The 60948-nt window shown below is 34.6% G+C and overlaps 4 protein-coding genes across 4 annotated transcripts; 2 read left to right on the top strand and 2 right to left on the bottom strand.

Moving 5' to 3' along the window:
* Nucleotides 1-5491: 5491 nt before the first annotated feature.
* Nucleotides 5492-27641, bottom strand: LOC109019063 (potassium channel SKOR-like). Its single transcript, XM_019001288.2, has 13 exons — nucleotides 27418-27641; nucleotides 25153-25377; nucleotides 24987-25050; nucleotides 23706-24045; nucleotides 21873-22168; nucleotides 20270-20350; nucleotides 18326-18424; nucleotides 9644-9868; nucleotides 9246-9434; nucleotides 8744-8819; nucleotides 7564-7858; nucleotides 6845-6966; nucleotides 5492-6036 (listed from the first exon to the last, which is right to left on the bottom strand). The coding sequence occupies exons 1-13, from the start codon at nucleotides 27639-27641 to the stop codon at nucleotides 5771-5773; spliced, it is 2502 nt and encodes an 833-aa protein (XP_018856833.2). The 3' UTR covers nucleotides 5492-5770.
* A 9884-nt stretch (nucleotides 27642-37525) lies between these two features.
* LOC109019062 (mitogen-activated protein kinase kinase 9-like) lies at nucleotides 37526-38815 on the top strand. The gene has a single exon (XM_019001287.2). It carries the CDS (start codon nucleotides 37691-37693, stop codon nucleotides 38651-38653), a length of 963 nt encoding a protein of 320 aa, XP_018856832.2. The 5' UTR covers nucleotides 37526-37690; the 3' UTR covers nucleotides 38654-38815.
* Nucleotides 38816-43607: 4792 nt separating this feature from the next.
* Nucleotides 43608-49221, top strand: LOC108983065 (dihydropyrimidine dehydrogenase (NADP(+)), chloroplastic-like). Its single transcript, XM_035691266.1, has 8 exons — nucleotides 43608-43681; nucleotides 44297-44651; nucleotides 45936-46199; nucleotides 46268-46438; nucleotides 47289-47401; nucleotides 47487-47673; nucleotides 48591-48700; nucleotides 48832-49221. Exons 2-8 carry the CDS (start codon nucleotides 44379-44381, stop codon nucleotides 48986-48988), a joined length of 1275 nt encoding a protein of 424 aa, XP_035547159.1. The 5' UTR covers nucleotides 43608-43681; nucleotides 44297-44378; the 3' UTR covers nucleotides 48989-49221.
* A 1087-nt stretch (nucleotides 49222-50308) lies between these two features.
* Nucleotides 50309-54874, bottom strand: LOC108983064 (homeobox protein knotted-1-like 1). The gene is made up of 3 exons (XM_018954587.2): nucleotides 54689-54874; nucleotides 53816-53941; nucleotides 50309-50509 (listed from the first exon to the last, which is right to left on the bottom strand). The coding sequence occupies exons 1-3, from the start codon at nucleotides 54824-54826 to the stop codon at nucleotides 50309-50311; spliced, it is 465 nt and encodes a 154-aa protein (XP_018810132.1). The 5' UTR covers nucleotides 54827-54874.
* Nucleotides 54875-60948: the final 6074 nt, after the last annotated feature.

Raw genomic sequence — 60948 nt, 5'->3', positions numbered from 1 at the left:
TAACCAGATGACTTCGGCTGCTGCTGATGCAAGTGACTTATATTCTACTTCCGTGGAAGATCGTGCTACTGTGCTCTGCTTCTTTGAGCTCCACGAGATTAAGTGTTGACCCAAGTATATACAGAAACCACTTGTTGAACGTCGATCATCGGGACAACCTCCCCAGTCTGCATCAGAATATGCTTGAAGAGTGAATGCATTTTGTTGCTTGAAGATGAGACCATGATTAATCGTGGCTTTTAGATACCTCAGGATGCGTTTCACTGCTGTCCAGTGTGCAGTTTTTGGAGTGTGCATAAATTGACACACTTTATTAACTGCAAAGGAAAGGTCAGGTCTCGTGAGTGACAAATATTGGAGGCCCCCAACGATGCTCCTATAGAGAGTAGCATCTTCAAAATCTGTAGAGTCAAATTTAGAGAGCTTGAGGTTGGCAGCCATTGGAGAGGTGATGGGCTTAGCAAATAACATCTTGCTTTTGGTGAGCAATTGTTTGATGTATTTCCGTTGAGATAGAATTATACCATCGGCGGTGTAATCCACTTCGATCCCAAGAAAAAAAGAGAGAGGACCAAGGTCCTTAACTGGGAAGTTGCGACTCATGGCTGAGATTAGATCATCAATAGCAGATGAGTGTGAAGCTGTGATGACAATGTCATCTACATACACGAGAAAGTAGACCTGCACATTACCATGAAATAAGGTAAATAGAGAAGGATCTGCTTTGGATGCGGTAAAACCGAAATCAAGGAGCCATGCGCTTAATTGAGCAAACCAAGCTCTAGGAGCCTGTTTAAGGCCATATATGGCTTTGTGAAGCTTGCAGATGTAATCTGGGTGAGCAGTGTCCACAAAGCCTTGAGGTTGTTGCATATAAACATCCTCTGTTAATGATCCATGTAAGAAAGTATTCTGGATATCCAGTTGTCTGAGGGGCCAAGAGCGGGTCACTGCAATAGATAGAATGAGACGAATTGTTGAAGGTTTGACCACTGGACTGAATGTCTCAGTGTAGTCCAAGCCATGAAGCTGATGGTAGCCTTTAGCTACCAGTCGAGCTTTTCTTCTTTCAAAAGAGCCATCGGCCTTGGTTTTGGTGCGAAACACCCATCGACAACCAAGAATGTTAGCTGAGGGAAGTGCAGGAACAAGGCTCAATGTCTGGTTCTGTTGAAGTGCACTGAACTCCTGTCGCATAGCTTGCCACCATTCTGGAAACCTGGAAGCTACAGAAAAACTAGACGGCTCATCAGGCACATGAGCATCAGTAGTGAAACAATACCGAGAGTGATAAGGAACAGTTCCATCGGTGAACACACGGGGTCGGGAAGAGTTGGTGTGGGCACGAGTAATGATGGGGGAACGAGGAGGAACAAGAGAGGTGTGATTCGGTAGAGATATTGAATCAGAGGGAGGGGAAAGGGAAGTGGAGTTGGGAGGGTCAATAAGGGCAGTAGAACTCGAAATGGGAGTGTTTTCAGCAGATGGAGTGCGGGAGGAAGATGAAGGTGATGAGTGGGCCGAAGTGTTTAGAGGAATAGATGGGCTTGGAGCAGGCCCGAGAATAGATGGTTGTAAAATGGGTAAAGAAATGGTGATAGGAGATGGAATTTGTTTTGAAGTGGGCCGAATTTTTTTGTATGGAAAATATTTCTCATTAAAGATAACATCACGTGAAATGTAGAGACGATTTGTGATGAGATCTAAACACTTGTATCCCTAATGAGATGTACTGTATCCCAAAAATAAACAAGAGACAGATCTGAAATTTAATTTGTTGGGAAGATAGGGTCGAAAATTGGGCCAACATTCACATCCAAAGATTTTGAGAAAATTATAATCAGGATTATTTTTATGAACAAGAAAATAAGGAGAGTTATTTTTTGTGACAGGAGAAGGAAGAAGATTAATTAAGTAAACTGCAGTTTCAAAAGCATCAACCCAAAAGGAGAATGGAAGTGAAGAATGGGCCAAAAGAGCTAGTCCAGTGTCGACGATGTGACGATGTTTTCGTTCAACGAGACCATTTTGTTGATGTGTATGAGGGCAAGAGAGACGATGTGTTATACCAAACTTTTGACAAATTTGAGTGAGGGGTTTGAATTCCCCACCGCCATCAGTTTGAAGTGTTAAAAGTTTAGTATCAAATAATCTTTCAAGATAGGGAAGGAAAGTGGTAAAAACTTGAGTAACATCATATTTGAATTTGATAGGAAATATCCATGTATATCTGGTGAATTGTTCCACAAAGGAAATGTAATATTTAAAACCAAGTCTAGATGTATGAGGTGCAGGACCCCAAACATCAGCACATAACAATTGAAGAGGCTTAGTATAAACTGTCCGAGAGGCACTAAAGGGCAATTGATGTGCCTTCGCTATTGGACATTCATTACAAAAGAAAGTAGAATCATTGGAACTAGTGGGTAAGCAATATTGCCGTAAAATGCGAGAAACAAGGCCCAAGGAAGGATGGCCAAGCCTCTGATGCCATTGGCCTGGAGACGTTCTTTCACCAAGATGGCTGGATGGACTGGTAGTGGACTGAGATAGAGAGGGGAAAATGTAAAGCCCGTTATGCGTGGGTCTTGTGAGGAGCACCTTCTTTGTCTGAGTGTCCTTCACAGAAAAATGAGAGGAATGAAATTCAAAATAACAGGAGTTGTCTACACAAAATCGAAGAACGGACACAAGATTCTTGGTGATGGCAGGAACATGTAAGAGTTTTCTAAGATGAAAAGATGAGTTATGAGTTGAGAGATAGGAGTCACCAAAATTTTGAATCGGAATGCTAGTTCCATCACCCACGTGTATTGAATCACTACCAGTATAAAGTGCTGATGAGATGTTCAAGTTGCTGAGTTCGTTGGTAAGATGATGTGTAGCGCCGAAGTCAGGATACCAAGAAGTATCGGATACGGAGCTAGGAGCAGTGTAATTAGCCGAGAAAGATGAAGGAACCTTGTACTGGTATGCATGATCAAACCTATACCGGCATTGAAGAGCAACATGGCCCGATTTGTTGCAAACTTGACAGGTAGGGCGCTGGTTGTTGTAGATTTGTTGAGGAGAGTTGGAACGCCCACGAAAGTTGTTCCAGGAATTTGAAAGACCTCTTCCTCTTCCTTGACGTCCACGACCACGGTGATCACGTTGTCCAGAAACACTGAAATTCACAGAGTGCTCAGAGGAGTCGAGGCTCCTATTTTGATGGGAAACTCTACTTTCATTAATAAGTAAGAGTTGAAATAATTCATGGGAGGAAAGAGGATCAGCCCTTGCAGTGACCGAAGTGATAAATGCCTCATAAGAGGGTCATAACCCATTTAAAAGGTATGTGACAATTTCCTTATCAGGAAGAGTATTTCCAGTTGAGGCCAGTGAATCAACCAGGGAACGTACCTTCCCAAAGTAATATGAGATCGTTTGATCTCCTTTGGAAAGATTTGTGAGTTGGAATCGGATCTGAAACTCCTTAGCATGAGAGTGAGAATCAAACATTGAGACAACAGAGGACCAAAGAGAATGCGCAGTGGTTGAAGATAGCACATGGCCAAGAATGGAGTCTGAAAGAGAGGAGAATAACACACTGAGAACGAGCTGATCAGTGCGCTGCCAAGATGTAAAATCAGGGTTAGGTTTTGGTTGGGAGGTGGAAGAATCAGTGAGATATTTGGGAGGAGACGAGAGAGAACCATTTACATGACCAAAGAGACCCTGACCACGAAGGTAAGCAGATATTTGCACTTTCCAGAGGAGGAAATTATCATTAGTTAATTTTGTGGTTACAATATGAGAAAATGAGGAAAGGGTGGGTAGGGAAGAATGAGGTGCAGGGGAAGCCATGAATATGTTTGGACGTGAGTCCTTAAAAGGCTCTGGATACCATGATAACAGAATGAAGATAAAAACAGAAAGAACTTTCCTGATTTCATTGATGTGTATTGGGTGCTATTTATACACGGAAATAACAAATAAAAGAATAACGAATTTACAAATAACTTGAGAGAAAATGGTAACGGTTTCCTCTACTGTTGTATTCTAGAAGTTTCTATGAAGATGATGTACAATTGGAGAAAGGACTCGTTGGCCATTACGTTATTGCTGAGTTGTCTGGAATGCTCTCCATGTGTTTGTGAAAACTCTCAGAAGAATTACTTAGCTTGATATGGGAAACACCAAAAGAAATGAATCAATCCTTTGTACATTATAGACATGCGCGCCTAGCTAGCGTTTAGAAGGGGCCCGGGCAAGTTTCCTCTCTCTCTCTCTCTCTCTCTCTCTCAAGTTCTGCCAATGGCAGATCTCCAATAATATTGGAACGGGGGAGAAACTGAATAAAGATTAAAGCACGTACTGGCAAACTTCTCAAGTCATATCTACAAGGGAGGGCAAGATCATCTTGGGTGGTAGCGACACCACACCACCTTTTGTAGATAATGTTGAGTCACCTTGAAAGTGGCAAATTAAGGTAAGAAAGGCTATGCTTGCGATCAAGACAATAGTGGAGATCAAGGAGATGCTATATAAACTATATAGCACATTCGAGGTGCCATCACAATGAAGAAAGCATGAGATCACATGTTAGGGGCTCGTTTCTCAAGAAAAAAATGATATGTGACTTCAACTCTTTTAAGAATGAATTAGGCCCCATTTAGAACTTAGACTGAACTGAATCTAACATCTAAACACTCAACTCTCAAATCACTAAACTCATCTCAACTCAAAATCTCTTTACATGTGAGACTCAACTTTTTTCAACTTAACACCTCTTTACACGTGAGACCCATAACCTTTTTTCAACTTTTCATAAATATATCTAAACTCATCTTAACATCCAAACACATCTAAATTAATTTTAGGTGAGCTCCACAAAACTCACTCAATTATCTCAACTCACTAAAGAACTCGACATTCTTTGCTGAAGTTGGTGTAGTCTCGGCACTAAACTCTAACTAACACATGATAGATAGGGTTGAGGAGTGTTGAAATTAGCCAGCATATGCAACAAGTTTCAGATTCTTTTGCCAACTAAGCTCTTCAAGCTTCTAGCAACCGACTCAGTGTGTGGTTGTTGATGATCATGATTTCACCGACAAGCATGTCTGAGTGCCAAGACCATCCTTCTCACTTTGTCTCTGTCAAGAAGTACTGTGGGCATCAAGGAGTTGAGTGAGTGGGGGGGTAAAAGAGGGTGAACAATTGTGCGGGTCGGAAAGTATGAGCTAAAGAGTGGAAGTGCCTGTGTCATGTGTCTAGCTAAGTTAGGTGTCAAGTGCTTGGGTGAGTGTGACAAAGTAAAGTGAGTTCTGCGCAAGTGGGTTAAAAAAAGTGAGCTTGAGTGTATATATAGTGTTGTAAAAACACCTCGAGTCAAGTGTGAGTGAATGGAAATGATTAGGATATTCAGAACCACAAGTAGTAAAATATTGAAACTAGATTCGGGGAGCAGTGATAAACAATATGAGATCAATATGAGCTCTCTGCTGTTAATAGGTTTAATACATCATTCTTGGACATATCAAGTGTGAAGTGCCCCTTGATCCCTATTGATCTATTTTATAAATTTTCCATGGTATAACTATTTGGGAAACCATAAAAAAGGAAGCAATCTTTAGAGTGTTGTTCTGATAATCATCTTCTTATATGAACAGGTGTGCATGGATATGTATGTATACATTATAGACATGCCTAGCACTTAGAAGGGAGCTTATTGCTTAGTTCTGCAGATGACCAAGAGAATTGTTTTCCAGTTTTGCAGAACATTAAGTCAGTCTACGGACTCTAATTGCCCCTCTTTTGCTTCAGAAACCAAATATAGCTTCTGATCATTGGTAACCATGCTTATATCAAGGATTCTGCCCCCATTTTCAGACAAAATACAAGAATCACTTGAACATTTCAACTGCTCCCTTGCTACTTGGATGAGATCTTGAATGCTTTGTGGAACCCACAACACAATTCCCTCTCTTCTCTCCTCTTTGGGATCCCATGGGTGAAAAGGGAACACTCTGCATTTCTTCTGTCTTATTTCGTCTGTCAAGTCACTAGAAATATTATCAATTCACTGAAAGTAGTAGGCCAAACATCTGACGAACAATTTATTGAAAAAATACTCGAGCCAAAGAAAAGAGCAAAAGAAACAAGAAGAGATGACACAAAAATTTTCTATCTTATGATTCCCTCATAGGGTAGGTAGAATATCTAGTTTGCCGTTATAACGACTAATCTGTGTCCTAAGCAGTTTGCGTTCAATGGATAAACAAAATGTTATGGGCAAAAATGAAAATTGATTTCTCTCCATGATATATCTTTTATTGGCATCCAACTTCCTTGAATGTCTGTGTAGTAAAGTTCTCAACAAACGAGTTTTCTTATTTGTCCCCCTGTGCTCCCTAGGTTAGTTACCACAATCTGTGGTGAAGTAAATTTAGTTGTGGGTACCTAGCTATTGTGAGTTGAAATTACTGTTTTTGAGATTTTTGTTTGAGCGCTTTCATGCACTTGGAACCACTTTTACTATTTCTGTTGTACGTGGTATGAATTCTCTTTCATTTGAATTGTAATACTTCAAGATAGCTTTCTATACACTTCTTGTTTGCTAACAAAAGCATATGGTAAGGAAAACCACACCTTTCATTTTTTTTTTTCAGAAAAAAAAATAGTAGGATGGGAGAAAAATCTTATTGTTCTTCATTTCTCTGTCAGTTCATCTTTTGGTTTGTAACTTTTTTGGCAAAAACTTTTTCATGCAGTAAATTTCCATCATAAATCAACTGTTCATTCCAAATCAGACAATAATGGATTGTAGTGCCAAATGGGAGAGCTAAAATTTTGTTTGTACCTTGAATTTCTTGAGAACGATAGGATAACTCAGACAACTGAGAAGTTGTTGCAACTTTGAGCAGTTTGATCAAATCCTTATTTCCACCTATAGCAGCATCATCAAGTGGAGAATTTCCCCATCTGCAAGCAGAAGATAGGCTGACAAAAGTTACTCCATGTGGCAAGGTCCTGTACTTGAAAAAAAAGAACTTGAGGCATTTGTAGTTCATTGTGCACAATGATTCCCTATGTGCTTTCTTTCTTTCACCATAAAGTCGGTGTAGACTAGAAGAGTGACCCCTTGTGTCTTTTCATCTCTTCCAAAAACATTTAAAGTCTGATGACTGAGAAATTGAAATTCCTTTCGAAGCAGTTTCGGAAGCCCTATGAGATAAGAACCAGATCTTTTGAATCTTAACGAAATAAGAGCCAGAATTAAAAACTCAATTGTTAGGATAAGCTTCAGTTAAGCCAGAAGCAGGACTGTAGTGACAGATTGTATTGGAAGGTCAAACTTAGAACCATGCTAGCAGATGTAGACATCTCATGCAATTCGAAACTGTAATCTGAGTTTGACCACACAGATATATCTAACAATGAAAACAAAGAATGATCAAATATCAATGTGATTCGAATATGCTAACATGGGGGTATTTTGCACTTGTGAAACTGCTAGGGACTCAAAAAATATCACGCTTCAATCTTGTCTTAAAAACCAGAAAAACATTTAGATCATACCTGTCCTTTGACAGAACAATTGCTCCTGCTTCTAGAAGTAACTCTGCCATTGAATATAACCCTTCTGAGGCAGCTATGTGAAGTGGTGTTCGGCGATCATAATTATTGGCATTTGGATTAATTCCACTGGACAAAACCTTTTTCAGAAGATCCACATCCCTCCTCACAACAGTAGTGCAGAGAAAACCACCAGCATCATCAACCACAAGTGTTGCCCCTGCCTTAACGAGTAAAGAAGCTACTTGATCGTGCCCATTCTTGATGGCTTCGAGTAAGGGAGTGTTCCCGAAATTATCTAATAGACATAGTTAATAAGTACTTCTACTAATACATTCAAAAATTGGGAGGAGATTAACAGCATTTAGAGGCAAGACAGAATTTATATATATATATATATTTTTTTTGGGGAAGAGGGAGGCGGTGGCTCAGGTCATTAATGTCTACTAATAACAATTAACATCATATATCTTCTAGAAAGTAAGGAATAGGTGTAAAAGCAAAGAAATAATATGTTTAACTAGGAAGCTTATAGGAAAAAAAATGTACGAGTCTAATGACGAAGTTCGTACCAATAAATGATGGTTCGAGCATGATTCTCACATTAAAATATTTAAATCTTGAAAAAAAAAAACTTAAAACACTTTTAATGGGAGGACAGAGAAAGAAAGAAAAAGTTCTATTGAAAAGGCTATATTGCAATTCTTCTTTTACATATTTTGATGGTGAATAGGTCCTTTATTAGACAATATTCATTTTATCCAATCCAGTTTTTTTCCCGCCACGTCACCATTATAACTTGTGTTTCTTCAAGATAACATCTTTGGTATATGCTTTGATTTCTAGCCTTAGTTTTTAAAATATGGCAACATTGTTCCTTTTTTCTTGTGTTTGTCGACTTTGTTTAGTATCTCTTTTATATCAACAACTCAACGCAATACTTTAGACAAGTGTAAACAATTATAGAGTTCTAATAGTGTTGGACTTTGAGTGGGAGCTATTTAAACTAAATCAAAAAAATATTGTTCATCACAGAGTGTAATTTGTAAAGATGTCAATCTTGAAAGAAAAATAATTTATTAACATTTCTGACAAAATACAGGAGGTCTTAGGGGTGCAACCCCCCTCTCCCGTGCAGGGCTGCTCAATCTCTCAACGGGAATCAACCAGTAGAAAGGCATACCTGATATGTTGATGCCCACTCCTTGTTGAATAAGGAAACGAGCAATATCTTCGTATCCCTTGGATGCGGCAATATGCTGAAAGAAACAAAACTATATATTAGTATGAGTGAGTTCATTTCATTCCTAGTAAATTGAAGGGGTAGGGCGAGTACCAAACACCATTAAGATGATTCAGCACAAACTGCATAACTGCATAAGCTAACAACAATGACATATAAGACCTTGGGTATGAAATCAGTATCACGTTACACTTTGTTTCCGTATGTGATGACATATAATATTCCTTTGTGTCACTTAAATTCAGAGGAATTGGATGAGTCTCTAACCTCTCCCTCAGTTGAATTTTTTTTTTTTTTAAAAAGATGCCAGTTTACATCATTGAGATGCAGCAAGGAGAAAAGAGTATGAAGTATCTAAATTTGTAAAAATATGAGTGACAGAATTCCACTGCTCTATTGTCAAAGAATATTAAAATGCAACTTAGCCTTCTAAAATCCATACCAAAGGTGATCTACCATCATAATCTGCCTTGTTGGGATTGGCTCCTGCTCTGATCAAACGTTTTAGGCGATTAGAATCTCCATCATAGGCAGCATAATTAACCCTCACAGCCAGCTCTGATTCATGCTGTCCAATATAAAGTGTTATATTTGATTCCAAAATCTTGCTCTGGAGGTTGAGGTCCTTTCCCTGTCATTGATAAAAGTGTGGGAACGTTATTTACTGACTACTGGTTTAAATTTCTTGCCGCATAAAACGAGTGATATTTCAGAATACTTTCAGCAAATACAGAGAAAGTTTTCAAGCAAGTAATTCAGCGAAGGCATCAACAATCATATCTCAACAACCATATTTTTAGGGTAAAATGTCAAATGGAAGGAGAAAGATGATCAATTTACCTCAAGAAGGTTGTTCAAGATAATCTGTCCATCAGAAAAACATATCTCCAGGATTTCTGTAAAACAACGTTTATCAAGCCGCAAGACCCTGCATAGTTCACAAACTCGAACTGTACGAGTCTGAGGAATGTTACAAAGAAAAGAAACCTCGCCAAGTGACCCATAAGCTTGCCGACGCTTAAGACATTCCTGTGTTTCATCATCTTCCACATTTCCTACCTCCTCCTGTAGAAAATATTATAGAGGCAGTATCTAACTTAAAAAGCATGCAAATAAGAAAATATATATTCCATCTTTACAATATTCTTTCTTTTTTTTTTATCAGTAAAAAGTAATTTTCATTAATATGAATGAAAATAGGCATGGCCTATGTACACAGGGAGTATACAATAGAAAACACCTAAATACATTCTTAAAAAACTAAATTAGAGCTAGGAACTCATGTACACTGTTTCCATTAAGAACAATGGCTGAGGACCATAAAAGTAAAGTGTGTAGAAAAAAATTCTGAAGCTCCTCCATCGATCGCTCCCTATCTTCAAAGTAACGTGCATTCCTTTCCATCCAAATACACCACATAATGCACAACGGGATCATCTTCCAAGCTGCTGCTACTTGTGAACAACCTTGTAGACCCTTCCAACAAGAAAGCAAGTCAACCACCTTTGCCAGCATAACCCACGCAACATCCACCCTACTAAATATCCCATTCCACAACTCTCTCGTCACCTCACAATGCAATAGTAGATGGTCCACTGATTCTCCATGTTTTTTGCACAAATAACACCAGTCCATCACTACGAGGCCCCTCTTTCTTAAATTATCCGTGGTTAGAATTTTTTCAAGTGCAACAGTCCACACAAAAAAGGCTACTTTGGAAGGTACGCGTGACCTCCAAATACTTTTCCACAGGAAATGTTCATTACCTTGTGATACCAGAATTTTATAGTATGTCTTGACTGAGAACTTCTTGCTGTCCTTGCCCCTCCATTGTAACCTATCATCCTGTGCCGTTAATCTTTTTGAAGAGTATATCACGCTAAAAAATTCTGAAACAATAGACAACTCCCAATCATGATTAGCCCGAGTGAATAAAATATTCCACTCATAAGCGTTTTGGGCAAACACGCACAAATCCGCTATCGCAGCCTCCCTATTAGCCGCAATATTATATAGAGCTAGAAAGGCCCTCTCCAAAAAATGCTCTCCACACCAAACATCCTGCCAAAACTTGATACGAGTGCCCTGACCAACTACAAATCTAACATTATTTTCAAAGCACTGCCATCCCCCCCTATATATCTCCACAAACCCACACCATACCCCCCCTACTTCATTAGTGCACCATCCCCCCAAGCACCTCCATGTCGGGAGACTACCACTTCCTTCCACAACGACTCCCCTTCTTCTTGATACCTTCATAACCACTTTCCCAAAAGCGCTTTATTGAACGTCCTTAAATTGCGCACACCTAAACCACCACTCGAAACTGGAGAGCAAACTTTACTCCAAGTTGAAATTTGGTTTCTTCCCCCAGACCACCCCACAAGAACTCCCGGAATAATTTCTCGATACGATGCGCCACCCCTGCCGACAACAGGAATAGAGATAGGAAATAAGTTGGGAAGTTGGATAAAGTGTTGTTGATCAAAGTGAGTCGCCCTCCCTTCGATAAATACAGCCATTTCCACCCTGCCTATCGTTTCTCCACTCTCTCAATAACCCCTTCCCATATACCTCTAGCTTTGAAAGTGGCCTCCAAAGGAAGGCCCAAATATTTCATCGGCAGAGAACCCACTACACACCCCAACGTTTTTGCTAATGTACTGATATGAGGCACCACACCCACCACCACCAGCTCAGATTTGCCCAAGTTAACCTTGAGACCCATCACCACCTCGAAGCACAACGAGTGCTCGTATGGTTTGGATTTGACCCACCTCTGCATCACAAAAGAGAAGTGTATCATCTGCAAATAAAAGATGTGAGATCATGACAGAACCAAAAGTACCATTGCCTGCCGGCAAACCAGCTATATAGCCTCCATCAACAACTGCCTTCACCATCCGGCCTAGTGCCTCCATAACAATAACGAATAGAAATGGAGACAACGGATCCCCTTGCCTCAATTCGCGTGAGCTACAAAAGAAACTCACCGGATTACCATTAACAAGCACTACGAAATGCACAATAGTTATGCAATATTGAATCCATGAGATCCATCTGTTACTGAAACCACATCTCCCAAATAGGTAAAGGAGAAAATCTCAATTTACATGATCATAGACTTTTTCATGTCAAGCTTACAAAGTATACCTGATTTACCTTCCTTTAACCTCTGATCTAAACACTCATTAGCAATAAGAACTTAATCAAGTATCTGCCTCCCCCAATTCTTAAGATTAATAATCTGGTGCATATATTGACGATACATTCTGATGCATGTAAGAAAATATATCATTTGTCAAGAGATTAGGATTTTAGAGTTTGGACGAGAACTCTAATGGATATTGACCCATTCTAAAGCTATGTATAGAAAAGGTAAAGTACAAGCTATAGGCCTTGTGCTTATAGTCATCTAATGACACCCTTTTGGTAAAAAAATTTGATCAACATGTCGTACTTGCAGCTCTAACCAAACTTTTCTATCCTACCGTCTGTTTTACATCAAGCCATGTCACTCACTTCAAAGATCCATGTGGTTTCTTCCTAGAAATCCATGTTACAAGCACCACTCTCCATGGGAGACCAAAACCACTGGCCACTGTACCTATAACACTAGATCAACTGCTACCCTATTCCAATTTAAACTGCCAGACAGACGGCCTATAGAAGCCCAATCCCTTCCTCTCTCACCACAAATAAAACAAAACCAAAAAGGCTGAGAGGGTTACGTTTTTAGAGAATTTATGTCCTACAATTGGTGAGATTGGATTACGGTTTTGAATGAATTTGACAAGTGGAGGTAATGGTGGGTCGAGAAAGAGCGGGAGGCACAAACCAAAGGAATCAAAGTCAGTTGTCAAGGTTGTGAAAGGTGCAGTTTATATTTCACCTATTAACAAAAGTTACAAAACTATAAAAAGGGCATGTTTCAGGTCAACAATACGTTTACTATTAAGATAGGCCTACTTATTAATGCTATGATTTTCACCTTTATAAGTGCTTCTTTTATGACCCTTATCATGGTGAACACAAACTTCAGAACTTTTGGATCTCTGGGGAGAGAACGTGGGGTGGGGGGTTAAAGGTTGTCATAAAACTTGTATCAACACCAGTATGGATATTCAAGATATCCTTCTTGTTGGCGTGAGTTGTTAACAGAGGATCTTGTGGAGAGATTATAGGGATTCTTTCTATTTGTTATTTGGTGTCCACTGATTATGGAATACCAATAATTCTAGCCTAGATTTATGTATGGTAGTAACTACCTTCCTAGAATAGTTTTTCTCTGTACATACTTTATAAGCGTACTCTTGCATTCTGAAATATTATGAATGAATGAAAGATGATACCCTTTTTTAGCATGGCATCAGAGACAAGGTTCTAGGACTCTCTGGGATTTTTTTTTAGAGCAATGGCAGAACGTACTCCCTTAATAGAGAGTTCCCAAGGCGAGAACCCAATTCTTGCAGACTTGACCTCCAGAATATCACATATGTTGAACCAGACACCAACTTCACTGAGCCACGAATCTGTTGGTGCACCACCAATTGGCATCAAGTTGGACGACACCAATTATGGACTTTGGTCCCAGGTTTTTGAGATGTACATCTCAGGCAAAGACAAGTTGGGATATATAAATGGGGATCTTCCACAACCCCAAGAGAGTGATCCTATTTTTAGAAAATGGAGAACTGAAAACATAGTGGTGAAGGGATGGCTGATTAATTCAATGGATCCAAAACTGATCGGTAACTACATTAGATTCCCAACGGCGAAAGCAGTATGGGACGCTATCACTACCACGTATTTTGATGGCACCGACACCTCGCAAGTTTATGATCTCAAGAGGAAGGTAACAAGGCTCAAACAAAGCGGAGGATCTATCGAGACATACTACAACAATCTTCAAGGTCTATGGAGAGAAATCGATTTTCGCCGCCCGAATCCGATGAAATGCGAAATTGATATACAGAGGTATAATTCTATTTTACAGGAGGATAGAGTTTATACATTCTTGGATGGACTGTATGATCGTCTTGACAAGATTCGAGGAGATGTGCTTCAAATTCAGCCATTTCCTACAGTAGAGCAGGCCTATGCCCATGTTCGTAGGGAAGATCTAAGGCAAACAGTGATGTTGACAAAAGGAGATACCACACCTAGTACTGTTATGCTCTCAAAAGGCGGACAGAAATCCTAGCAGCCACTTTCACTTAATTTTTTGTCCAATGGAAAGCTTAACCCATCAACAAAGTCAAAGTCACAAGCAGAGGGAGGGGGCTGCACACACTGTGGGAATATGAAACATACCAAATACCAAAGACACATGTTTTAAGTTACATGGATATCCAGAGTGGTGGCATGACCTCAAGACAAAAAAGAAGCGAGATGTTGGTGCAGGCGATCATGGCCGAGCTGCACTCATGAACACTGAATCTCAACTATCCCTTGTACCCCAAGGGGACTCCTTTCCTGTTGCTGCAAACAAATATGTGGCCCTTAATGATCCAGGTAACCATGGTTGGATTATCGATTCAGGGGCAACCGATCACATGACATTTGATCCACAAGATTTTGTCAAAACCACTCAACAAAAACGGACGTGCGTTGCCAATGCTAATGGAGTGACATACCCAGTTACAGGGGCTAGAAGAGTGGCACTTTCACCCTCTTTTTCACTATCAAATACTTTATTAGTTCCATCTCTGTCGAATAAATTATTATCCATAGCCAAGCTACTGAGGAACTGAATTGTTGTGCACTAATGTATCCAAGTTTCTATATGTTCCAGGATATTCTCACCAAGGAGATTATTGGTCATGGTACTAAAAGAGGAGGGTTGTACTACATGGATGATTTCGACTTCAGCCGGGCAAATACTATGGCGTCGAACTGAAACGACAGATTTGGCTATGGCATCGTCTACTGGGGCATCCATCATTTTCTTATTTAAAGCGTTTGTTTCCAAGTTTGTTTTCAAATTTATATGAGTCTGATTTTAGGTGTGAAACTTGCATTCTAGCCAAGAGTCATCGTGCATCCTATCCCATAAGTTTAAAAAAATGTGAGACCCCATTTACGTTAATACACTCAAATGTTTGGGGTCCGGCTCCCATCTTAGTTTCTTCAGGGGTTAGATGGTTTGTGATCTTTGTAGATGATTACACACGTATGACTTGGTTGTATGTGATGAAAAATAAGAATGAGGTGTTTGGAATTTTTCGTTCTTTCCATAATATAATCAAGACACAATTTTCTGCTAAACTTCAAATTCTTCAATCTAATAATGGCGGTGAGTATGACAATAATGAGTTACGAGAATACTTCCAAGCACATGGTCTTCATCATGAAACCACTTGTTCTCAAACACCACAACAAAATGGCGTTGCGGAGAGAAAAAAAAAACAGGCATATCCTAGAAACAACCCGAGCCCTTTTAACAACAGCACATGCACCCTGACGGTATTGGGCAGATGCAGTTGGCACTGCTGTTTACTTGCTGAATCGAATGCCATCTCGAGTCTTAAACTTTGAAACTCCACTACAAGCTCTTGCTCATCATGTGTCATTGTCGTCTGTCTTGATGCTTCTACCACGCATATTTGGTTGTGTTGCTTATGCTCATCTTCATAAAAATCAACGAACAAAGCTTAATCCATGTGCTGTTCTTTTCTGGGGTACGCAGCACATAAGAAAGGCTATAGGTGCTATGATCCCACTACCAGGCGTCTTTATACCACGATGGATGTCACTTTTCTCAAATCTGAAACTTTCTTTCCAAACCACGATCCCCATTCTTCTCTTCAGGGGGAGCTGTTATGTGAAGAACAGAATGTGGACAATTGGGAGAACTGGCCAGGCTTTGAGGATACAAATTTGGAGATAAATCAAATTGATGAAACACTACCGTCTGTTCTGGTTGGGACTCAACCAAGGCATGATATTGATCTGGTTGGAACTCTCCCACTTCCAGAGCAAGAGCAAGAGCAAGACCAGCCCTCTCCTCACACTTTAGTACCAAACGATCACACTCCTGAGAATACTCCTGAGGTACAGTCTCTAAACCCTTCTCCCATTAATACTATAGATGATTCTATTGGCTTCAAATTACCGTTCAGGTACAACCGTGGTAAGCCACCAAATTGATACTCACCAAGCCATGGAGAAAAGAAGACGAAGTATCCGATTGCTAACTATGTTTGCACCCAGAAATTATCACAACCCCTTAAAGCTTTTGTGCACAAGCTATCTTCTGAGCATGTTCCGAGTACAGTACAAGAGGCATTGAACGACCCCAAATGGATCCAAGCAATAACTGAAGAGATGACAGCTTTCCAGGAAAATGATACATGGAAGCTTATGCCACTACCCAAAGGAAAGAAAACAGTGGGATGTAGGTGGGTGTTCTCCATTAAACACAAGGCAGATGGGTCAATAGAGAGATACAAGGCGAGACTTGTAGCGAAAGGATATACTCAGACATATGGTATAGACTATCAGGAGACGTTTTCACCAGTAGCAAAGTTGAATACTGTCAGAGTATTGTTGTCTCTCGCTACAAACTTAGATTGGCCACTACATCAGTTCAATGTAAAAAATGCATTTCTTCATGGGAATCTAGCAGAAGAAGTGTACACGAACATTCCACCAGGCCTTACTACCTCATCACAAACCAGAGTGGTATGCAAACTGCAGAAGGCACTTTATGGACTAAAGCAATCACCTAGAACGTGGTTTGGATGATTTGGCTTGGCTATGAGGAAGCATGGGTTCAAACAGAGCAACTCGGATCATACTTTGTTCTTGAAGCATCGACAAGGGATGGTAACGGCTCTAATAATTTACGTTGACGATATGATAATTACAGGAAATGATTAGGAGGAAATCTCTAGTTTGCAGAAGCATCTGGCAACTAAGTTTAAAATGAAGAATCTTGGGGGATTAAAATACTTTCTGGGTATTGAAGTAGCTTGGTCAAATCAAGGTATATTTCTATCACAAAGGAAATACGTACTTGATTTGCTAGCTGAAACAGGAATGCTTGATTGTAAGCCTGCATACACTCCAATGGTTCAAAATCATGGATTGGGAGAACACTCGAATCAAATACCCACGAATAGAGAAAGGTACCAACGGCTTGTTGGAAAACTAATCTACTTGTCCCATACACGACCGGATATTGCCTATGATGTGAGTTTGATGAGTCAATTCATGCATAATCCTAGTGAAGATCACATGAATGCCGTGCTCCGAATTTTCCGGTACTTGAAGTCTTCACCAAGAAAAGGACTCATGTTCAGGAAATATAATCATTTAAACATTGATGGCTACACGGATGCTGATTGGGCTGGGAGTATTACCGACAGAAAGTCTACATCAGGATATTTCACTTTTGTAGGTGGTAATCTAGTTACTTGGAGAAGCAAGAAACAAAATGTGGTTGCACTATCTAGTGCAGAGGCTGAGTTTAGGGGCATGGCTAAAGGACTTTGTGAGCTTCTTTGGCTAAATAGGCTACTGGAAGAAATTGGCTATTCATCTAGTTCTGCAATGAATTTGTTTTGTGATAATAAAGCAGCTATAGAGATTGCACAAAACCCAGTTCAACATGACTGAACAAAACATGTTGAAGTGGACAGGCATTTTATCAAGGAAAAGCTTGAAGCTAAGATAGTTCAATTTCCTTTTGTAAAATCGGAAGAACAGCTGGCAGATATTCTTACAAAGGCTGTCTCAAGCAAGGTGTTTTATAACTCACTAGACAAGTTGGGCATTGGAGACATCCATGCACCAACTTGAGGAGGGGTGTTGGCGTGAGTTGTTAACAGAGGATCTTGTGAAGAGATTATAGGGATTCTTTCTATTTGTTATTCGGTGTCCACTGATTATGGAATACCAATAATTCTAGCCTAGATTTATGTATGGTAGTAACTACCTTCCTAGAATAGTTTTTCTCTGTACATACTTTATAAGCGTACTCTTGTATTCTGAAATATTATGAATGAATGAAAGATGATACCCTTTTTTAACAAAAGTTACAAAACTATAAAAACAGCATATTTCAGGTCAACAATACGTTTACTATTAAGATAGGCCTACTTATTAATGCTATGATTTTCACCTTTACAAGTGCTTCTGTTATGACCCCTATCATGGTGAACACAAACTTCAGAACTTTTGGATCTCTGGGGAGAGAACGTGGGGTGGGGGGTTAAAGGTTGTCATAAAACTTGTATCAACACCAGTATGGATATTCAAGATATCCTTCTACCATCATAACTATTGTGAATGGCTTCTAGTCAACATCTTGTTACTCTATAAAAATGCTTCCCTTAATTTATGAGCTTATAACTTTAAAAATTTGCACTTTTTCATAGAATAAAGAATGCTAAACTATTTTGAGTCAGTCATATTCTCTAAATGCCATATATATTCCATACAGATGCTGAATGCAAGTACACAAAAATTGAAAAGACAGTCATAATGGAGATGAAATCATTAGAAAGAAATTCATACCACTTCACCATGACATATGATATAAAGTTGATCTATTATGTTTCCCAGTTCTATAATCACTTCTCCTGGGAGGAAAAACTCCTCATGGACTCTGCTTGCCTGATACACCATGAAATGAATGAGTCAGCTCCACTGAAAGAAGCTAAGCTCCTAATGTTACTAGTTCTTTTTTTATGATTGAAAATTATGACGAATAATCTCATAATGATATTAGAGAAAAGAAAAAAAATTATGTAAAAAAAGACCACAAAAGGGGTCATATGATGAAACTAAGTAAACATACAATTGGATTCAAAACACTGAACAACGCAGTTAACATGCTCTCAAGCAACGTTAAAATTAAACCATCCAACTTAAACTAAAAGGTGCCTCAAGTATAACAAATGCAATGAACAAAAAGAGAACATCCAGGTGACCTAGCAATCAAACTATATAAAAGAAAATGATCAAATGCCTTCCCATGGACATGTGATACTCTTCACCCTATGACATGATGTCATATCATTAAATACCGATGGTTGTGTAGAAAATTTAATCATATGACATCATGTGATAGGATAGGAGTGCCACCATCCATACACTGAGACATCCTAATAATTAGTCATCTCCTAATGCTTCTAATTTACTTCAAACTTCAAATTCGTCTTTAATCGCCGGCTGTAGAATCCTCAACCTTACCAAAGCCATACAGAAGTTGAAACAATATCCATTGACTCCTATTCTCAGTCTCGCGCTGGTCAAGCTGACCTTATTCTCAGATTAGCAGTTCACCCATTCAATGAATAACCACTGTTTTCCTTCTATCCACAGAAATAGAGAATTGTTCAGCAGATACATCCTTCAAAGATGCATCCATGCACTTAACATCCTGCCACAAAAGTACTCACCTCATCTACTAAACAGCTTTGCTACAAATAATCCACTCTTTTACCTTTCTACAAAGAAACTCTGTTGAACTCCAAACAACACAAGTTCACCCTCTCCTTCATTCCACATGTTTCAAACAAATCACTCTCCTTGAAAACCAAGCCATCTCAACCCCCCACTAATTCCCCTTTAAGATCCTAAGCTGCTTCACTCACAAGCTGCCAACCTGTATAGTGGAAACAAACATCATCCCAATGAACCCACTAATTTTGAGAATCATCAAGTTTCATGCTATAAAATACCCCTTCTTCAAGGCACCCAGAAAATTCCAGAATACAGGAAAAAAATGTCCTAAAATACGTCTGAGCACTTTCATTTTATGGTAAAACAGGTCACAAAACTCAAGAAGGTAGTCTCTATCAGAGTCATATTCCCCCTGCTTTTGAGAAGTCTTGCCTCTCAAACCTAGAAAACCTAATCTCTAATCTTAATAATTGGATCATGCTACAAAAAGACCTTGAAAGAACTTGATGAGAGCCCTAGGTAAGACATAGGCATTGAACTGGTATGTGTAAATAGACTACTTGCATGGTGTGACTTTCTACACTAATGATTGTCTACACCAACTGTGGATTACAATGGACAGCAGTAAGCTGCTAGATTCTACATAACAATTGATACCAGAAGTGGCATATTGTTCAAGAGAAATTTGTGGAGAGAGCAAATCATGCTAGAAAACCTATTACTTTCAAGTTCCAAAATATGGATTTGAGATCAAAACTATATTAGGACAAGATTGAGCTGTTATAGTAATGCTTGCAATGAATAAACAATTCCTAATAACAGGCCCAATTGATGCTGCATGTGGAAAGTTAAACTGGAGATGTCAGCTAATCCGTCACTTCTATGTAATTAGTAGCAATTAGATAAACTATGACTTCTAAACTAAATGGGTGTGAACACGTTCACAGATATCATATTACTTTCAACTTTTTTTATGGCCAAGATAATGGAACTTATCATAGCCCATCCTTTAGAATTCACATAATGCTAAATATGAATAGCATGATGGCTTACAATCTGCTTTATGAATCCCAGAGAGCATCCCTTGAAAAGAGAAGCTTCTTCAACATATGGCTCATATAAGTTCTGTGAAATCTGCACCAAGGAAAAAAATTGTAATACAATTATACAAACCAAGCATCACTATAAATTCATAAAATACCAAAAGAACTGGTATGTGCAATGAACAATATCAAGTCAGTATCCAAAAGGTGCCGCATGAATTCTTCCTTAACTATCAGGTCCTGCACTCTTCTTCTAACTAATCCCCACTCACAAAACTAGGTAACTGTAGGGATTCTGAGAACCATCTATAACAACTGTTGCAATCAATTATCAATTTTTCAATTCAAAATTATTTTTATAGGTGAGAAATTTTTTTTGCTAAAACTCATTAAAATGAAGGACAATCCATGGCCTTCAGGATGTCTCCAACCTACATGTGTGCCACTCTTGAAACTGCCAGCCCCCAATCAACAAGATTGGATGGGCGGCAACCCACAGTACGTTTGAGGCTCACACGCCACCGCCACTACACGGTGTCTCCAACACCGACGCACGCCACTCATTCACTTTCCACTTGGCTTTCACATGCAAATGTTGGAAGTCCCCTTGTTGAATGTGACAAGACGTAACATGGACTTGCGTTTGATACGCCATTGTATGCCTAGCTAGTTGGTGAAACTGACAATTAAGCGCCAGAAATTTTATTTGACAATTAAGCGCCAGGCATTTTATCAAGTGTCAGAACAAGAAAAAACAGGAGGCATTTTATCAAGTGTCAAAACAAGGGAAATAAAAGAGTCATTTTGATAATTCATTCCCAACCCACATCCTCAGAACAGAAATTGATAGACTTTTATCTGGATGAACACCTGTAGATAAAGTAGATAGCCTTTCAACATGGTAACCTCTGCAAATTCTATCCTATATAAATTACAGTGTCTTCCCCCGTCAGTAATTTTTAGTCCTTTATTTCAAAATTGGAAACATTTGAATCCCTTAAATTGACTAATCCTTCTCACCACCCAATGTCCAAGAAATTGCAATCAAGGATGGGTGAAAGAGGAAACCATTCGAAATATGCAGGAACCATCGATCTTTGCCTTCAGTCTCTGACCACAATTGGAGAAACATCCAATATCAATTTTCTTGATGAAGAATTACACAGATGCTTATAAGATGTCACAAAAAAGGTCAAAAACCATGTTTATCTAGTAAAGTACAAAGGGATATCTGTAGGGAATACTCTTGTCAATTAGGCTTGGTATATAAAGCAAGAAATGTTAAAAAGTTTTCCAACACCATACAAAGTATGCTAATTCCCCCCCCCCCCCCAAACCCTCCACCCCCCTTCTTTTCGCAGGCACTAATAAATGTGGTCTAAATATGGGCTTTGCACATGCAGAACAGAAAAAGTTACAAATACAGAGGTTACCAAGACTTGAATCAAAATCCCATAGCCAACAACTGTTCTGGTATATCATGATGGGGGCATGTCAATCCCGCAAACTTAAGCTATTAGGAGCCGGGGCAGCCATTCATATCAAACATACCGCATACTAACCAAAATGAGTGAAACCAAAGCAGTACAAGCATATTAAAAATTTATTAATACCTTAGTCTGAATAGAGGTTGGAACATCCTGAAGTAAAGCAACTTCTGTAGTGCTGCGGTCATATTGTAATCGCAGATGACCTTTGATCTCATTGCTTATGTGCCTATCAAGATTGTTTTTGTTCATGTATTTGATAAGGTCAGCCATTTTATCCCTGAATTTTTCTGTCTTCGATCCTTTTACTATTAGCGCTGCTATGTTACCAAGCAGATAAGCACCAAGAATCATATTAGATGACACGTAAATCATAATGAATATCATTTCCTTGGCATTGACTGCATGTATCTCTCCATAACCTGGATACAAAGCAAATTATCAGTACATAGAGTGAAGATTCCCAAATCTGATATGAGAAACTCGAAATGAAAATAGCAACAATTCATATGGCGATGAGAAGGGGCCATTATCAACCTTTCGAAACAAATGTACTGTCCTTAATTTGATCAGAATCCATAAACAGATGATAGGATGGGGCTAATGCAGTAATCTCAAGGAGAATAGGTTGATGAATACAAGAAGGATTGGTCAAAACTATTATAGGTGGGGCAAATAAAGCCTATTTTCAGAAAAAGTATCAACCTATCTTAGCCCCTAACCAATTTCTTACATAACCGATTCTTTCCCTGAATAGGTTGCTAGTGTTCGGTCCTGATCCAAGATGAGGAACCATTTTAGAACAAAAAACTATAGTTTCTACAAAAGCCCTAGAGATTCTATGGGAAATTGCAAACGTGGACGTGAGCTATGGCTCATAAATAGGAAGATGAGGAGATAACAGGCCAAGCATATTCATCATGAAATTGGGGTAGATCTATGTTTATTCGCTCTGCTTGCAGAGCAGCTTACCAGAAAAATAGAAAAGTGGATTAGAACCAATAACTTCAGCCTATTTTTAAGGGTGTTTAAAAGAGTGACTCGTGGCAATAATGTTGGTGAAACCACCAAGCAGAATAAAGTGCAAAGTGAGCCTAGGTGCAAAGTGCAAGTGTGGGCTTGATTGAAGTAAAGCATACAATATTTGAAAAAATAATATATAATTAACAAAGTATTTCATATATTAAAATATATAGATTAAAAAAGGCAAGATAGTAACTTAGTTAGCTTATTGACTCAATTCGAAGAGTATTATACGAGATGACAATCAAATGGTCAACTAATTGCTTAAAATTTAAACTAAGCATTTTGTATAATCTCTTATTCTTTATAAAATATCATCAAAATAAAGCACATGGTTGGATCAAAATATACCCAAAAGGAAATTACCAAAAAAGCAGAAGAATTGTAAGTATTGGCTTCTATGGTAGCAACTCAATGCAATCCTAGTGTATAATCACCCTCATCATCAAGCATATGACCATCATCATTTTAATCAAAAGATTTTTTACTCCAATCATCTACCTCATTGATTTCATCTAAATTAATGACCTAGACAAACAGGTATAGTCATTATTGACATTTATATATTATTTACAAACAAAAAAAAAAATTGCTTTAAGCTTGCTAAAAAAAGGTGCCAAAAAGCCAGCTTGATGCACACTTTTGGCAAGCAAAGCACTTCAGCCCTGAGGCTTTGCACTTTGCACTTAAGCACACTTTTACCAACACTGTCTTGTTGTATGACACTTTTTTTCTTTTTTTTTTTCTTTTTTATAAGTTGGTATGACACTATTTTAGATGTCATAGCCACAACATACATGAGAAGAAAGCTGAACTCATAAAATAGGGCATAGCTCACACACACCAAAGGGCAATAATCTTGAGTGCCTAGTAGAGATAACCAATGGCTAAATGATTTTTATTTTTTATTCAAGAGAGAAATATAGACAAGCTTACCAAGAGTAGCCATGGTAACAATGGCAAAATAGAGAGATGTTACATAACGCTTCCAAAGATCAATTTTTCTAAAGTCTGAATATCTGAAGTCGCCCATCTTCAAACTTCCAATCCATGTGTAACCTTCCTTGGAGGGAGCCACAGTGGTGGCAAGATAGTAAAAGATACAGGCAGCAGTATGAGTGCAATAGAGTTCCACAACAAAGAGTTTCACAATTCTTGTACCAAGGTAATTTATCCTAATATCTTTCTCCAACTTTGCAAAAAACTCTGTCACTCTAAGTGCTCGACTCAGCCTAATCCACAACAGGTACCTGACTAGCTCTTGTCTTCCAGAAGCCTGTTCAGGCAGTTGTGTTCAGATCATTTTATCAGAGCTAGCAAGCTATATTGTCCATATCAAACTCAAAAGAATGCAATCAAATATGAAGTAAAGATGACAAAAGAGTGACAATTGCTTTTCAATTGAACAGAGAGGCCTCATAAGCATCTATTGGATCACTAAAGAATAAAACAACTTGTGACAAAAGAACTTAAGTTTTGAATTGCCCATCTTATTTATAAAACACCATCCTAAGTTACCTTCCTCACATTTCCTTTTTTTTCCCCTATTTTGTGGATTTTAGAATTCTAAAAACTAAATGTTCTTCCCTCATGATAATGCATTTTTAAACTCTCATTGTGCATATAAATTGTATGTTATGGTATAGATAACCACAGAAAATGTTTCTTCTTATTGGAGCTTATTGGTAGAACTTGATGTGGCATAAGCCTTCTTACTTTGAGTCACTGTTATAGAGAAGTAATTATTAGATAGTCCCGAAGTATAGCTGAGGTAGTACTTCTAGCATATCACAGGAATTCCCAATTTTTACTCCAACTGTGAGGCTATGATAGGCTAGGAGTAAACTCTGAGACTACCTAATAATTACTCATGGTAGAGACATTGCTTATTTAAGAACTTGGTTTTTGTGGGATAAATAATTAAAGAGAAATAGTTTTCTTCATCATAGAGTTTATCATTTTCAATCACACCTGATATGTAAGGCATGTCAAGTGATTGACATTTAAGTGGTTGATATATGAAACCATTTGAAATGTGTAACATATGCAAATGTGATTAAGAATGACAAGATGTAGAACAAAGAGGGGGGCAGTACTTATAATTGAAAGACCCATGCACAGTTTAATAAAATTAAAAGAAACAGACCACATTGGACAGCTTATTAACCAAAATTAAACCTAAGGAAAAAAAAAGAAGAGTGAAAATGAAGGTTGTACCTTGTAGATTGCATCCCAGGGAAAACATCCCATTAAATCAACCAAGAACCGAGACTTCAGGTACCTATAATTAAGCAAAATATATGAAAAGCCGATTACATTTTTCATGATTACAACAGATTATAATGTAAGGAAAAAAAACATAAAGAGGAAACCGAACAGTTACCGAAACGCGATGAGATTGCGGTCGTAGACCATGCAGTCGGAGTGGTTGTCACGATAGGCTACGGAGAAGCGGACGAGGATGTCGATGAGGAAGGCAAACTGACCGGCGATGTCGAGGAGGAAGAGGTTCTCCGGGAGTCCTCTGAAGAACCCGAACTCCAGGGGCGTGAAGAAGGAAGAGTACACCGCCCATAGCAGAATGAAATGCTTCCACGCAACGTACCACCTGCATGCGTTTCCTAGCCCCCATCATTTCAAATTCGGTTATTTCTCTCTTCAGTTTCAGTTCTCATTTCTCATTTTGGGGTTTCATTATGATGGCAAAAGGACCGAAGGATTCGTTCGAGCATGTGGTTCAGTTCGGGAGTTAAGCTAATAACAGCCATGGCAGGTGTGCAAGTAACTGGGTTTGAAGTAAAAGAAAGCTGTTGACTGTAGAAGAAGAGAAGAAGAACAAGCTAGAGATTGACGAAAAACATCAAGAGGAGAAGAAGAGGGTGCTGGAAGAACAACATTTTTGCTTGGGTTTTGAGCTCTATACGTGGGCATCTCTGTAAAACACTCTAATGTTTTCAGACGTATCAATGAACCGACCATACTTTTCGTACGAGTTTAATTTTTTTTAGAGTAATGTTAGGCAGAAGTAATATAAATCGTTTATTCAAAAAAAATATATATATATATATATATATATATAAATCTTTTATAAAAAGTAGGTTCTATTAATAAAGACAGAAATGCTTGTTTCAAAAAAAAAAATAAAGACAGAAATGCTACGAATTTGGGTCTCAAAAGTGTGTTCCGAAACCTTTTCTTTTTTTTACTCAGTGATTAAAGAAATATTTTTTAATGATATTGTGAATTTTTATTTTTTAAAAAATATTTATGATGATTAAAAAAATATATGAAAAAAAAAAGAAAAAAAAATGAAATGTACTTTCTAGGATACACATTCAAGACAAATTTTTGGTAGGTGTAGTGTTACTCTAATAAAGAATAATTTTTCACACTTTTTTAAAAATGTGATTCATTTTTTATAATGACTTATCTATTGAAAACTTGTACAAATCATTCTTCATATTTTTAAAAAGAGTAGGCGGACGGCCCTGCTTGGGCGGTCGATTTTTTTCTTTTTTACAATCCTATTCACTGGTTTGGTTCACTAAGGCATGGTCGATGGTTTCTGTTTAGTTGGTGGTTGATTATGATCTTGATTTTTATTTAGTTAGTTGTTTTTTGTGGTCGATTATAAATCTGGATTGCTAGTTGGAGAATTTTTTTTTGGTGGGTTGGGGCAGACAAACCAAGGGACCAATCCGCCCCGCGGCATGTGGACGGGGACCTCGCCCACATCGGTGGAGCCAAAGTCTAGGGGGAAAAATCTCCCCCCGTCCATGCCGGAGGCTGGGTGTGGGAAGGGTATCTCGTGACTGCGTGGATAACATCCCTAACGTTTATTAATTATTTAATAACCAAAAATTGTTTTTTGTCAAAATTATTTTCAGCAAAACCACGCGCAAGTTTAACATTACGTTTTTTTTTTAAATAAATTTAAAATTTAAAATTTATGAAAATAATTATTTTTAATAATAACTTTTATTTTTTTTCAAAAATATATACTAGACTTGTACTGTTGGACATCTTAAAACTATACATCAAAAGAGATAAATATGGCCTCGACTTTTAATTTGGATATCAAAGTTTCAAGAATTCAAAAAAAAAAAAAAAATAAAGAGATTTGTTTATTTTATAAGTTCTACTATATACAGTTACTTCTGTGTACTCTTTGTATATTCTGTTGATGTGATTGGTCAAAATAATTATTTCAATATAAAAAAAAATGACACAACTAATCACAACAATAAAATGTATAAAGAATACATAAAAGTGATTGTATATAAAATTTTTATTATTTTATTTGTATTAAAAGAAATGTTATTATGTCGTTCTAATTATACAATTCACTTTATCTCATTGATTGACATGGTGTCACGTGTTTTATTACAAAAAAATTAAAAATGCAAACATAAAAATAGTAGAGAAAATCTTGAGTTTTAGTTTTCATCTTTTTATATTTTCGTAAGCCATTTTATTTTAAATATTCTTTTAAGTAAACCATATGGTAATATATAATAATGTGACGCCAATAAATCAGAATGAACGATATAATTTGGACATAACAATACACTAGCAATACCTATCAAAAAACAAAAGCAATACACTGGCAAAACAGAGAGAACAGCGCGCATGTTACGTACGTACGTACAAGTTATCAGGATGAATGACAAGGCGATGCCGTCTGCTTCTCCGATGGCCGTCTCTGTCGACTCTTCCACTCCGAGCGATGCTCAGCTCTCTTCTAAAAGACCCGGCCAAGTTCGGCCTAATCCAGGCGGACCATGACCCCTGGCTCGAGTCTCTAGCCGCCTCGTACCCTTCATCTTTCGACCCAACACCTTCTGATCTTCTTCCTCCGGCCGGCCTATTCATCTTCCAAATTACTTCATCCAGATGAAGCTGCTGCTTATATATATATATATATATATATATATATATATGGGAGTAATTGACAGCATGCAGTAATGGAGATGTATTATTCTTTAATATTATTCCTCAGACTTTATTGCATGGGAACATAGGTATCGGAATTTACAACAGTGAGATTATGGCGACAGACAGAATATTAATTTGTAAGCTTGATGTAAATTTCAGACCATGGAAGCTTTACAGATTGAGATCTTCTAGCTTAATGTTCAAAAATTTTTAAAGTTCTCGAGTCATGTGCAGGTTATGCGCACTTTTTTTTTTTTAAATAAATAAATTTAAAATTCAGGTGAAAAAATTATTTTTTAATAATAAATTTTTTTTTTTTTTTAAATCTATTTATAATCTATTTTTTCATCATTCTATAATATGGTATTAGATGATAGATTCACAAGTAAGATAGAATAAATAATCTTCAATCATCTAATATCACATTATGGGATGATGAGAATTGAGATGATGAGTAGCATTAGTCTTTTTTAAAATGGGTGTGCGGACTTGCATATTCTAAAATTATATTTAGCACTACTTTTTTAACATTTTACTTTTCAAACTAATCCTTTTATAATCACAATAATTAAATTAAATTATATTTTATGTTGGATAAAAAATGAACTGAATTCAGTCTACTTTCAAGAATAAGGAAAAATATAAAATAAGAAAAATATAAGATAAGAAAGAGATAAGATAAGGAAGAGATAACGTCAAAAGTGATTGGCTCAAGTACAAAAATGTAAAAATGACACAAGGCAAGTATGACTCAACTACTCCAAAGAAAAAATTCTAATTTCCTCCATTATATTTAGAGCTACGAGAGACACCAAACAACCTTTGAACATAAATTTTTATACCGAATTACGTAAATATTTATCTCTCTTTATTTATATTTTATATATTTTATTTATTATTTATAATTTCATGAATAAGCATTTGAGCACCGTATTAACGTCCAAGCGATCAATATAGGTCATTCGATCGTATTGTTGGATTCCGGCCATGCTCGAGAAATATATCATCATGTAGATATATATTATCATTTATCATTTCAATTGAAATCTAGAGAATCTATTCACCTGGATGTTGTCTGATAAATGTGTATCAACATGAATCCGATCACGATTAATGTCTTGGACAAATTAATGTTTTTGAGCCATTTTCACATAGAAAGAAATTCCTGCCGACAGTTAATGGACCTGCCTTCATGTCTCGATCAATAATTCATGAACGGTACCGATCGAGAGTGCAAATCAATGTTTTGAATATCGTATCAAATGTTATACCAGTCAAGATACTGAAACGAAATATTTCGATATTGATACTATTTCATGTACCGTTTCGAAATAATCGATATATATATAAATTATATTCTAAAATAATAGTCTATATATATATAAATTATATATAAATACATATATATAAATTATAAATAGTCTAATTTGAATTAAGGGTTAAAAAATAAGTTTGTAGTTTGAAAAAAAAAATTACAGGCCGAAATACAGGCCGAAATATAGGCCTGTTTGGCTGGTACCGACTGGTATAGCCGGTATTTGGACTGGTATGAAACACATATGATACCTATATCGGCCACTAGGCCAGTACGAAAAATTTCGGCCGTACCGGCCAGTACGATACGAAATTAAAAACACTTGTACAAACGTCTCCTTAATGATATATTAATTTAATAAAAACATGATTATTAATTAACATATAACAAGTAGAATAGTAAAATATGATAAAATTAAATAAATTAATAATTAAAAAAATTAAATATTTTTAAAATTATTAGTTATTCATTACCATATAATGAATAAATGTATAATCTAATGTGGAGATTTGATGTAAATAACCAAAACCAAATTCATCTTATATTATTTTATTTATTATATAATGAAAAAATAGCTATTTCAATATGAAAATTTATGTGAATGAAATAGTCAAAAGTTAAATTTCTCTTATATTCATCAAAACTGTCCTTTAACTTTAGATAATCCAATGAGAATGCTCTTAGGGTTAATTAAGCAAACTTCTTCTTGATTACTCCTCCAATCTAAGGATAGTTTTATTGTTATTATATTTTATAGCAATAACTTAACGAGAAAAAAGTCTATGGTCTCGTTTGGATAGTGAAATGAGATGATATGGTTTTAGATAAAAATTGAATAAAATATTGTTAGAATATTATTTTTTAATATTTATTATTTTGAGATTAGAAAAAATTGAATTGTTATTATATTTTGTGTGAAAGTTTAGAAAAATTATAATGATGAGATGAGATGAAACCATTTCTGCATCCATACGGGGCCTTAGTCAGAAAATATAAGGGTGTAAGAAGGGATGGTGACATAGTAACTCATATGTTAATTGGAAAACTACAAACTACACTATCATCATTCTTTTATAATGCTTTAATATTGATGAGGTGTCATTGTCCATCAACATTTTAATTTTTTAATTACAAGAATAATGAAAAGTGTCACATTTTATGAAAGTGTGATGAAAGTAAAATGAAATCTAGCATTACTTAAACAGTTTCGCTTTGGAGTAGTCATACTATTTTTGCCTTTAGATTAGCAGCCAATAAGGTATTGACACGTCAGCAATATACATTATAACACAATGAGAATGACTACATCAGAACACCTAAAATATCCTACGTTTTTCCCTTCTATTTTGCTACCTGTTGCTATCTCCCATTGCCGCCCAGCCATTCTCACGCCGGTAGCCCGACGCATGCAGCCTAATGCCACAACCACAACCATTCCTTCCAAAACTCCTTGCCAGAATCGGTCTGAATACACATTGTGGGACACTTTTCATCTATCGAATTACTGCTAAATTATCATACAAAGTTTTGTTCACATCTAAGACTGACTTCATCGAGTTCATCATGATCATGTTAGTCACCCAATTGAGCTTTAAGCATAGAGCTCTACATTAATTTTCTTTCTATACAAGAAGATTTTATATTTTAAGATCTAGTTATTGAGGTAAAAATATATATGTTATTGCTCTCGATGTTGTGTATGGAATTTCTCAAAATTATTCGATCAGCTTCAGGACATTAATTCGGGTTTATCGACCCAAATTATCGGGTAATTGAGATTGTAGATATAGGCTGGATATGAGTATTGTCCTATTGGAGATAATATTTCAGGAAACCATGTAATTAAGATAGTTCTGGATCATTTCTATGTTGGAAATGGAGGTTCTCCTAGGTTTCGTCAAAGGAGGTTCAAAACAATTTCAATGGTGTGGGGTTGGGCTCTTTGGGTTCAATGGAAGAATCTCTTCCCATCAAGTAATTTCTTTTTCCCTTGTCGATAGAAGCTTGGTCGGTGAAGTTATTAAATTTGTGGCTATATCTTGCGGCGATGACGGAAAGAGGAAGCGAAGAGAGTGGCAGAAAGGAGGAGATGATGCGATTTCGTAAAACTAGATTCTAGGGGAGGGAGAGAACGAGAGGGGATGAGGGATCATTGCATGCCGTGGGGGCACATGATAGGTATGCTGAAGAGGTTACGTGTAAGTTACCTATTGGTGGACTGTTTATTGAAGATAAACAGATGGACCGTTTTGAAGATTAACTCTTACTTAAATTAAGTAGGCGTGTTCGATTTAGTGAGGATATAAAGGTTTGGTTGCATTATGCATTTGACTTAATTAAACATAATGATGAATGTGAGATTTCTAATTGATCAAGAACATGCAACCAATTTATAGCTTGTGAAAAATGAAGAAAAATTTATAAATTGTTAGACTAATTTATAGCATTTACTAAAATAAAGAAACCCTAAAGTCTATAAGACCCATAATAAGAAATATTGACAAATAAAGTGACTCATATAAGTCTTCGGATATCATTTCTCATCATTAAATACTTAATAAAGGTAATAACACATGCTGACGGGTATTATACAAACTTGAAAACTTACAAAATCACTAGAGATTGATAATATAAAGTCAGAAAGAGATTCTATAGCTCTCGCCACCATGCATATATAACACTGCAATGCAAGACCCTTGCTATTGATCAATAACAAGGGTATATCTCTAATCATTAAAGCGAACAACATTCACACAACCTAGCTCAAAGTAGGGTTGTGCATCCAGATATCTGGGAATATCCGGATCCGTACCTAGATTTTTAAACCTCGACGGATACCCGCCAGGGTAAAAGCAGTTACAATCCGGGAGGTATCCAGTTTTAACTTCACTTTTGCAAATCCTAGTTTTTATACATGCAGAACGACGCCATCTTGAATGTTAAAAAACGATGTTGTTTTGAAACAAATATTCTTGTTAACGTTGTGTTGTTTCACACATCTTTGGGCCAAATTCTGACAACTTAAGTTTTCAGGAATATGAGCCTGTAAAAGATAGAGAGTAGTGCAACTAGGAGAGGGTGGCATTGGGGTTGGGAAACCTCCAATGCCAAAGTTAATAAATATTCTTGGAAGTTTGTAAATAAGTAAAGGAGTCTAGAGATCAAAGAGTTTTTTTCATACTTGGAGCTGGCTATTTATACCATGGGTTGAAAGGGTGCAAATCGTCTTTATCTCCACAAAGTTCGTGCCTTCCTTTATGTTTCTATTGTCAGACATTTCTTAATGCAGCATGGCTCTGCGACAGCTTCATAAATGTGGCGTGTAACTCAGCAGCGATATCATTAATGCGGCATAGTTTCCTTATTTTGCGTCTAGTCTATATGAGCCGTAGATAATCTGATGCCGATGGATCGAGGGCCCTCCGTATTTTCCGTTGCGCTCGGTGCAAGTCTCTCAGTTCTAAAAGCGGTTACAGACTGTTAGGCTGATCTGTCTTGTCAACTATTTAGCACCCCTCCCTAGTAGATATTCCACCCTTATGCGGACTTGGGGGGCCACGGGCCAATGCCCAATGACTTTGAGAAGTAGAGAAAATTCTCTTACAATTATGTTTAAAAAAGAACCCCGATTACGGATAACCGGTTAAATAACCGAATCCAATCTGGGTGGATAACTATCCAGATTCACTTAAATTTTTGAATTTCGGACCAGATCGGAAAAAAAGTCTGGTCCGGATGCACACCCCTAGCTCAATGGGTCACGTCTCCTGATTTCAATGTCTAGTAATTTTAAACTATTTTTGTATTTTTAATTTTCACTTTGAATGTACATTTATTTATTTAAAAAAAAATATTGGCAATTTTAAAGTCTGTAATTATTGTGCAATTGTTTTTAAAAAAAAAAGAGTAAATTTAAAACTCACATAAAAAAATTAATTTTTTAATAATAAATCTTATTATTTTAAATAAAATATACAAAACTTACACACTCTATAACCCTATCAAATATTACTCTTTAAAAATTTATTTATTTCTCTTTCACTTTAAATCTTACAAGTGGAATGAAGATTCTAAAATCTTTTCATGCTATTTAGTCGTACTGTAGGTCCCATAAATAGCTAACTTGATTTTTCTCCACTCACGTCTTGTAACTTGTAAGAAAGAGACATCTTTTCACGTGGTTAAGACTCTCTAGTTTTTTTTTTTGGCACGTGGTTAGTGTTGGAGATATTGTTTTATGTCTGATCCACAACTTTACAGGTAAAGATAGTTCCGAGTTTTAAATATATTTCCTCGCATGATGACTCACGCCTGACTCACTAATAAACATTGAGAGAGTCACTCAATTTATTTAATTATTATAATTTATTTAAAATTTTTATATAAAATATAATAAATAATTTAATTTTTTTAAATTTTAAAATAAAAATAATATTAAAAAATAATATTCTAATAATATTTTATTAAATAATATTACATACAGTTATAGAGTGCACAAATATCGTACAGTCACTTTAAAAAAGAATAGAATTCACTATTAAATTTTTTTTTTCATGTAAATCTTATATTTATTCACTTTTTTAAAAATAATTATATGACACTTACGACTACAAGCATCATTTATCTATATCTGAACTTAAACAGACAACCATCTAAAATGTGTCGCATGTAACAACTAGCTGATAAATAATAATATTTCTGCAAAATTTGTCTTCTTTAACTATATTTATTAATGTGACATAATTTTAAATTGCTATTTATTTGAGTGATCTCTCTCTATATATATATATAAAATTTATACATTATACTATTATTTCATTTTTATTCTACTCTATAAGATGTTGTACATTTATAAATATATTATATCTTATATGGTAAGATAAAAATAAATTAAAAGTATAGTGTGCAGTATTACTCATATATATATATATATATGACTATCTTATAAAATGTGTTATATGGATATGTATAATTGGAAATGATAAGATTGAAAAATATAATAATAATAATAATAATAAATCTCATCTAAAGTTCGTACTAAGATCTTAATAAAAAAAACACACACATTAATTATAAAATTTTTAATAAGATTATAATTTTTTTATAACTTTAGAGTTATTAAAAAAAATAATAAATTAAAAATATAAAATTATATAGTTTCTCATAATTTTCATATTCTCAAGTCCATGCATGGTTGGTGGCGGGCGGGCAGTTGCATTTGGTTAATTAAAAGACAAAGACACAGGTGAGGTGAGTAGGTGGACCAAAGCTAGCCGGCCACGTTATTATAAACTCCGATATGGGAATTATTCAAGCTAGCACCCTTAATCTTATTATATAATATATATATATATATAATTATATAATGAAATGGACTTATGAAACCACTGCGAACCATACAAAATATGTCATTCCCAACTCAGCTCTCTGTCATGGATTAGGGGAGCTTGTTTTCATGTTCTTGTTGCTTTCACATACGACCTTAAACGAGTCGAGTTCGAATTAGCAGCGAGTAGTATAGATATTTAAACGAGTCGAGTTTGAATAAATTCAAGTTTATTGTCGAATTAATTATAGTTTGAGTTATTGTTTTATTTTTTATATATACTATAAGAAAACTGTTTAGTTACGATCAGTTAATTACAGTAAAATGACTATTTGTAATTAAAATTGATTATAAAATTTTTTTTAATTGTAATAAATTGATTACGAAAGCTCATTTTTCTTGTAGTCATGAAATTCATGTATTAACTCTAGAGCTTCAAGTAAAAGAGAAATAAATACATAAAATGTCCGTTATATAACGTTCATTGATATGTCTCTCGATCTCTCATGCTAGCTAGAAGCAATAAAATTAAGAACAAAAATTTTGAGGAACCTTGATTCATATTGGAAGCTAGAAAGTTTTCAAGAAATGAGAATTTTTATCTCTGTAGATGTTCCTAATAGATCCTCTTAGGAACAGCCCGTCCGAAGTTATCAATATAACAACCCCTGATCAATTATATTAAGACACGTAGGAAACTTGCCTAAATAAACACTATATTACAGAAGCACACACCTGATTAAAATCCATCTGAAATAAACCCAATCTTTCCCTACGAAACCGAAACTCTTGCCCCCTGCAAACCTGATAACTTACTAAGGGAAAATCTAAAAAAAAAAAAAAAAATTAATATATAATTACTAAGTGGATTAAAGCATGTGGCCAGCAGCCACTAATTAATTTGAATTTTTAAATTATCTGGATCTGGAGATATTAAATATAAATTCTTCATGTGTGTGCTAGTTGAATTAATTATTAGGTTTGCTATTTTTTGAAAATCTTAATGTACCAAAAAAAAAAAATCTTAATAATCCACTTAATTAAATACATTGGATAAATCATGATTAGATGCTGATCATATATAGATATTATAATATTATGCAGCAAAGGCATGAATCAATCAAAGTAGGGCTAGGGGCCTCCATATTTATTTGGTTTAATATTATTTATATTCAATGGCTGCATGCGATCCAATAAATATTTTCTTCAGTTCATCTCAATAAATTATGCATAGCTGCCACTTGAGAAGCTATGCATAATTTGAAAACCTAACACAACTAACTCATTCAAGTTGATTCCAATCCAATGAAGCCAAGCCAACATATAGCTTTTTACAAGTTGCATGTCTCATTCTCATCCAGCTAGCTATGCATATTGGCAGTCATGCAAAAGATATCTCAAAGGGGTGAGTTGGCATTTTATGTCAAATTTATAGATCATCTAGATATCCTAGTAAGAGCTATGAATGTTTTTTACCGTAAAGGAATTTCATAAAAAATCAACTTACAAACTGTTATAGTTTGAAGTAGCTTTAAATGATATGTCAGATTGTAAAATTATTTTTATTATAAAATAAATATAACGTATCATGTGAAATCATGTCAGTTTGTGAATTTATTTTTATAAAATATTTTTATGGTTGTAGCAAAATTACTATATATCAATTCTAAAGCAACAAATAAAATCCTTACAAATTTTGCAGATGAGATTAATAACACCAATTAATCTCATGGTTTGTTTTAAAGATTAAAATTCAAAATTTTGAAAACTTTGAAAACCTCTCATCTCATCATTACAACTTTTTCAAATTCTTATACAAAATAAAATAAACATCAAATCTCAAAATAAAAATAATATTAAAAAATATATTTTAACAATATTTTATTCAACTTTTTGATTTTAATATCAACTCATCTCATCTCTGAAAACAAACGAGAGAGCAGTACTATCATTGTTTTTTAAGGAAGACATACACAAGTCGTTTTTAAAATAGTCGTAGGGAGCAGTACTGTCATCTTAAAAATATTAGATCATACTACTAATTATCTTTTTAAATAATTGTACAAGATTTACATATCGTAAAACTATACGAAATATTACTCTATGTGTTTAATTATATTGCTCTCTATTATTATTGATATCATATTCAATCGTGGTCCAGGATTGGGGTTTCTTGTTAGCTTTCACTAACGTCACGGATTCTTGATCCGTTTAGATGGCTCCCACACCTGCCATGCAACTTGCTTACATTTTTTGACAATATAGAAAGCAACCATTTGGCTTTAAAAATGATACAAAAAAGAAGCCAACGTGACATTTTTCTCCATTTTTGGCTTTACCCTTTAACTACTTGTCGTTTTTAAACATTAATTATCAATCATATCGACATATCCTAAATTTCGAGAAAATAGCTCTCAATCAATCCAAAAATTCATATTCAAACAATTTATATATCAAAATATATCCATTCGTTAGGTCCAATGCACATTCTATTCCAATATCTCAAATCTTGGCTATCCATTGATATGGCTTAAATTGTCCATTTTAAGCTTTGTTATCATATTCGACAATTTAAAAGATATTATCAACTTATTCCATCGTATTAAGATTCTTTAAATTAGTTTTGTTACGAATAATGTTATTATGTCTCTTAATTTTTTTCACGCTTATGAAAAATGAATCATGAAATAAATATAATCATGACAATGAATGCGCTTGCATTGGAAAGTATTTTACTTCCCTAAAAAAATCATATAATTTTAACTTATTTTTTTTATAATTCTTGCTTATCTGATCTAATCAGATGATCTAATTTTTAAAAAATGATATACACATTATATGAGTTCTATAATATTTAATATTATTTCAGAGCGTATGATTACACATAAATATTTAATATCATGCGTATATCATTTTACATTAAATCATCTAATTTAGAAATAATACAATTGGGGATAGATTTCAAATGCTTACCCACTTGTATATTTAAATTAGTTCTATGAATTTGTCTTTAATTTTTTTTAAAGATAAAGGAAAACAAATATTAAATAATATAAAGAGGCGGCCGGCACTCAATTTAGTCACATGTGGATAACAATATTAGTTGGTTCTAAAAAATAATGCATACCCACACAAACAAGCACACACTTCACTCCCAAGTTCCAAATTCCAATGAATCTTCCAAAATGTGGACCCCAAACCCTTCTCTCCCCTATCCTTCCACCTTCCTCTCTCTCTCTTCCCCACCAGCAGCCCCTCTCTCTCTCCTCCTTTATATATTTCCCACTCCTTTTCCCCAACACTTCCCACTACCCTTATCGAATTCCATCCTCTACCCAGTTTGCCATGGCTGTAGTTCGAGACCGACGCCATCTCAACCTTCGTCTTCCCCTTTCCGAGCTCTCCGACCACCGCCCACGTTTCCCTTTACCCCTTCCTCCTAATACCACAACCAGCTCCGCCACCACGACCTTCTCTGCTGCCATGTCTTCCGGTGACCTCGAGAAGCTTCAAGTCCTTGGCCATGGCAACGGTGGCACCGTCTACAAGGTCCGCCACAAGCGTACCGATGACGTTTACGCTCTCAAGGTCGTCCACGGAGACTCCGACCCCACCCTCCGCCGTCAGGTTTTCCGGGAGATGGAGATCCTCCGCCGTACTGACTCCCCTCACGTCGTTCGATGCCACGGGATATTCGAGAAGCCGTCCGGCGACATCGCGATTCTGTTGGAGTATATGAACTTGGGCACTCTCGACTCGCTGCTCAAGAGTTCCCATGGTACTTTCTCCGAGCCCAAGCTCGCCGACGTTGCTCGCCAGGTTCTGAACGGTCTGAACTACCTCCACGGGCACAAGATCATCCACCGAGACCTTAAACCCTCCAATCTCTTGGTGAACGACAAGATGGAGGTGAAGATCGCCGATTTCGGAGTCAGCAAGATCATGTGCCGGACGCTGGACGCGTGCAACTCATACGTCGGTACCTGCGCCTACATGAGCCCCGAACGGTTCGACCCAGACACCTACGGCGGGAATTACAACGGTTACGCCGGCGACATATGGAGCTTGGGGCTAACCTTGTTGGAGCTGTACTTGGGCCATTTTCCGTTCCTGCCGCCTGGTCAGAGACCCGACTGGGCGACCCTGATGTGCGCAATCTGTTTCGGCGAGCCACCGAGCTTGCCGGAGAGCGCGTCGGAGGTTTTCCGTAGCTTTATTCAGTGTTGCTTGCAGAAGGAGTCCGGGCAGAGGTGGACGGTGGCACAACTTTTGACCCACCCGTTTATACGTACTACAGATCCGAGATGACCTTTGCTGGTTTTTGTAGATTGGAATTTGGGGCTGAGTGGATTTGAATAGCCAGACATTTTCAGAATTTTCTTGTACATTCTTCGTACTTGTAACTCCCAAATGCCTCTTTGGCTTTTAGCAGTTAAAAAAAAAACAAGAAATTTGTTTTGCAGAAGATTAGTCATTTAGCCACAAATTAATTTTAAAAGTATATTCACGTTACGTGCCGAAAATAGGTAAGTTTTACATCCTTATAAAAAAAAAAAAAATAGAAATGGGATATACTGTTAAAAAATTTTTTATATAAATTTTAAATTTATCTATTTTTTTTTTTTTAAAAAAAGACACGAAATTTGAACATAACCATAAATATAATTTCTCATATGAAATTTTACATACAAACTGCTGCTGAATCAACACATACATATTTAAACATTAAGATAAAAGGGCAGAAGTGATAAATCATATATTAATTATGTAGATGTGTGGTATAAGGCTTCTATATAGAATTTCTCTTTAAGAATTGAGAGAATTATATATATTATTTTAGATTTTCCTTTTTAACACTATTAGAACTTAAGTGCCGTTTGAACTAATTTGGATAATGAGTTAATATGAAAGTTAAATAAAATATTATTAGAATATTATTTTTTTAATATTATTGTTATTTTGAGATTTGAAAAAATTGAATGATTTATTATATTTTGTATAAAAATTTAGAACAGTTATAATAATAAGATGAAATAAAACACTTCTTATATCAAAACTGAACCTTAATAAAATAATTGTTAGCTAATTGTTTCTTTATAACTACCATATAAATTCAATGGTTTCAAAGATCTTTTAGAATTTATAAGATATTTTATTGAATATAAAATTCCATAAATGTCAATAATTTTTTATAAAATCTATTAGCTTAGCTTTAGCCATAATATTTGTATTTAATAATATGGTAAATATTGAGATAATAAAGTGTTGGTTAATGTAATTGTTTTTAATGATAAACCCTATTTTTTTTTAAAGAGAATGTGCGAAACTTAGGTTGCGTCTGGATGTTGAAGTAAGTTGAGTTGAGTTGAATTGAGATGATAAAATATTATTAGAATATTATTTTTTAATATTATTATTATTTTGAGATTTGAAAAAGTTGAATTGTTTATTATATTTTATGTTAGGATTTGAAAAAGTTATAATGATGAGTTTAGATGAGTTGAGAGATGTTTAGTAACCAAATGAAGCCTTAATCACTCTAAAACTGTATTTAATATTACACTGTTACATTCTCACACATATATCCCTTGTTTTTTGTTTTTTTTTTCTTCTAAACCATTAAAAGTTTTTAAGATTTTGTTGATCCTTGAAGGATTCCGTTTGCTTTAATTTTACTTTAGTTGGATCCATCTTTTTCTCCACTCGCAAGTTGCTTTGCAGATAAGTGCAACACATAAAACACAAGGTCCACTTTTAAGCACTACTCCAAGCAAAAACATCTGAAATAAATTTTTAAAAAATGCAAAAAATAAAAAATCCTACCCTTGAGATTATCCTGGCCGTTCAATGAAACAAAGAAATTTCTGAGGAGATCTATGGTGGGGGATTCATGTAGATTGAAAAGCTGGTATAAGTAGGTTATAAGCAAGAAATTCTTCAAGAAAAAAAACAAGATGGTGGATATAATATGCATGCACGAGTCTTGACAATTACAAACAAGTTGCATGAGCCAATTATGGATAATGGATAATGCTAGGGCTCTCGTTGAGAGCTTTCGTTACGTTCTAGTATGTATTTTTTTAAGTTATTTTTTTATATAGATTTTTTTAATATTTTTTAAAAATAAGATAAATTTAGAACATTATTAAAAAATACTTATTTAATTATAAAGTAAAAAAATATATATATTAGTCTTCCTATTGGGAACTCCTGTTGGGATTTGTTTATTTTTTATTTTACTTCGTAATTAATGAAGTATTTTTTAATAATGTTATAATTTTTTAAAAATATTTAAAAGTATTAAAAAAATACATAAAAAAACAGATGCTAGAGCCTAGTGGAAACTCCCAAGACTAGGAGCCACTAGTGATGGCTCTAGCATTATCTTATGGATAATATATTAATTAATGTGATGGGTCATTCTCTATTTTCTTTTTCTTTTCTTAACAAAACTATGTATTATTTTGTTTCCTTTTCTTTGTTTTTTTTTTTTGTAGTATAAAAAAATAATATTAATGTTAATTATAATAATTTTAATTTTTTTCATCTTGTTCTTTTTCCTAACTAGTCATGATGCTAGTTATGGAGCGTGACTCGTTTCAATAGTGAGACGAGACGAGACGAGATGATTTTAAATTAGTTGAATAAAATATTGTTAAAATATTAATTTTTAATATTATTATTATTTTGAGATTTGAAAAAGTTGAATTATTTATTATATTTTATATGAGAATTTGAAAAAATTATAATGATGAAATAAGATAGGTTGAGAGTGTTTCTATATCCAAACATGACTTAATTAATTTTTTTTATATATATTCCTTTTCTAGTTTTGTTTTCCATGACCAATGATCACAATTTTTTCCCCTTATAGTAGTTATAGCATGTTGAGATAGTGGGAGTCATGTATATATGTTTGGTGTTAATGTCTTGTGTCACACTTACATCATATATATTTTATCTAAGCCATGTGTTTCGTGTTTCATGTAATCATGTATTTTGTTTTGTCGGTGTATTAATGTTAGCTAAACTGGTTATTTTGGTACTCGTTTCTGTCTTCTGTCGAATGATATTTATAATCTCATAATAAATATATACGACGACGTTTCTCTTATTTTTAATTAATCATGCGTATATATACATGAATATCAGTAATGATATTACGTATACAACTTTTCTATATCTCTTTTATTTATATAAAGAGATCAGGATATATCGTAGAAATTAAAACCCAGCATCTCACCATCTCATAATTTGTTATTAAAAAATATAATATATTAGTTAAACTAAAAATCATTCAATTGCATAGCATATTGAGAGGTTCGAGCTCCATTTTTGCACATTTAATTCTATGGATTAGTGTTCTCATTGTTTGCATTTCTCTAATTCCCCCACACAAAACACATTGTTTTTAATCTATTTTTGCAGCCACCAATGGAGACAATTAAGGAACAAGCAAGTATATAATTAATAAGAGTAGTGCTATATGAGTTAGTCTATATACAATCTCTAAATGAAGACTGTTCATGCAAGCCCATATATTTATGCTTAAAAAAAATTTTAAATTATAAGAATATCATTTTTAAAATGATGTTTTTTTCACTTTTATCTTCATTCATGAATGTGACTACACACGCAGTCTCCTACTCAGAACTGTAAATAGAATTTCTCGAGCTATATATATATATTTACACTTTTACTTATAATTTTATTTACAATACTCATTCTATTAGTTTTTTTTTTTGTTTTTTTTTATGAAACTCAAATCTTGAAATCTTGAATTTTAAGTTTCGTGATTTTCAGCATATCAATAACTGACATTTGGATAAATAAATTTTTCTTAAGTACATTTAGCATTTTCTAATTAATTATACATATATATTTTTTAGAGCATTCATTCCACAACAATGCACGTATGTGTTTTACATACTCAACTAATACAAATGTTGCGGATCAAAATGATATTATTTTAAATAAATCTAACAAATCTATAGCACTGTAATTCAATTCAATGTCTTTTTATTTTTTTTATTTTTATATATATATATAGTAATAGAGTGGTTGAAAGTCTTATTTTTCTATGAATTAAAGGATTAACAGCATGTTTTGAGTATTTAGAATTTTGTAAATAGTAGTATAATTGTTTGAGAGAATATATTTTATTGGATTTTGGGAAATGAGAGAGAGAAGTTGAATAAAATATTATAAATTTAAAAAAATATTTAAATATTTTTTTTTGAAGTTGGTAAAAGTTGTATTGATTTTTTGTGTTTTGTTTTAAAATTTGTAAAATGTATTAATTTTTGTGTTTAGATAAGGATTGAAAATCTGAAATTGAAAAAATAAGTATTTAACTAATGTTTGAGAATTAAACTATGACAAATTTTGAGAATTTTAAGAATTCTCCGTTCGGTAAATGAGATGAGAAATTCTCAAAATTTCAAACAATTTTCTTGACAAATATCACTTAAATGTAAAATATTTTTTAATTTTAAATATTTAACTTTTTCTTATCTAATTATTACAATTTTTATAACTTTCAAAACAAAACACAAAAATCAATATAATTTTTTCCAACTTCAAAACAAAAATAATATTAAAAAATAATAATAATTTTTTTTAACTTTATAATATTTTTTTTCGATATTTTTTTTCAAAATCCAATGAAATATTGTATCTCAAATCATTTCATTATTATTAGAGACTATTTTACTATCATTTATAAAAGAGCTTTGCTACACAACCTCCACCACACTCCACACTCCACACTTTTTTAAATTTTTAATATTTTTTTTAAAATTTTTTTTTGAGTTTATTCTTTTTAAATTATTTTAAATTATTTATTCATTATTTATATAATAAATATTTAATAAAAGAAAAAAATAATAAAAATTAAAAATAATGTAGAGTGTGGAGGTTGTATGAATAGTAGGAGGTTGAGTAGATTTTTTTTTTATAAAATGTCTAAAATGTCCAATCGATAATGTCCAATCGATAACGGACATTCTCAAAATACTCTATTATTATTTATTATTTTTTACTTATTTATTATTATTATTTATATCTAAAATCATTTCACTATCCAAAAATAACAAATGGCAAAACGGTATAATAATTTCCTTTTTTGTTTATGAAAAGAAAGGAAACTATTAATCACTGCCCACACTACTCCAGAGTCATATGACTCGTATTCACATGCTATGAATAGTCTTCAAAGTTTTTTATTGAAATATTCAAACATATTTTCAGCTTTATGGGATGAATCAAATCAAAGCCTACAGATTACAATAATTCCACCTTCCCTCAGATCCCCAAGAATAAATTACAATTTAGAATCTTAGAGCATTCCCATCCGATTCCTTAAATTTTTCTCTAAATTTTAGTTAAAAAGGACACTCCCTATAATTTTATCCTAAATTTTACTCATTTTTAAAAAACCTTCTACATCCCATTCCCTATCATTTCTCTATTCTATTAAAATAATATTCTTCTATTATTTCTTTATTACTTTTTTCTCTCACTTCCATTTTCAAACTTCACAACTTAATATTTTTTCTTATGTTTTGAACTATTATTATAGTGAATATTTTAAATAAAAATTTAAATTATTTTTTTAAAGGTTTAATAATATTTTTAAAATTATTATTTTTATATTTTAGTAATTATTTAAATTATTTTTAAAAATATTATTTAAAAATATAATAAATATGAATATAAGAGAAAATGTAGTTAATTGAAAAAAGAATTTATTTTATTTATTTAAATAAAATATTAATAAAAAATAATTTAAGGGATGAATAGTGATTCCCTATATTTAAGAAACCACTGTTCATTTCCTAAATCAAAATCCTAAAATAAGGAATGGGATGGGAGGGGGTTTTTGAGCTTTTCCCTATAATTTTTCCTATAATTTAGAGAAAATAGTGTTTTAGGCATCCGGATGGGAATGCCCTTAGATTCAACTTCCACTTCTGTTTCTCCTTGTTCTTCTTGTTCAGCTTCAACCCAAGACTTCTGTGTGAGCTTCTGAGGCATGGCGTCCCTTAGTTTGAATCAGATCAGGGGCAAGAACTCGGTCCCTGACTTCGCCAGGACTCGTTCGAGGACCACCTGGGCTCGCCCGAGTAGAGTTGGGTTTAAGGTGTTTGCGTCTTCGGAGTCTCCGGGGGAGCCCGATCTTAGTGTGACTGTCAATGGCTTGAGTATGCCCAATCCCTTCGTTATTGGGTCGGGTCCTCCGGGGACTAACTACACCGTCATGAAGAGGGCCTTTGATGAGGGCTGGGGTGCTGTGATTGCCAAAACTGTAAGTTCTTCCTTTTCTTTCTATGGTGTCAACTCGATTCTCTGCCTGGTTTCCGAGAAATTGTAAGAAAAATAGAAAGAAATGGAACTGTAGGGACATATCTCTTGGGAAACAATATGAAATGGAGCATAAAGGACTTGAATTTGGAATTATCTTGATGTTTTTGGGCTCCTTTAGAATATGTTATACACCTCATCTAATTCTCGAGCTTGTTTATATTAGCATCGTCAAGACTCAAGAGCTGCTTTTTGCCTGTTGGCAAATCTAGTTCTGTCCAAAGTTTGAAGTTCAGGGGAGTTTTATCAAAAGTATCTTTTTCGCTAACTCTGTCAGACCCCACACAGCTGAGGTCCTTTATCAACCTTGTAGACGTACTTCCGGACCCTGGAATTGATTCTCTAAAGCATGTGACGTTTGCAAATTTTAAAGCTAAATCATGAGGATTTATTAGCAATTCCACGGGTGAAATTGCTTGGATTTACGTTCTGTATTCAATTTCTTGACTGGATTTTTGTACCACATTCTGGGAAATGGCTTAGGGAGGCAAACTCTACTGCCATTGCTCTTATCCCTAGTTCCTAATCAATCACGGGGATCTCTTTTGTTGACAAAATGGGTTGCAGCTGGCTGTACCCTGATTTGTTATTGAGTAAATATTTTCTTTAAAAGTCTTGAGAAGTAGTTAAGTCTGTGTTGATTAGGGATTACAGAGGGTGAAGAGTTTCCCTTGAGATGTTGTAGTTGGAGTTAAACAGCCCAAGTTTACTTACAGGATGCTTAAGCAATGATTGCAGTGGTGACCGTAAAGTAGGCGATCGATACAAATTCAGTTCAAGAGGACCTGGATAACGAAAAAAGATTATCTGGTCTCATAAATTTTGAAGAAAATTGTAAAGTACAATATTAGGGATGCTTTAATGGATGGAGAAGGTGAAATGAAAAGGCTATTCTAGGTTATTAAACTTTTAATAGTCCGTTATTCTATTATAAGGAATGAAGATTGAAAGAAACCACACAAAATATCTTTCTCATCTGGTTGTACCCTGATTTGCGATCCAAAATGGATTTATATATAAATATATATTGACATATATGAGAACTTGATTCAGTTTTGGGAAACACTTAAGTCATTTATCACCACTGTCATGCTCAATATGAAGTGGTGATTGTGTCTTTACATCTTGTTAGAAACGTTTTCCCTTTCAGTGACTCTGAATTGTGTTACTATGCTGCATTGCTCAATTTGGAAATTTAACCCTACATCTTAATTTATTGTTTTTCTAGGTGTCACTAGATGCTGCCAAAGTTATAAATGTGACTCCTCGGTATGCCCGTCTACGAGCAGGTGCAAATGGCTCTGCCAAAGGACAAATTATTGGGTGGGAGAACATAGAACTCATAAGTGATCGACCTCTTGAAACAATGTTGAAAGAATTCAAGCAATTGAAAGAAGAGTATCCAGATAGGATTCTTATTGCTTCAATTATGGAAGAGTATGACAAAGCTGCTTGGGAGGAACTCATTGACAGAGTCGAGCAAACTGGAATTGTAAGCTACGATCATTGCCTATTTTACTCATTTTTCTATGATTTCTGACATTTTTCTTTACTCTATAGGATGCCATAGAAATCAACTTCTCATGTCCCCATGGTATGCCAGAGCGCAAAATGGGTGCTGCAGTCGGGCAGGATTGTGTCCTTTTAGAAGAGGTTTGTGGATGGATAAATGCAAAAGCTACAGTTCCTGTTTGGGCCAAGATGACTCCTAACATCACCGACATAACACAGGTTGGATTGCTACTTTAATGTTCTATTCCCCTAGTTATGTCCTGAGGTGTAAGCACAAATGTGATGCATTGGGAGCTTTTTTACACATCATTTGTGCAAGCATTTATGCAATAGTCGTTGGATATTGAAACGTATATTTTATTGCTTTATTGATTAAAGAAGCAAGTGCTTGGATCATAAAATTTTGTCAAGTTAGATGAGTTGATGATAGGACTTTTACTAGAAATGACCAGCAGCTAGGGCAAACCATGTCGAGTCAATAGCAATGGTGCTTCAGCTTTGTCATTTGGTCATGCTAATAACTAGCCTGGCCGTGCTTTATGTCTTTGACTAAAAATTATAACCTTTTAAAGATCCCTTCTTTAGAAGTTATTTTTAGTATAAATAAACTGACTTGTTGGAGGGATGGACTTTAAGCATTTCAGCCAGTGTTTTTCTTTTTCTTTTTTGAAAATTTTCCATGCGAGCCACTCAATTATGCAGGAGTCAATGATTCATTTGATGATAACAGTCATTAAAGATTTCATAGAGAGTCGAATCTCGAAACTTCAAGGATATTTCCTTTCTTGGCCCACGAATATTTGGAGAATGGGGGATGAAGCATCCTGCTTCACATTTTACCTTTCACTTTTCTTAAGAATTTTTACGGTTTTGAATGAGAGAAAAAAAGTGAGGAATCCTCTGATCAGAATGGATGACCAATTTTTATTGTTTCATTTAAAATTTCTTTCCATATTCTCTCTCCCTTTTCTTCTAGATGCATGTCACAAAATACATTTGTTACTTTTATGTACAATAATGTGTTGGTTGGTTTCTTACTCTGTGATATCGCTCCTGCTTTTGTGTATAGCCAGCTAGGGTGGCTCTGACATCAGGATGCGAGGGGATATCTGCTATTAACACAATGATGAGTGTAATGGGAATAAATCTCGACACCTTACGCCCAGAGCCTTGTGTTGAGGGGTATGCAATCTCAAAGCAATATGATGCGTTTGCATTGACTTATCATTCACCACAGGAAAGTTCATTGATCAAGTTTTGTTGACAGATACTCAACTCCTGGGGGCTACTCTTCGAAGGCAGTCCATCCCATTGCTCTTGCAAAAGTGATGAATATTGCAAAAATGATTAAGTCCGAATTTGGTGACAAGGACTTCTCGCTTTCTGCTATTGGAGGTGTTGAGGAAGGTGGTGATGCTGCGGAATTTATTCTTCTTGGAGCAGATACTGTTCAGGTATGAGGAAATAACTCATTGTTTCTTCATACAGAAAAATTTCATTGTATCCAATAACCTTGTGTTTGGAAACTCAAAATAACTCCATACTTGAGATGTTATGGCTCTGACAGCAGGTTCATAACATGAGATAAAGATCTCTCTCAATCTGACTTGATGCTTACTGTAATTTAATATGCCAATGATTTTTTCTACACCTGTTATTTACTTTTACAGACGTAATAATTCTTTTTTGTTGGTCATTTTAATTTGTTTTTGGATAATTAACCTATCTACACATTAGGTACTTGAAAACTGGTTACCTATTAATCTACACATTTTTTTTTTGGTCGCCACTCAAGTCCATACGTATCATATAGATCGGGTCCATAAGATTCCCCAATTCACCTAGTAACTGTCTTCTAAAAGGGTATTTGGGATTTCATTGTTCTTGGTCGATGTTTAACTAGCATACCTATGGTGTTGAGACTTGAGATAGCCAGTCCATATTAAAATCAAGAAGAAATATAAGTTTAGAATTTGATGCACACTTTAAACAACAATGGAGTTCTTTTGATCATTGCTTCAACATTACTAAATGTTAGGATGGTAAAACTTGGAACTATGATTACGTGATAACAAATTACTTCAAATATCATGCTAGATGGGAGGTACTGTCTAAAATGTGTCGAGTCTCTCGTGATCATGGTTATCTTCAAGACTCACTTTTGTCCAACATGTAAGTTTATAAGATATCCTTGTTGGTCACTTTTGCCTAACATCAATATGATATGTGTCTGCCCAAAATCTCTGGGCTGTAGACACTTGTATTTTCAAGAAGTTTGACCTTTTGTATTAGATCATGGAAAATACAGATTAATTGAGAGAATACTACATGTTATTTGGTAGCATATGAGATTATTAATTTCTGTTTGTAGGTCTGTACTGGGGTTATGATGCACGGGTATGGCCTTGTGAAGAAACTATGTGCTGATCTGAAGGATTTCATGAAAGCGCACAACTTCTCGTCGATAGAAGATTTCAGGGGGTATATATCCACTTTAGTTGAGAATAAATTTTCATGAATGCATGGCAATTGGGAACAGATTAAAATGATTTCTTGATTGTGGTAATTTGCTCCTTTTCATGATCTTTTTGCTTTGGGACGTGGTTTCCCAGGACTTCTCTGCAGTATTTTACGACTCATACGGAGTTGGTACAAAGGCAGCAAGAAGCAATTCAACAGAGGAAAGCTACAAGGAAAGGTTTGAAGTCTGATAAAGACTGGACAGGAGATGGCTTTGTGAAAGAGAGTGAGAGCATGGTTTCCAATTGAGTTGTTGATCAACAACCAAAAGCCTTCTCCTTTGTATGGATTAAAAATAAAATAATATTGGTGCGTTAAATCCTCTGATCATGTCCTGCATGCTATCAATGGAGCCTTCTTTTCTTTACATTTGAGAAAATTAAGGAGCTGCACCATGTGAATAATGGAGCTGCTAATGTAAGAACTTTTCTCAGATGATCATGTACTGTTTATAATTCAAAAGAGCAACAAATTTTATTGAAGATCGATGGTGCAATAGTTATAATATGGCATAATATTAATATACATATGAGATCAATCAATTCAGCGTTTATATAAAAATTAACTACAAGAAAAGTGTTTCCGTTGCCAATATATATATTCACTATAAGAGAAACAAGCATTTGAGACGGATTATTTGTGACAAAAACACTCGTTTTGGTAAGAAATAATCATTTTTGTTGGAAATAATTGATTATAAATAAATATTTTTCTTGTAGTGATTGGATAACTCACCATTTATTGAAATGAATGATCGGGCGATGAGACACCTCAAAGTTTTATCTAGAAAAATGGTGTACGTGTATTAGTTTTGCTAGTTATATATATAAAGTAGATCGAGCTAGCTGCTTGGAGTACTACTCTTTGTGGGGACGACATGATCATGATCATGAGCTCAAATAATAATACTAAACTTCAAATATATTTTGGTTTTAGAGAATTATGGAGTTAGATCACCTCATGATCATGACATCAAATCCTAATTAACTTGTAATTTATTTGTTTTCCACTGCGATATATTCCAACGTCTGATCATCAAAAAATATAAATTGGAATGTCGATCTATCTTTCTTGAAGGTTTGGCCAATTCGCATGCTATTTTGAAGAAGTTGTGCATTGATCACTTGCATATGGAATATGACGTTGTTGTTTGCAAGCTCATGTAGTTCCTAAGCAATGATCATTCCACAGTAATATTGGTGCAGATAATCCCCATACATATATATATATATACATATACATATAATTATAAGTTGAGATAAAAATAGCTAGGTCAAGAAGATATTGATGATATTGTACGGAAATTACTACGTTCTAGCTAGTCCATATATATCAAGTAATAACTAAGCGTCATGAAAGTAAAAACATGATGATCATCTCGATGGAGGCCGACAATGGTATAAATTTGTAGAGAAATTAATTGCATGCATGTTCGCTAGCTACCTACGTACATCCATGTCGATCTGCATAATAATAATAATAATATATAATGATAATGATAATGATATATAATAATAAAATCTGGCATGCATGCATGCATGGATGGCCTTGATCTTATAATTAATTAGTTCATTGATCATGACCAGAAGAAGAAGAAGCTGTAGCAGTAGTAGTACTGGTGGCAGGTTCAGCAGATACTACAGGATGGCCAGTGCTTGTCATCATGAGCTCCTGAAGTTGTGAATGCATGTCGTTGATGAAAGCCATGGATGTTTGTTGGGGTTCCTCCATTGCTTCTTTCAGCTTTCGCAAAGCTAAGCAATATGCTTCCTTAATTCCCATTTAAAACAAAACCAAGATCATGATCATGATCATCTAGTCATGTGATTATCATATATAATTGGTACTAAATTAGAGCAAAGTATTATTAATTCAGAAACATGCATTAGCAGAAAATATTAGCTGCACTACATGCTAACAATATAGCAAGCTGATCTGTAGCTAGAACAAATGATATTGATGATGATGATGATGATGATCATGATCTGAAACATGACTTCATATGACTAAATTCAGATCATGAAGTCATGTTTCAGATCATGATCAATTGTTCTAGTTACGGATCAGCTTGCTATATATATTGTTAACATGTAGTGCAAGTAATTTCTGCTAATGCATGTTTGTTCCTAAATTTGCTCACATTCGGCCGTAATCAGGCCATGCACTTCCGAGCCACCCTCCATACCTCCATACATCACCACTAGCTCCAATTTTAGGGTAGCAAAGCCATGGTATGGGTGGGTGGCCCTATGCACCGCCGCGGACATGCTTGCCCTAGATGTGCCGCCTCATGCAACGGTCCATTTGTTGCATACCAATTTTTAATTAGTCTTCTCCACTTCCAAATTTCCAACTAATTCTATATGCATGCATTGAGCCTATGACTTCTGAGAATTAATCCTAGATTAGAAACAAAAAAACTGGCATATTGATGCATTTATATGTACGTATTGGCTGATGTCTGTAATTAGGTTTTGTCCCGGCCACCCTTTATATATAATATTCTTATATATATATATATATATATATATATCAGAATTTGAAAAAAAAACAATAAAGTACTTATTTTATTTCATACTTCTTTTTATTTATCAAATGCAAATAAATGCCTGAATTAATGATACATCGATTACTAAGAGTATTATCATTGGCTTTATCAAAGCCATATTCAAAATTTAATGAAAAATACATGTTTTTCATAAATTCAAAACCTCTTTAGCCATAACCCCATATTGCATTAGTCAAAATAATAATATAATATTATTTTTTTAACAATAATATTTTTGATTTTTTTCCATATTTTGCAATTATGTACACTAATTATATGTCAATTAATAATAATATTTCTTCCTTCATATATTTCAAAACTGAACACAAAACTGAAAGTGAAAGGGCGTTCGATCGGAGGAAGTGAAAATTGTGAGAAATGAAAACTGAAAAGCAAAGTAGTAGGGGTACACTACAAGAAAACTGCTTATTTGTGGCCATTTAATTACAGCGAAATGATTATTTACAGCCAAAATAAGACTGTTTTGGTCACAAATAACATTTTCGCCGCAATTAAATAGCCACAAAAACCCATTTTTCTTGTAGTGGTAATTTTTACAATATGATATTATTTTTAAAAATAAACAGTATATCTTCAAACTTTTACTTTTTAAAAAAGCTAATGTAGATAATTTTATCTACATTTCTTAAAATTTTAAAGATGAAGAACCTAATACCAGTGCTCTAAATTTCATATAAATTCAGGATCGAGTAGTAGTACTACTACTATTATATACTACTACGTACTACTAGTTTTGTAATCATCTCATGATCTCAACTACATAATTAGTTTATATTAATTGCATGCAATTCCACAGGACCAATATTGGGTAATTTGCAGTACTATTTAAATTTTTATTACAATTAATGTAAGTTTTTTTTATTAGTTTTTATTTATTTATGTATAAAAGCAGTAATTGGCTGGCCTCAGTTATCTTTGTATTATAATATCATATATATTATAAGCTGTCTACATACACGTACGGCTAATTAATTATCTAGGGTTTGGCGGCTGTTAATGTTTAATTATAGAAGTTATATATATATATATATATATATATATTTAAGGAAATGATAAAAACAAGGAATTTCGTATACACTTTAACATGCAGACCCATGAATATTTTAGTGTGAAATGTTTATGGGTCTGCAATTAATGTACACGAAATTCGGTGTCCATAGCATATATATAAATAAACTGACCATGATCTATTTTCAGAAATAATAAAAAATATATTAAAATAACTATAGTTATTTATTTACTAATTATATTAGATAGTTAATTACTTTATTGCTTCCTAACAATTATATATATATATATATATATTAAAAAAAACAATTATATATATAGGAAGACTGAAGACATTTTGATCTTTATGTAAAGAAAATCCAACAGATGATCAAGATTAATTTGCAAAAAAACTAGCCTGCCTCCTCAAGATCTTTTAATTTGCTTGCGAGTAATTCCCTCAATTGCTTAAGGATTTCCTACTGATCTAAAGTACTAGATCATCAATATAGAAGTGATTAATACAAGATTAATATAACAGTAGGTTAAATTTCTTAGCTCTCTATCTGTAGCAATATTCTAATCTTAAATGCACTTATAAATATTATATATAAAAATAATTGTGTGTGTATATATATATATATATATATATAAGAGTTATAATTTTAGATGATCACACGATTGATTTATAATCATTAATTTCCATTTTTCTTAATAAATTTCTTTCACAAGGGGTTGGACAATATTCTAAGAGAAAAGGGTTTATATTTTATAACGTCTGTGGGTGTTAGACAATAATATCGATCAGAGTTCTTCACCATTAATAAATTATCTAGCCTAGAAAACAAAAGCAAATGAAAAGAAAAAGTTATGCAATTGGATGATCAAGTGCATATTATATATAAATATATATATATGTATATATATAAAATATATTATGGAGTTCATGTAGTCAAGTATTAATCGATTGGTGAGCTATATATCGTAACAACTTTTGTAGATGATCCTAATATTTTGGTGAGTTGAGATAGATGAAATGAAAATTGAATAAAATATTATTAGAATATTATTTTTTAATATTATTATTGTTTTAGAAATTAAAAAAGTTGAATTGTTTATTATGTTTAATTTGTGTGGAAATTTAGAAAATTTATAAGGAAATAAGATGAATCACTTTTAGGAATTTGTCTAGTCGTTTTTAAAGAGATGTTGGATTCATATTCAACCTGAACTTTAAGTGAAGAGAAGTGGTCATGAACTATATATGATTATGTTAGGCTGGTTTGACTGATCAAAATGTCTTTCGGAGCATGAAAGCTAGCATGAGCTTTGCCCCCATATATACATGACGTCAAGGTGTGTCTGATTCCTAACATACATAGGTTTAGAGGCTTTCCTCAAAGAAGTCCCTTGTGGGTGTTTGTGCATGTCTGTGTATGAAAATGCGTGCGAGAGAGAGAGAGAGAGAGAGAGAGAGAGAGAGATTATGGGTAAAAGAGAAGCGTAATTGGAATTTTTACCATGAAGTGATCTAGCTCAGATCGAGTAGTACTACTACTAGCCATGCCAAGGGAGCTGGAGTTGTTTTCTTGTTGCTTGATCTGATCCCTAATGTGATTTCTGTCAAATTTCACCATGGCTCCAACCTGGAGATCAAAAGAAATATATACATGAAGAACAATGGCAGGAAAAAGTTATTTACAGATCAGCATATTGCAGCATATGCTCAAACCCTATTATACCAAAGCAAGGCGCCTGGCCTAGACATTAATATTAATGTTTTTTTGGGCATTCGAGTGATGAACTCGAGAGCCTAATCTTGGGTTAGGAACAGCTGAATAACTTTTTTGGGTAATTAAGCAGCTCGATCAATAACAGGTACGAAGAAGTTCAAGCAATGTTCTTGCAAACAGTCAAAAGAGAATTGGTTAACGTCAACTCAAAGAGAAAAAAGAACATTGATTTTATAGCTCAATGGTAATGTTGATGAGTACTGCCCAAACAAACCAAAGGTCGACGGTGCAGAGAGCTTCCTATACCTCACCTCCTGTATATCCCCTCCCCATAAGAAAGAAACGAAAAACAAAAGAGGAGAGAAAAATTAAAAGGGAAAAGGGGAAAAGTATCGATTAGAGATCATCACATGAAGTTTCTAGCTGATCCACTTCAGAAAGATTCATTACAAGAAAAAGAAAAAAATTGTTAGTAGCATTGATCTTGTCAGTGTCATCCACATATATATATCCTTAATTGGTTTGTTGTACCATAGAGCAGAAGTCAAATCATGACTATGAAATTGGATCAATATACATAAAAAGAAGGAATATATGAATCTAATCAGTTGTAGGGGAGAGAGAGAGAGAGAGAGAGAGAGAAGGGGGGGGGGGGGGGACCTTTAAACAGCCCAAGTGAGCCTCAACCAACTGGCCATAAGAAGGATGGCTAGAGATTCTCTTCTTGAGGATCTCATCCTCTCCTCCTAATACTTCTTCTTTCTCTCCTTTCTCCCTGCAGTTACTCATGACCTCCATAATTCTTTAAGCTTTCGATTCTTCTATAATTTACCGTATTTGGAGGTTATATATATATATGTATATAAAGCTTGGAAATGAATGTGTGTATGTATGTATGTACTAGCTAGGATTAGGTAAGACAGAAGAGTGCAGACGCTCCCATTTTTGGAAGTGACCAACGGATTGACCCATGCATGCAAATGGTTGAATGAATGGTATCAGTCAAAACACCAATGGAGGTGGGATGGCCTTTCTGCATTCACTCTTTCCTGTCTTTTTACATACCCGAAAGCAACACTTCAAGGGGTTTCTCGATCCGTGGGAAGCTTTGTTAGTACAATCCCCTCCATTTATGCAGTCCCCTCCCTGTCTTTATCTTTCCCATTTTACTAGTCATTCTCTCACTTTTTCCAATCAAAAGATCCAAATTCGAAACTGTTCATAATGGTTAGGTGTTTTTATTCTATACTTGGTTTTCTCACATGGTGGGACAGAATGTTTCTGCCACTGTTCATTCACCAAAATGACACTTCAAAGCAAAAATATGGGATTGCGTGCGCATGGAACTTCCATCCTACGTTTGTTAAGTGGCGCAAAGCCTCGTTAAACTCACAGATAGGATCACTAGCTAGTACCATGTAACAGTAGTACTACTTCACGACATCCTTTTCTCTATATATAATATATATATATATATATACACACACACTCATAATTAATTGGATTCTATGATTCTATTTAAGTGCAAGGCAAGTTAAAATCATGACAATGGATTTTCTTAAAACTTCGTGCAGCTTTGGATACGTACTCATGCACGTAAGTACCATTATTATTACTATCTTTAGTAATTTTATTCTTCAAATATTATTTACTTTCATATTTTATATTTATAATTTTTTTATCAATTAAGAATTTTTCTTTTCTTATCTTATTTTAATTTCCAAAAATATCTTTATTTATAATTTTAGCAAGTTTTTCTTATTTATCTTATGTTAAATGAGAAATGATATTTATAATTTTAGAGTATGTAAATAACATATTTCTTTTGAAAAAATAGGTAAATATATATCATATTCATATAAAAAATTATTATTTTAATGATAAATCTCATTTTTTTTTCAAATTAAGTGCGATACTTACGCACTATAATTCTGTATTTAGCATTAGAATAATGCTACTATCACCGCTCCCGGTCCCGCTATATTTTTTTAATTTTTTTAATATTTTGTTTTACTTAGTGATTAAGTAAGTATTTTTTTAATGATATTATAATTTTTTTATTTTTTTTAAAAATATTTTATAGTGTTAAAATATATATATATAAATAAAATAAAAAAGCACTACATTTTACACTATGTGTGACTCCCAGCGGGACTGGGAGCGGTGGCTGCAGAGCCACCCTTTAGCATTATTCATACTGATTCAATATGCTAGAAGCTTATAACTATTAACGAGTCTTAATTAATAATTTCAAAAGGGTTTTCTCCAATAACCTAAATGAAAAAGTTGTACTGGAAACTAGCCATGATCATTGACATGACTTTTTTTTTCTTCGATAGAAAAGATAATTTCATTAATCAACTGAAAATATAATTACAGACAATTATCAAATCATAAGACTTGATATGGCTTTAAGACTGTAGCCGTATGGTAATTATCTCCATGGATATACATATACATATATATACATATATATATATATATATAATAAATGAGCATTAATATGAACTTTGTTATATCTGCTGTCTTTTAGTAAGATGGTGGGAGCATCCAAACTAGACGATGGTCATTTGGTGGGGCTTTTTGAAGGTGGGCGGGCCGGGGTGTGATTTCACTTTTTTAAAAGCAGAAGATATCTGCATCTTTTTTGGTAACCAGAATGAGGTTCAACTTTTTGTCTATTTTATGCAAAACCATATATATATATATATATATATATATATAAATAAAAATAAAAATAAAAATAAAAAATAAAAAAGACCAAACCCTATATATGCTGTCATGAAGAACAGAAACGCGCGAGGAACAATGTCAAATCATCAATATATCCATCACCAAGACTCATCCTTGTATCCGGCTATATATATCTATATATATATATGGTACTGATCTCTCGCCTGTTGTTTCTGGAAATATTTACCGATTGCCTCGAGAAAAGAACAGAGATATCGTACGTACACTTGATCTGATCAACCCTATTAATTATCACTTGATTCAGTACAGTTTCTCAGATTATGAAGAAGCTGCACGTGAGCCAGCTGCAATCCTCCAAAACTGACCCTAAGATGCATCTAGGTCACCTCCTGGGAGTGGTTGATGAGTTTAATAAAAAGGCATTAATTAGCAAGCACTTAACTATAGTTTTTTTTTTTTTTTTTAATAAAAGGTCATGTAGAAGAAGGGGCGATCGAAGATGGTCTCTTTACCTGGACCTAACTGGATTAGCTTTCTACCTTTCGGAAACTAGACAGGAGGGCCTTAGACAGTAGCATGCTACAGGCTCTCTCTCATGTTTGATTTTGAGTCATAGCTTTTATATATATATATATATATGAAAAATTCTTTTCATATTAATCACTATTTATTATCACACATCTCACATTTTATGAAAAACACCTCTATATCTTATATAAAAAATAAATTATAATTGTGAGACGTGAGAATGAATAGTAACTGATGCATAACATTCATTTCTATATATATAAAAGCACTTATATATATATATATATTATATCATCCTCAATTCAATAAAATTTTAGGTAGATAATATTGATAGTAGTCTAAGGTGAATCCATATTTCAGACTCCAATGTAGAACCTATTACATGTCAACACTTGGGAGTAACCCAAAGACCATTAGACAGTTCATTTAGTTATATCGATGAGATGAGATGAAATTTGAAAGTTGAATAAAATATTATTAGAATATAATTTTATAATATAATTTTTATTTTAGAATTTGAAAAAGTTGAATTGTTTATTATATTTTGTGTGGGAGTTTGAAAAAATTATAATGATTAGATGAGATGAGATGAGATGATTTGTATAACCAAACGAGAAATTATATTTGTGCAATAGAAGTTTTGTTTTTATTTTTTTATTCTTCTGTTAATGTTCTTTTTTTACAAGAGGTTTTCTATACAATGAAAAAAAGTTTGTTATGTACAAAATAAAACTATTATAATAAAAAGTACAAAGGTCGATATTGAGAGAAGGTGTTCTTTAAAAAATACCCCAGCCAGTAAAGTTGTGCAAGGCATGCAAAGAAATTAAGATATAGAAATTAAAAGTGGCTAGTGAAGTTGGTTCTGGATACATGCAATTAATCCATTGTTGGACTGAATTAAAGTATGATTTGTTAAAGATAGGACTCTTGTTTTTAATGTTGAACTCCAACTACACGTACGTTGTCACAAATCTTGACATTGTGTGAAAATCACACACAACGGTACTGTGGCAAAACCAAACAAAAGTGGAAGCAAAAAACATCATAGAAGAAGAAGAACTAAAGTGGAAGCAAAGAACGAAATAGAAATGGCTGTAACATGGTCATAGAAACACAAAATATTATCACATGTATGCGACCCAAAGGAGGAAAACAAACACCATCACCCTAATTATGGATGGTCATGAAGGCCACTTAGTAACTAATCGTACACCGATTGATGACAATTTCACTGTATTTTTACTGATTTATTTACTTCTTCAAGACCTGTTGATTTTACAGAATGTCTTTTTGGCTTGGAATCTCAAGTTACAATAGAGCTGAACACTAAACTTCTACAAGATTTCATAGCTATAGAAGTAAAGAAAGCGATCTTTCAAATGCCTCCTTTAAGTTCTACACCTAGTGCATTTTTACAAAGTTAATTGGCCTACAATAGGAGATGAAGTATGTCATCATGTCCTAAACCTCCTCAAACATAGTATCTCCCTTCAAGACGTCAATGGAACCTTCATTACACTGATCCCTGAAGTGAAGGAATCTAACTTTAGACTTATAATTAGCTTTTGTAATGTGATATACAAGATAGTAGCAAAGGTGTTAGCCAACTGGTTAAAGAAAGTTCTTCCCGATATTATCTCTCCTAACCAAAGTACCTTTGTCCTAGGTAGATTAATTTCATATAATATCCTTACAACTTACGAAACTTTGCACATGATGAATGGTCAAATGAGAGGTCAATTAGGCTAAATGACCTTCAAGCTCGACATAAGTAAAGCATATGACTGGGTGGAGTGGTGTTTTTAAGAATAAGTCATGTGTCAAATGGGTTTTGCATAGAGATGGGCCCATTTTATGATGAATTGTATAGCCTATGTCACCTACTCTATTCTACTCAATGGGGAACCTCAACATCCTTTTGTTCCTTCTAGGAGTATTACATAGGAAGATCCTATTTCTCCATACCTTTTTATTTTGTGTGCTGAAACTCTTAGCACCTTTCTCAATATTGCAGAGGCAAGGGGGATCATATCGGGTGTTCCTATTGGGAAATGTCCTTTATGCATCAATCATCTTTTGTTGTTGATGATAGTATTTTGTTTTGCAAGGCCAAGTCCTTGGAGTGGAGTCAATTAATCCATATCCTTGAACTCTATGAAAAATCATCCAGACAAGTGCTAAAAAAAGACAAGACCTCCATATTCTTTAGCAAAAATACTCCAAAAGATATCCAAAAAACTATTATGGAGATAGCAGGGGTCAAATTCACATATTAATATGAGAAATATTTGGGATTGCCTACTATGGTAGGAAGGTAAAAAATAAATGCTTTTCACTCTATTATTGATAAGATCTGGACTCGGATGAGTAATTGGAAAAAAAAAAAAATTCTTGTCTATTGCAGGGAAATAAATATTTTTGAAAGTTGTTGTCTAGGCCATTCATACTTACTCTATCGGGGGTTTTCTATTGCCATTTTCGATCTCTCAGAAGATTAACAAATTTATGAATAAGTTTTGGTGGGGGTTATAATAGTGATCACTTTAAGATCCACTGGGTGAACTGGAACAAAATGGGGCTTGCTAAAGACTTGGGAGGGCTAGGCTTAAGAGATTTTAGGAGTTTCAATATTGCTATATTTGGAAAACAATGTTGGAGGATCCTTAAGAATCTAGACTTGATTCCAACTAGAATTTTTAAGCAAAAATACTTCCTAAGGGCTGAGTTTTTACATGCAAGTCTTGGAAATAGATCCTCTTTACTTGGAGGAGTATATTGGCAGGACAAGAACTTCTTAAAGAGGGTATTGATCTTTGGAGAACTGGCAATGGGAAGAGTGTAAGGGTTTGGAAGGATAGTTGGTTTCCTAGACCTTCAACCCATATGATTCAATCCCTTATCACATTCTAGACAAGGATGAAAAGGTGGCTGAGCTCATTAATGATGATTTGAAATGGTGGAAGGATAATCCGTTCTCCTCTCAAGAAATTGAACTCATAAAGAGCATACCCATTAGTATTGGTGGTAGTGAGAATAAGGTGTGGAAATACTCAAAGAATGGATTATTCTCTATTAGAAGTGCTTATTAATTATAGAGGGAGATTAATGGTCTATTTGGAAACACAACTCTTCTCAAGTATTCTCAGACTACTTCACTACTATTCACAAACTATTTAACTACCACCACCACCAAATACACCTGTATGTTTAACTACCATGTATTGGTATAGTGGGTGAAGGAAGAACAAAAATGGCAATCTGTAGATGGCAGTGCTGATTGATGGGCGTGTGTAGGCGCGCTATTGGTGGATGGATCATTGTAGATTATTAAAGCCACAGTTGAGTTGCCACAACAAATGCCCAAGGAAAACACTCTAGAAGGCACTGAAGGTGCCACTGGACGTGCCTCAACTTAACTGAATAGAGTGGTCCCTGTTTGTTACTAAATTCAAATGAAATTTGTTTCAAATGTATTGATAAATGCATTGTTGGTTACTTTAATTGGCTTGTACAAATATGGCCTCAGGCCTTTGTAAATCGAGTGTAGAAAACAATATATTCAGAAATACGAAACCCTCTAAGGCATTCCTTTGAGCACCTACTATGGTTAAACTCTACTTTAGTATGGTATTAGAGCCCCTTAGGACAAACGTCCATCTTCTTCATCTCTGTCACAAAATGACCACCAAAACAAC

The sequence above is a fragment of the Juglans regia genome, chromosome 6 (assembly GCF_001411555.2).
Source record: "Juglans regia cultivar Chandler chromosome 6, Walnut 2.0, whole genome shotgun sequence".
NCBI classification, from domain to species: Eukaryota; Viridiplantae; Streptophyta; class Magnoliopsida; order Fagales; family Juglandaceae; genus Juglans; species Juglans regia.
This window is presented reverse-complemented; position numbering and strand designations above follow the sequence as displayed.

Coding starts and splice junctions, on each gene's coding strand:
- LOC108983065 (XM_035691266.1), top strand. CDS start 44,379: ATGGCGTCCCTTAGTTTGAATCAGATCAGGGGCAAGAACTCGGTCCCT. Junction 46,439..47,288: donor ACATCACCGACATAACACAG/GTTGGATTGCTA, acceptor TTTTGTGTATAG/CCAGCTAGGGTGGCTCTGAC. Junction 47,402..47,486: donor CCAGAGCCTTGTGTTGAGGG/GTATGCAATCTC, acceptor TTTTGTTGACAG/ATACTCAACTCCTGGGGGCT.
- LOC109019062 (XM_019001287.2), top strand. CDS start 37,691: ATGGCTGTAGTTCGAGACCGACGCCATCTCAACCTTCGTCTTCCCCTT.
- LOC108983064 (XM_018954587.2), bottom strand. CDS start 54,826: ATGGAGGTCATGAGTAACTGCAGGGAGAAAGGAGAGAAAGAAGAAGTA. Junction 53,942..54,688: donor CTCACTTGGGCTGTTTAAAG/GTCCCCCCCCCC, acceptor TTTGATCTCCAG/GTTGGAGCCATGGTGAAATT. Junction 50,510..53,815: donor CTGAGCTAGATCACTTCATG/GTAAAAATTCCA, acceptor ATGGGAATTAAG/GAAGCATATTGCTTAGCTTT.
- LOC109019063 (XM_019001288.2), bottom strand. CDS start 27,641: ATGAATAGGCCGGCCGGAGGAAGAAGATCAGAAGGTGTTGGGTCGAAA. Junction 25,051..25,152: donor CGCAATCTCATCGCGTTTCG/GTAACTGTTCGG, acceptor GCTTAATTATAG/GTACCTGAAGTCTCGGTTCT. Junction 18,425..20,269: donor TGGGATTCATAAAGCAGATT/GTAAGCCATCAT, acceptor ATGGTGTATCAG/GCAAGCAGAGTCCATGAGGA.